At 44.0% G+C, this 72,089-nt stretch overlaps 1 protein-coding gene across 1 annotated transcript; it reads left to right on the top strand.

The window, feature by feature from the left end:
- Positions 1 to 30,017: 30,017 nt before the first annotated feature.
- On the top strand, positions 30,018 to 56,874 carry si:dkey-5g14.1 (lysosomal proton-coupled steroid conjugate and bile acid symporter SLC46A3). The gene is made up of 6 exons (XM_060826119.1): positions 30,018 to 30,090; positions 35,790 to 36,001; positions 41,109 to 41,976; positions 45,244 to 45,327; positions 48,562 to 48,718; positions 51,373 to 56,874. Exons 2-6 carry the CDS (start codon positions 35,810 to 35,812, stop codon positions 51,440 to 51,442), a joined length of 1,371 nt encoding a protein of 456 aa, XP_060682102.1. The 5' UTR covers positions 30,018 to 30,090; positions 35,790 to 35,809; the 3' UTR covers positions 51,443 to 56,874.
- Positions 56,875 to 72,089: the final 15,215 nt, after the last annotated feature.

Below are 72,089 nucleotides of genomic sequence, written 5' to 3'. Positions count from 1 at the left end.
CAGCAAGTGATACGATTGAAAGCTGTATATTAATAAAGCGAGATCTGCAGTTAATAAGCAATAATCTTAACAAGCAATAATCCTCATCAATAAGCAACTCCCCACTGCCTAGGGAAAATCTTGTCTTGATGCCCAGAACTTAGTTAGAAGATGCAGCAAGTTGTGATTTACATCAAGAGCTGCCTTTTTGAACTTGTCACATAACTCTGCCACATCTGTAGCCACAACAAACATTGTTGAGGCCTTCCACAGAAACTAGTATTATCTCCCCATAGATCCAAGATTATAAACTACACAACCCACTGCATTGTTATGGGAAGTTTGGTGCTTGTGTGAGAAAGGCTAAAGTGTTCCCAAATGATGGATCTGCATTCAAAGTCGAGTTGTCAGTGGTTATGGAGTGTGTTGTAGTCACTTTGCACTACACTTGACAAAACTACATTCAGGATTCACAAATTGTCTCCATATTTGTGTCAGTGACCTTCGCTTGAGAAACTACATTCACCTGACCAACCCTTTCATGGCCCAAAGACGGCAATTCTTTTTTGTTAATCTTCCATCAGCATCATTTCCAAGGTAAATGTGTCAGTTCATTCTAGTTTCTTGCTGGAATTCTTAAAGTTAGGCTTCCCCATTTGAGTTAGATCAGCAGATCTTCAAATCTATTGCTTCCCCAGATATCCTGGCTTCCTGACTCAGACACACCAAGTGCGTGGCTCAATCCACAGTGGGAGTCTATGATCATTATTTATATTCGCAAGGAGGAGAAAGTGAGGACTGCAGATGCTGGAGATCAGAGTTGAGAGTGTGGTACTGGAAAAGCACAGCCCGTCAGGCAGCACCCAAGGAACAAGAGAATCGATGTTTCAAGCATAAGCTCTTTATCAGTCATGAGGCTTGTGGGTCAAGAGGGCTGAGAGATATTAGCAAGACATGCTAAAACTCACCATTTGGATCTAGCACAAAATGTATCCACACAGTTATGTGTTGGCTATTACTGCTCCTGAACTAAAAATCAATCTTTACATTTCTCTGATAATAACACATATACAACTAATATACAACAACATCACTTTGGGATGAATCGTACATTTTTTGGTGTTTCGAGTCACATTGAGTTTGTTTGTGATTTTCACCACAAGGTGGAGTGGATTTTCTCATTCTATCCTAGCAAACTCACCATATTAGTTGGTATTCCCACCCCAATTGTCAGTTTCAAGACTGATTTCTGCCCATCTTACCACACACCATTCCGAGCAACTCTGCAATCCCAGAGATTCTGGAATTGATCAAATCCATTGCGGTGGCCCCATCTTTAAAAGGGACAAGCACTATCAGCCCAGACCTACACCCAGTATGGATCTGGAGATTTTCCCCTGATATGACAGGCAGGGGATATGGGTGCCCTGCTTTATGGACACTACCATGGAGATCCTGCTGGGGTGGTGCACAGGCAGGATTTCCTCTTCCCTCAGGACCAGCTGTGAAAAGCCACAGTACCAGACCAATGCCAGTCTAAACCAAGAGTTGCCATCTCAATGAATATCCAGCACCATAGGAAGAGGGTCACTTCCTTTCTCCAACCCACCAGTGTAAGTGCCACCATCTTCTCTCCAATACCACACACTCGCCGTGCTGCTAAATACACCTCCCACCAAGACTTGGACTCTACCACTCTCACTACCATCTGTACTCACTCAATCCTGCCACATCACACAAAGTCTGTGCTGCCTACTCATTCATTCAGATGGCCTCCTCATCTGCACCGATAGTAATAGCTGTATCACCTGTAATACCTGTGCCTGTCTCATTCTTAGTGGTATTATCACTGGACAATAGAGGCCCAAGTAATGTTCTGGGGACCTAGGTTTGGAATCTCACCATGGCAGATGGTAGAATTTGAATTCAGTAAAAATCTGAAATTAAGAATCTATTGATGACCAGGAATCCGTTGCCGATTGTTGGAATAACCAATCTGATTCATCAATGTCCTGTAGGGAAGGAAACTGCCATAAGGTGAAATGGGTTTTCTCATTCAATCCTTACCATGTTTGGTCTACATGTGACTCCAGATCCATGGCAATGTGGTTGACACAGTCGCAACTGCCTTCTGGGCAATTAGGGATGGACAACAAATGCTGTTGTAGTCAGTGACACTCTCATCTCTCGAATTAATTTTTAAAAATTCAGGAGTAAAACAGAACAGAAACTATCAAGGCAGGTGATGTGCTGCCCATCATTTGGCATTTCACCCTTCAGGAGATCTGCCTCTGACCATCCAGAGCGGGTCCTGGACTTCTATCGGATGCTCTGCCTGAATCGCTGTGTGAAGGTTAACCCCCTTGTTGGGACTGAGATCTGCTGACCATTGTGGCAAGCTTTCTGGCTTTGAAAGGTTCAAAAATGTGAAGCAGGGATGCTGTGAGCATCAGAACGAGTGAGTGCTAAGACAATGAGTGAAGAGCCCACTGATGTAGCCTGGTCCAGTCCCTGAGCTGGGTGTGTGACCTGGAGAGCAAAATGTCCTTACTGCAGCACTATAATGATAGTTGGCTGAGCTGAAGCGGTAAAGTGCAGAACTAGATCAGAGAGGTGTCATGAGAGTTTTCAGAGGGTGGCAAATGGTGGAGGCCAATGTCTGCGGATGTGGGGTGTGTGTGACCAGAGCCCAGGGCGCATGCCTTGAGATGTTGTTGCCTAGTGTCCAACATTGGCATCTTTTGGAAATAAACAGCGAGTTGAAGCTGCCAAGAACCCATTCCAGTTTCCATATGAAGCTTCCCAGTAGCTAGCTTGTAGGATGGGATTGGAAAGATCAAACCAGTGGCAAATTGGGCTATTAACAAGCAATAATAAGTGTCAACTGAGAATCCTTTGCTGCCAGTAAGAATCCTGCTACGCTTGAGAAAAGTGTAAAAGATGCAGTGGGCTGGCCTCAAGGTTGAGATAACCCTTACTGAGCACTTTGTCCAATTCTGCCACACCAAAGCCTATATTGCTCAGACTCTGCTAAGATTGTGCTATCTATCTGCTATGTTTGGAAAACCTCAGGAGAATATGTCTATGATTTTGTGATAAGTATCTATGGCTGATGATACTTCACACCAGGGATAACATTCAAATGATACAAGGGAAATTAGAAAAGTGTTGAAAATACTCAACATGTCAGGCAGCATCTGTGGGTCAAAAGAAAAACAGAGTTAATGTTTCAGGTCAGGAAATATTTCCAGCATCTGTGATATATTGCTTTTGTATTCTGACAGTAGGGTTGGCTGAAGTGTGTTCATACATCTCCATGAGTATTTTAATTTGGAGTTCTGCCTGACTTAGCAGAGTGGCACTTTGATTTGCTAAATTCCCAGGTGCCTCAGTGAAAAATTCAATCAACACTCTCTGTAAGTCTCAAAGTGACATTGTATGTTCATTCACGAAATGTTATTACCAGAATTGACTAGTGTCCATATGCTTATCAATCTGTCAATATCCAAGCTGCCCACCCTCAGCATTCCCTCCATAATGACCTACTAACCTGTGCTCTCTTATTTGCCGTTACCTCAATTTGTTATTAGCCTGTGCTTCTGAGCTAATAAATTCACCCACAGCATGGTGAGAGTCCAGAAGTCACTGCCTATGAGAGTACTAAAGACAGAAATGGTCATAATAAAAAAACTATTAGATATACATTTACAATGCCAAAGCACATAAGACTATGGGGCAAGCGCTGGAAAAAGGGATTAGAATGGTTAAGTGCTTGTTTTTGACTGACACTGATTCAATGGGCCAAAGGGCCTTTTTTTCTGTGCCGTACACCTCTATGAGTCTCTGAGAAGGTTTTTGTAGATACTGAAATTGGTGGCCATATAACATTCATCACCTTGGGTTTCCTCCGGGTGCTCCGGTTTCCTCCCACAGTCCAAAGATGTGCGGGTCAGGTGAATTGGCCATGCTAAATTGCCCGTAGTGTTAGGTAAGGGGTATATGTAGGGGTATGAGTGGGTTGCGCTTCGGCGGGTCGGTGTGGACTTGTTGGGCCGAAGGGCCTGTTTCCACACTGTAAGTAATCTAAAAAAACCTCTGGATATTTTCAATAAAACAAAATGAGGTTATAATACCTTTCAAAAGCTGCATGAATGGATAGAATAATTTAAGCAAATCATCTGTTTAGCAGAGAGAGGGAATTATTGCATGTTAAGCTGCACACCACTAAAATGAAATGATATACCTTATGTATTCATTAGCTTTCTATCCTCAGCCTAACTTGGGACATTGTAGAAGAGGAGGCCAGAAGTGAGTGCCTTTGACATCAAGGCCACAAGACCTGTCAAAATTGTACTCAATGGAAATCAGGTGGTAAACTTGCTGCTGGTTACCATCATACCTGGCACAAAACAAGATGGTTGTGTTTGTGGAGGTTAGTCATGTTGACCACAGGACATCTCTGCAGGAATTCCTCAGGATAGTGTCCTATGCCCAACCATCTTCAGCTGCTTCATCAATAACCTTCCTCCATCTTAAAGTCAGAAGTGGGATGTTCACTGATGATTACACATTTTTCAGCACCATTCATGATTCCTCAGACACTGAAGTGGTCTATGCCGAAATGCAGTAAGACATGGACAATATCCAAGCTTGGGCTTACAGTTTCCAATAAATATTCTTGCTGCAAAAGTGCTAGGTAATGATAGTCACCGACAAGAGCATCTAATCATTGCCCCTTGATACTCAGTGAATCATGTACAATAACATCCTCAGGATTACTGTTAACTCGAAGCCGAACTGGACTAACCATATAAATAGTGTCATCAAACTAGGAATACAGTGTAGTGAGTAACTCACCTCCTGACTCCCCAGAGCCTGTCCACCATCTAAAAGACACAATTTAGGAATGTTGTGAGATATTTCCTATTTGCCTGGCTAAGAGCAGCTCCAACAACGTTGAAAAAGCTTGACAAAGCAGCCCACTTGTTTGACATCACATCCACAAATATCCACTCCCACAACCACTGATGCTCAACAGCAACAATGTATATCATCAACAAGATGCACTGCAGAAATTTACCAGGCCTCCTTAGACAGTTCCTTCCAGATCCACAACCATTGGCATCTAGATGGATAAAGGCAACAAAAACATGGGAACACTACCACCTGCAACTAAACCTCTCGAAAACCACTCACCTTCCAGACTTGCAGCTATGTTGATGATCATTCAGTGTCACTGAAACAAAATACAGGGGATCTTCTTTAACAGCGTTGTTGATGTATCTACACCAAATTGGCTGCAATGGTTCATGAAGGTAGCTCAACACTACTTTCTGAAGAGCAATTAGGGATCTGCAGAAGTGCACATCATAGAGTTGTACAGCATGGAAAAAACTAATTCGTCCATGCTGACCAGATACCTTAAATTAATCAAGTCCCATTTACCAGCACTTGGCTCATATCATTCTAAACCCTTCCAGTTCATGTACCATCCAGATACCTTTTAAATGTTGTATTGTATCAGTCTCTTTCACTCCATACATGTAACACCCACTGCATGAAAATGTTGCACCTAAGATCCTCTTAAATCTTTCCCCTCTCATCCTAAACCTGTGCTCTCTACTTTTGGATTCCCCTACCGTGGGAAAAAGACATTGGCTATTCACCCTGTCAATGCTCTTCATGATTTTGTAAAGTTCTACTAGGTCACTCTTTAGCTTCTGACTTGCCAGAGAAAATAAACTCAGCCTATTCAGCCTTATCCCATAGTTCAAATGCTCCAACCCTGGCAACATTCTTATAAATCTTTTCTGCACTCTTTCAATTTTAACAACATCTTTCTTTTAACAGCGAGACCAGAAGTGAGTGCAATACTCCAAAAGTGGCCTAACCAACATCTTGTACAACTGCAACATGACCTCCCAACTCCTATACTCAATATATTGACCTAAAAAGGCAGGTGCACCAAATGCCTTCTTCATTACCATGTCTACATGCGACTCCACCTGCAAAGAACTACGAACCTGCACACCAAAGAATCTTTGTTTGACAACACTCCCACGGAATGAATGAACAAAAGATCAATTTTGTTCTGTGAGTTAGGAATTGTTATGATGACTTTTTATCAGGATAAAGTTGCTTCTGTGTAATCACATTTTGGCTTATGCTTCCTGGAACATTTTGTAAAATTGCTCATTGTTATATTTTTTTAAAATAGCCTGGCAAATCTGTTTTACATTTTCTAATCACCTGATATGGCTCAGGGATGGGCAGGACTGGCAGTTTAATATTTCAGGATACAAATGCTACAGGAAGGATAGAAAGGGAGGCAAGAGAGGAGGGGGAGTGGCATTTTTGATAAAGGATAGCATTACAGCTGTGCTGAGGGAAGATATCCGCGGAAATACATCCAGGGAAGTTATTTGGGTGGAACTGAGAAATAAGAAAGGGATGATCACCTTATTGGGATTGTATTATAGACCCCCCAATAGTCAGAGGGAAATTGAGAAACAAACTTGCAAGGAGATCTCAGCTATCTGTAAGAATAACAGGGTAGTTATGGCAGGGGATTTTAACTTTCCAAACATAGACTGGGACTGCCATAGTGTTAAGGGTTTAGATGGACAGGAATTTCTTAAGTGAGTAAAAGACAATTTTCTGATTCAGTATGTGGATGTACCTACTAGAGAAGGTGCAAAACTAGACCTACTCTTGGGAAATAAGGCAGGGCAGGTGACTGAGGTGTCAGTGGGGGAGCACTTTGGGGCCAGCGACTATAATTCTATTTGTTTTAAAATAGTGATGGAAAAAGATAGACCAGATCTAAAAGTTGAAGTTCTAAATTCGAGAAAGCCAATTTTGACGGTATTAGACAAAAACTTTTGAAAGCTGACTGGGGGCAGATGTTCGCAGGTAAAGGGACGGCTGGAAAATGGGAAGCCTTCAGAAATGAGATAACAAGAATCCAGCGAAAGTATATTCCTGTCAGGGTGAAAGGGAAGTCTGGTAGGTATAGGGAATGCTGGATGACTAAAGAAATTGAGGGTTTGGTTAAGAAAAAGAAGGAAGTATATGTCAGGTATAGACAGGATAGATCAAGTGAATCCTTAGACGAGTATAAAGAAAGTAGGAGTATACTTAAGAGGGAAATCAGGAGGGCAAAACAGGGACATGAGATAGCTTGGGCAAATAGAATTAAGGAGAATCCAAAGGGTTTTTACAAATATATTAAGAACAAAAGGGTAACGAGGGAGAGAATAGGGCCCCTCAAAGATCAACAAGGCAGCCTTTGTGTGGAGCCACAGAAAATGGGGGAGATACTAAATGAATATTTTGCATCAGTATTTACTGTGGAAAAGGATATGGAAGATATAGACGGTAGGGAAATAGATGGTGACATCTTGCAAAATGTCCAGATTACAGAGGAGGAAGTGCTGGAATATCTTGAAACGGTTAAAAGTGGATAAATCTTCAGGACCTGATCAGGTGTACCCTAGAACTATGTGGGAAGCTAGAGAAGTGATTGCTGGGCCTCTTGCTGAGATATTTGTATCATCGATAGTCACAGGTGAGGTGCCGGAAGACTGGAGGTTGGCAAACCTGATGCCATCGTTTAAGAAGGGCTGTAAAGACAAGCCAGGGAACTATAGACCGGTGAGCCTGACATCGGTGGTGGGCAAGTTGTTGGAGGGAATCCTGAGGGACAGGATGTACTTGTATTTGGAAAGGCAAGGATTGACTCGGAATAGTCAACATGGCTTTGTGCGTGGGAAATCATGTCTCACAAACTTGATTGAATTTTTTGAAGAAGTAACAAAGAGGATTGATGAGGGCAGAGCAGTGGATGTGATCTATATGGACTTCAGTCAGACGTTCGACAAGGTTCTCCATGGGAGACTGATTAGCAAGGTTAGATCTCATGGAATACAGGGAGAACTAGTCATTTTGATCCAGAACTGGCTCAAAGGTAGAAGACAGAGGGTGGTGGTGGAGGGTTGTTTTTCAGACTGGAGACCTGTGACCAGTGGAGTGCCACAAGGATTAGTGCTGAGCCCTCTACTTTTTGTCATTTACATAAATGATTTGGATGCGAGCATAAGAGAGCAAATGTTACTCAAAGATCACTCAGTCTGGCTTTGTAAGCAGGAAATCATGTGAACAAATTTGAATTTTTCAAGGTGGCAACTAAGTGTGCAGATGAGGATAGTGCAGTTGATGTAGTCCACATGGACTTCAATAATGCTCTTGACAAGGTCTCACAAGGCAGGAGGCCAGGAGCCCATGGCTCAATTTAGAAGCAAACTTGGCTTAGTGGCAAGAGTAGTATTTGAATAGAAGGATGTCTAATGGTCAGCACAGACATGATGGGTTGAAGGCCATCATTCTATGCTGGAAAACTCTATGCCTCTTTATGACTCTATTTGGCCTGTAGTTTTGTGGGGGTGACAGCATGTCAGGTTATGCTTGTGTTTTATTTAATGATAAAATTGGAATTTTGCAAAAAGATGCAGTTTTCCTTCTACTTCCCTTCCTCCATGTTTCACATGAATTCACATTATTTATCGACTAAGTATGATCGTTAAATAAATTAACAAACTATGTGATCTATTATTTTTTTCAACATTTTATTTTGTTCGCTTATATCAGGACCATTACAATAGGAAGAGTAAAATTGGTTTATGTGTGCTAAATAATAATCTTAGGTCTCTCAATAAAATGACTGGATTTTTTTAAGGCTCACTTACGGGTTCTACCGCGTTAATGTTGCTGTTGACTACAGATAAAGCAATTAATTGCATGAAGTGGGATTACATCTTTATGAAGTCAAATGTTTTGGCATTAGTAAAAATTTCAGCGGATGGATTATTCAGATTATGTGCAATTCTCTTGATATATTTATTGAACAGCCCAGCTTCTATTTTGAGATTTAATGTGTGCTTAGTAGAATTCCCACTGTCTCCTTAAATAATTCTTGTGAAGCTGTTATCGTGAGGACTTTCACATGTAAATGCAAATCCACAAAGGGATATTCCCACTGAGAAATTCTGTTCAGGAGCATTGCCAACTTCCTTTAAGAACACGTAGAACATTGATGCAGCTTTCACATGCATACTTAACATACCTGTGCCAAAGTCCACTCTATTTTTAGAAATCACAATTGAGAAGACTTGCAAAATATTATCTTTCAGATTAATACTCTAATAACAATTAAGACAATTAAACACAGACATAATAGAGTGGATTTGCTTAGAGGCTTCTTGTAGTTCAGTGGCTGTGACGAACTCTGAGCCAGTTTAATTTCAAATTTCACAAGCTTCAAAGGTGTATAATAACATACCATAGAATCATAGAGTCATAGAGATGTACAGCATGGAAACAGACCCTTCGGTCCAACGGGTCCAGATATCCCAACCCAATCTAGTCCCACCTGCCAGCACCCGGCCCATAACCCTCTAAACCCTTCCTGTTCATATACACATCCAAATGCCTCTTAAATGTTGCAATTGTACCAGCCTCCACCACTTCCTCTGGCAGCTTATTTCATACATGTACTACCCACTGTGTGAAAAAGTTGCCCCTTAGGTCTCTTTTATATCTTTCCCCTCTCACCCTAAACCTATGCCCTCCAGTTCTGGACTCCCTGGCCCCAGGGAAAAGACTTTGTCTATTTATCCTATCCATGCCCCTCATAGTTTTGTAAACCTTTATAAGGTCACCCCACAGTCTCCGACGCTCCAGGGAAAACAGCCCCAGCCTGTTCAGCCTCTTCCTGTAGCTCAGATCCTCCAACCCTGGCAACATCCTAGTAAATCTTTTCCGAACCCTTTCAAGTTTCACAACATCTTTCCGATAGGAAGGAGACCAGAATTGCACACAATATTCCAACAGTGGCCTAACCAATGTCCTGTACAGCCTCAACATGACCTCCCAACTCATGTACTCAATACTCTGACCAATAAAGGAAAGCATACCAAACGCCTTCTTCACTATCCTATCTACCTGCGACTCCAAGGTCACTTTGTTCAGCAACACTCCCTAGGACATTCCCATTAAGTGTATAAGTCTTGCCAAGATTTGCTTTCCCAAAATGCAGCACCTCGCATTTATCTGAATTAAACTCCAGCTGCCATTTCTCAGCCTGTTAGCCTGGTCCAGATCCTGTTGTAATCTGAGGTAACCCTCTTTGCTGTCCACTACACCTCCAATTTTGGTGTCATCTGCAAACTTACTAATTGTACCTCTTATGCTCGCATCCAAATCATTTATGTAACTGACAAAAAGTAGAGGACCGATCTGTGTGGCACTCCACTGGTCACAGGCCTCCAGTCTGAAAAACAACCCTCCACCACCACCCTCTGTCTTTGTGCCAGTTCTGTATCCAAATGGCTAGTTCCCCCTGTATCCCATGAGATCTAACCTTGCTAATCAGTCTCCCATGGGGAACCTTGTCAAACGCCTTACTGAAGTCCATAAAGCTCACATCTACTGCTCTGCCCTCATCAATCCTTTTTGTTACTTCTTCAAAAAACTCAATCAAGTTTGTGAGGCATTATTTCCCACACAGAAAGCCATATTGACTATCCCTAATCAGTCCTTGCCTTTCCAAACACATGTACACCCTGTCCCTCAGGATTCCCTCCAACAACTTGCCCACCACCGAAGTCAGTGTTGAAGATTTTGGAATTCCCCTTTATATTTAGCTGCCAGTCTTTTTTTCATCATTCCTCTTTGTTTCCCTTATTTGCTTTATTGTCTTCCCTTCTGAAACCTTCAGTCATCCTCTTGACTCTCAATTGAAGTTTCTACCTTACCCCTGTCATAAGCACAATCTTCTTTCTAATGTTTATTTCTATATCCTTTGTCTTCCAGTGACTTTGAATATGTTTATCCAAACTTTTCCATTTGAGGGAATATACCTCAGCTATAGTTGAACCGTCTGCCCTTTGAAGGTGGAGTTCAGTGATTGTTTTTCCCACCAATCTCAGTCAATCCTGCCCAACTTGGCTCATGTCCCCTTGAAGTTTGGGTCTTCAATAATTCATAGAATGATAGAATCCCTACAGTGTGGAACCAGGCTATTCAGTCCAACAAGTCCACACTGACTCTCTGAAAAGCATTCCACCCAGACTCACCTTCCTACCCTATCTCTGTAACCCTGCATTTCCCATGGCCAATCCACTTAACCTACATTTCCCTGGACACTGTGGGCAATTTAGCATGGCTAATCCACCTAACATATACATCTTTGGACTGAGGGAGGAAACCCCAGCATTTGGTCTTTCTTACACTGGATTGCTGCATGTCATTCTCCAACACCATCCCAAACCTTATAACACAAGGTCACAATCTCCTAAATGACACTTGATCCACATGGTGCACTCAATTCCAAGGACCATGTCTAACAATTCTTCCTTTCTTACAATAAAACCAGGGTGGCATGGTGGCTCAGTGTATAGCACTGCTGCCTCGCAGCACCAGGGACCCGGGTTCGATTCCAGCCTTGGGCGACTGTCTGTGTGCACGTTCTCCCCATGTCTGCGTGGGTTTCCTCCAGGTGCTCCGGTTTCCTCCCACAGCCAGGTGAATTGGCCATGCTAAATTGCCTGTAGTGTTAGGTACATTAGTAGGGGAATGGGTCTGGGTGGGTTACTCTTTGGAGGGTTGAAGGGCCTGTTTCCACACTGTAGCAAATCTAATCAAAATACTGCAGATGCTGGAAATGAAGTCTGATTCAGAATGTGTCCTGAAGAAGAAACATCATACTGACCTTGAAACAACACCTTTCACTCTCACAAATGCTGCCAGACCAGCTGAGTTACTCCAGCATTCTCTGTGTTTGTTTCATGAGTCCCTTCTGTTAAAAGTACAACATAATGCTATTGGAAACTCTTCTGAGGATATTACAGGGGCAGTTAAGGCTGCCTGTTATGCTACCAGTATGCCAGTCTATATTTGGGTGAATGTAGTCCCCCATGATAACTACACTGTAATATTGTTATTTCTCTGTAATTTCCCTGCAGATTTGTTCCTCTACATCCTTTCTGCTCATTGGTATCTTTCCTATTCCTTAGCTCAAGCCAAACTCACTCTGTCCTTGAACCCTCTGAATCATCCTCTGTTTCTAGGTTTCCTTAACCAATATTGCTGCCCCTCCTCCTTTCTTTTCTTTTCTATCTTTCCTGAAAAACTTATACCCAGGAAAAGTTTAACCCCTAGTTTAGCTCTTCATTGAGCCAAATGTCTGTTATCACTGCGAAATCATAATTCCACATAGCAAGCTGTGTCTGTAACTTCCTGATTTCATTTAGTACACATTGTGCATTCACATACACACTGTTAACTCTGCTTTGGAATTCATGGCTATCTCTTTTACATCAACATCATCCATTAATTTTCTCAGCTGTATCACCACGTTTCAGGTGAAGGGAGAGGTTAAGGAGGAGAGTCCATCATTGTAATCTTCAACCAGTGTCGGAATTGAACCCATGCTGTAGTTGTTAAACTGGAGAAACTCAGTAGGTCAGGCAGCATCTGTGAAGAGAGAAAGCAGAGTATATGTTTTGAGTCCAATGACCCTTCATCAGAACTGATGGTAGTTAGAAAAAGGTGGTATTTATGCTGATGATAGGAGTTCGGGGAAGAAGGAGTGAGTGGATTGATAGGTTTGGAGGCCAGAGAGACAACTGTTCCAGTTTGCTCCTCCAGTCAGAGATTCCGTCTCACCTCCACTTACTGTACCTCAAGAGACAGAATCTATGATTGGAGAGGCAGTAAGAGATGGAAAGAGGAAAGCTGTGATAGGGTGTAGCAGCAGAATGTCCAGTCTGATCAAAGTGGCCAGTGGGTGACCTGAGGGAACCATGTGGTCAGTGAGTGACCCGGGGAGCAGTGTGGTCAGTGAGTGACCGGGGGAACAGTGTGGTCACTGAGTGACCAGGGGGAACTGTGTGGTCAGTGAGTGACCAGGTGGGAGCAGTGTGGTCAGTGAGTGATGGGAGGAGCAGTGTGGTCAGTGACTGTGGGGAGCAATGTGACCAATTAGTGACTGGGGGGAACAGTGTGGTCAGTGAGTGGTGGGGGAGCAGTGTGGTCAGTGAGTGACTGGGGGAACTGTGTGGTCAGTGAGTGACCAGGTGGGAGCAGTGTGGTCAGTGAGTGATGGGGGAGCAGTGTGGTCAGTGAGTGACCGGTGGGAACTGTGTGGTCAGTGAGTGACCAGGTGGGAGCAGTGTAGTCAGTGAGTGACTGTGGGGACCAATGTGACCAATTAGTGACTGGGGGTAACAGTGTGGTCAGTGAGTGACCAGGAGGGAGCAGTGTGGTCAGTGAGTGGCTGGGTGTGGTGGGTGTGGGCGAGGGGGGGAAGGAAGTGTGGTCAGTGAGTGGCTGGGAAGGATCAGTGTGGTCAGTGAGTGACCATGGGGGAGCAGTGTGGCCAGTGAGTGGCTGGGTGTGGTGGGGGTGGGGGAGGGGGTGTAGGGAAGTGTGGTCAGCGAGTGACTGGGAAGGACCAGTGTGGCCAGTGAGTGACCACGGGGGAGCAGTGTGGTCAGTGAGTGACCCAAGGGGCAGTGTGTTCAGGGAGTGACCTGGGGGGCAGTGTGGTCATTGACAGGGGGAGCAGTGTGGTCAGTGAGTGATGGGGGAGTAGTGTGGTCAGTGAGTGACTGGGGTGAACTGTGTGGTCAGTGAGTGACCAGGTGGGAGCAGTGTAGTCAGTGAGTGACTGTGGGGACCAATGTGACCAATTAGTGACTGGGGGTAACAGTGTGGTCAGTGAGTGACCAGGAGGGAGCAGTGTGGTCAGTGAGTGGCTGGGTGTGGTGGGTGTGGGTGAGGGGGGAGGGAAGTGTGGTCAGTGAGTGGCTGGGAAGGATCAGTGTGGTCAGTGAGTGACCATGGGGGAGCAGTGTGGTCAGTGAGTGGCTGGGTGTGGTGGGGGTGGGGAAGGGGGTGTAGGGAAGTGTGGTCAGCGAGTGACTGGGAAGGACCAGTGTGGCCAGTGAGTGACCACGGGGGAGCAGTGTGGTCAGTGAGTGACCCTGGGGGGCAGTGTGTTCAGGGAGTGACCTGGGGGGCAGCGTGGTCATTGAGTGATCCAGAGAAGAGCAATGTGGTCGGTAAGTGATGAGGGGAGCAGTGTGGTCAGTGAGTGACCCAGGGGGTCAGCGTGGTCATTGATTGACCAGGGGAGCAGTGAGGTCGGTGAGTGACCCAGGGAGGAGCTATGTTATCATAGAGTGACAGGGGTGCAGTATGGTCAGTGAGTGACCAGGGGGGAGCAATGTGGTCAGTGAGTGACCGGGAGGAGTAATGTGGTCAGTGAGTGACCAGGAGGAACTGTGTGGTCAGTGAGTGGCTGGGTGTGGTGGGGGTGGGGGGTGGGAAGTGTGGTCAGTGAATAACTGGGAAGGACCAGTGAGGCCAGTGAGTGACCATGGGGGAGCATTGTGGTCAGTGAGTGACCCAGAGAAGAGCAGTGTGGTCACTAAGTGTCTCTGGGGGTCAATGTGGCCAGTGAGTGGCCTGGGGAGAAATGTGATCAGTGAGTGACGAGGGGAGCGGTGAGGTCAGTGAGTGACCCAGGGAGGAGCAGTATGGTTAATGAGTGACAGTGGGAGCAGTGTGGTCTGTGTGTGACCGGGGGAGCAATGTGGTCAGTGAGTGACATGGGGAGCAGTGTGGTCAGTGAGTGACCCGGGGGGAGCAATGTGGTCAGTGAGTGACCCAGGCAGGGTGCAGTGTGATCAGTGAGTAACTGGGGGAGCAGTGTGGTCAGTGACTGATGTGGGGGGAGCAGTGTGGTTGGTGAGTGACCCAGTGGGGAGCAGTGTGGTCAGTGAGTGACCAGGGGAGTGACGGGGGTAGCAGTGTGGTCAGTAAGTGACCCAGGGAGAGCAGTGTGGTCAATGAGTGATAGGGGGTGCAGTGTGGTCAGTGAGTTTCCCAGGGAGGAGCAGTGTGGTCAGTAAGTGACTGGGAAAGCAGTGTGATCCATGATTTACCACGGGGAGCAGTGTGGTCAGTGAGTGACCGGAGGGGAACATTGTAGTCAGTGAATGACCGGTGGGAGCAGTGTGGTCAGTGAGTGACCGGGGGAAGCATTGAACTCAGTGAGTGATCGGGGGGAGATGTGTGGTCCGTGAGTGACCTGGGGGAACTGTGTGGTCTGTGAGTGACCGGGGGAACAGTGTGGTCAGTGAGGGATGGGGGAGAAGTGTAGTCAGTGAGTGACAGGGGAGCAGTGTAGTCAGTGAGTGACACGGGGGAGCAGTGTGGCCAGTGAGTGACTAGGGGGAGCAGTGTGGTCAGTGAGTGATGGGGGGAGCAGTGTCGTCAGTGAGTGACTAGGGAGAGCAGTGTCGTCAGTGAGTGATGGAGGACCAGTGTGGTCAGTGAGTGAGGGGGCAGCAGTGTCATCAGTGAGTGAGGGTGGGAGATTTGTGGTCAGTGAGTGACCCAGGGAGCATTGTGGTCAGTGAGTGAGGGGTGGGAGCAGCGTGATCAGTGGGTGACCGGGTAGGAACAGTGTGGTCAGTGAGTGAGGGGGGAGCAGTGTGGTACATAGTGACCGGGGTGGGGGGAGCATTGTAATCAGTGAGTGACTAGGGAGAGCAGTGTGGTCAGTGAGTGACTAGAGGGGATTTACCGTGGGGAGCAGTGAGGTCAGTGAGTGACTAGAGGGGATCATTGTAGTCAGTGAGTGACCGGGGGAAGCATTGTACTCAGTGAGTGATCGGGGGGAGATGTGTGGTCTGAGAGTGACAGGGCGAGCAGTGTGGTCAGTGAGTGACAGGGGAGCAGTGTGGTCAGTGAGTGACTGGGGGGAGCAGTGTGGTCAGTGAGTGATGGAGGGAACAGTGTGGCCAGTGAGTGACTGGAGGGTGCAGTGTGGTCAGCGAATGACGGGGGTGAAGCATAGTGATCAGTGAGTGATGGTGGGGAGCAGTGTCGTCAGTGGCTGACTAGGGGGAGCAGTATGGTCAGTGAGTGATGGGGGAAGCAGTGTTGTCAGTGAGTGATCAGAGAAGAGCGGTATGGTCAGTGAGTGCCCTGGGGTGGGGGAGGTTGGCAGTGTGGTCAGTGAGTGACCAGGGGAGCAGTGTGGTCAGTGAGTGACCCAGAGAAGAGCAGTGTGGTCAGTGAGTGACCATGGGGGAGCAGTGTGGTCAATGTGTGATCTGAGGGGGGAACCAGTGTTGTCAGTGAGTGATCCAGAGAAGAGCAGTATGGTCAGTGAGTGACGAAGGGGAGCAGTGTGGTCAGTGAGTGACAGGGAGAGCAATGTTGTCAGTGAGTGACTGGGAGAGCAGTGTGGTCAGTGAGTGACCCAGAGAAGAGCAGTGTGGTCAGTGAGTGACCATGGGGGAGCAGTGTGGTCAATGTGTGATCTGAGGGGGGGACCAGTGTTGTCAGTGAGTGATCCAGAGAAGAGCAGTATGGTCAGTGAGTGACCCAGGGGGGGCAGTGTGGTCAGTGAGTGACGAAGGGGAGCAGTGTGGTCAGTGAGTGACCCAAGGAGTAGCAGTGTGGTCAGTGAGTGACCCAGGGATGAGCAGTGTGGTCAGTGAGTGTCCCAGGGGAGGTGTGGACAATGCATGACCCAAAGAAGAGCAGTGTGGTCAGTGAGTCACCTGGGGGGGGCAGTGTGAACAGCGAGTGACCGGGGGAGCAATGTGGTCAGTGAGTGACGGGGGGAGCAGTGTTCTCAGTGAGTGACCCGGGGGAGCAGTGTGGGCAGTGAGTGACCGGGGGAGCAATGTGGTCAGTGAGTGACGGGGGGAGCAGTGTTCTCAGTGAGTGACCCGGGGGAGCAGTGTGGGCAGTGAGTGACCCAGGGGGCAGTGTGTTCAGGGAGTGACCCGGGGGAGCAGTGTGGTCATTGAGTGACCAGGGGATTGACGGGGGTAGCAGTGTGGTCAGTGGGTGACCTGGGGGCAACAGTGTGGTCAGTGAGTGAAGGGGGGAGCAATGTGGTACGTGAGTGACTGTGGGGAGCATTGTAGTCAGTGAGTGACTAGGGAGCAGTGTGGTCCGTGAGTGACCCAGGGGCGTAGTGTGGTCTGTGTGTGACCGGGGGAGCAATGTGGTCAGTGAGTGACTGGGGGGAGCGGTGTGATCGGTGAGTGACCCACGGGGGAGCAGTGTGGTCAGTGAGTGACCAGGGGAGTGACGGGGGTAGCAGTGTGGTCAGTGGGTGACCCGGGGGCAACAGTGTGGTCAGTGAGTGACCCAGGGACGTAGTGTGGTCTGTGTGTGACCGGGGGAGCAATGTGGTCAGTGAGTGACTGGGGGGAGCAGTGTGATCGGTGAGTGACCCACGGGGGAGCAGTGTGGTCAGTGAGTGACCAGGGGAGTGACGGGGGTAGCAGTGTGGTCAGTGGGTGACCCGGGGGCAACAGTGTGGTCAGTGAGTGACCAGGGGAGTGACGGGCTTAGCAATGTGGTACCTGAGTGACCGGGTGAGCAGTGTCGTTAGTGAGTGACAGGGGGAGCAGTGTGGTTAGTGAGTGACCCAGGGAGGAGCAGTGTGGTCTGTGTGTGACGGGGGGAGCAGAGTGGTCAATGAGTGACCCAGGGAGAATGAGTGTGGTCAATGAGTGATAGGGGGTGCAGTGTGGTCAGTGAGTGACTAGGGGGTGCAGTGTGGTCAATGAGTGACCCAGGGAGGATCAGTGTGGTCAGTGAGTGACCCGGGGGGGGGATACAGCATGATCAGTAGGTGACCGGGGAGGAGCAGCGTGGTTAGTGAGTGACCACGGGAGCATTGTGGTCAGTGAGTGAGGGGTGGGAGCAGCGTGATCAGTAGGTGACCGGGTAGGAGCAGTGTGGTCAGTGAGTGAGGGGGGAGCATTGTGATACATGAGTGACCGGGGGTTGGCGGGGGTGGGGGGAGCAGTGAGGTCAGTGAGTGACCAGAGGGGAACATTGTAGTCAGTGAGTGACCGGTGGGAGCAGTGTGGTCAGTGAGTGACCAGAGGGGAACATTGTAGTCAGTGAGTGACCGGTGGGAGCAGTCTGGTCAACGAGTGACCGGGGGAACATTGTACTCAGTGAGTGATCGGGGGGAGCTGTGTGGTCCGTGAGTGACCAGAGGGGAACATTGTAGTCAGTGAGTGACCGGTGGGAGCAGTCTGGTCAACGAGTGACCGGGGGAGCATTGTACTCAGTGAGTGATCGGGGGGAGCTGTGTGGTCCGTGAGTGACCTGGGGGAACAGTGTGGTCAGTGAGGGATGGGGGAGCAGTGTAGTCAGTGAGTGACCGGGGGGAGCAGTGTGGTCAGTAAGTGACCCAGGGAGGTACACTGTGGTCAGTGAGTGACCGGGGGGAGCAGTGTGGTCAGAGAGTGACCGGGAGGAGCAGTGTAGTCAGTGAGTGACCGAGGGGAGCAGTGCGGTCAGTAAGTGACCCAGGGAGGTGTACTGTGGTTAGTGAGTGACTGGGGGGAGCAGTGTGGTCAGTGAGTGACCCAGGGAGGAGCGGCAGTGGTCAGTGAGTGACCGGGGGGGAGCAGTGTGGTCAGTGAGTGACCCAGGGATGAGCGGCAGTGGTCAGTGAGTGACCAAGGTGAGCAGTGTAGTCAGTGAGTGACCAGGAGGGGCACTGTGGTCAGTGAGTGACTGGGGGAGCAGTGTGGTCAGTGAGTGACCAGGAGGGGCACTGTGGTCAGTGAGTGACCAGGGGAGCAGTGTGGTCAGTGAGTGACCAGGAGGGGCACTGTGGTCAGTGAGTGACCAGGGGGAGCAGTGTGGTCAGTAAGTGACCCAGGGAGGTACACTGTGGTCAGTGAGTGACTGGGGGGGAGCAGTGTGGTCAGAGAGTGACCGGGAGGAGCAGTGTGGTCAATAAGTGACCCAGGGAGGTACACTGTGGTCAGTGAGTGACCGGGGGGAGCAGTGTGGTCAATAAGTGACCCAGGGAGGTACACTGTGGTCAGTGAGTGACCGGGGGAGCAGTGTAGTCAGTGAGTGACCGAGGGGAGCAGTGTGGTCAGTGAGTGACCGGGGGGAGCAGTGTGGTCAGTAAGTGATCGGGGAGGAACAGTGTGGTCAGTGAGTGACGCAGGAAGGAGCAGCAGTGGTCAGTGAGTGACCGGAGGGAGCAGTGTGGTCAGTGAGTGACCGGGGGGAGCAGTGTGGTCAGTAAGTGATCGGGGAGGAACAGTGTGGTCAGTGAGTGACGCAGGAAGGAGCAGCAGTGGTCAGTGAGTGACCAGGGGGAGCAGTGTGGTCAGTGAGTGACCAGGAGGGGCACTGTAGTCAGTGAGTGACCAGGGTGAGCAGTGTGGTCAGTGAGTGACCAGGAGGGGAACTGTGGTCAGTGAGTGACTAGGGGGAGCAGTGTGGTCAGTGAGTGACAGGGGGGAGCATTGTGGCCAGTGAGTGACCGGGGGAGCAGTGTGGTCAGTGAGTGATAGGGGAGCAGTGTGTTCAGTGAGTGACCGGGCAGAGCAGTGTGGTCAGTAAGTGACCGGGGGGAGCAGTGTGGTCAGTGAGTTACAGGGGATGCAGTGTGGTCAGTGAGTAACCAGGGCTGGGCAGTGTGGTCAGTGAGTGACCGGGGGGAGCACTGTGGTCAGTGAGTGACCAAAGGAGGAGCACTGTGGTCAGTGAGTGACCGGGGGGAACAGTGTAGTCAGTGAGTGACCGGGAAGAGCACTGTGGTCAGTGAGTGACCCAGAGAGGAGCACTGTGGTCAGTGAGTGACCGAGGGGAGCAGTGTGGTCAGTAAGTGACCGGGGGTAGCAGTGTGGTCAGAGAGTGATCGGGAGGAGCAGTGTAGTCCGTGAGTGACCGAGGGGAGCAGTGTGGTCAGTAAGTGACCCAGGGAGGTGCACTGTGGTCAGTGAGTGACCAGGGGAGGAGCGCAAGTGGTCAGTGGGTGACCAGGGTGAGCAGTGTGGTCAGTGAGTGACCAGGGGGAGCAATGTAGTCAGTGAGTGACCAGGAGGAGCACTGTGGTCAGTGAGTGACCCAGGGGGGAGCAGTGTGGTCAGTGAGTGACCCAGGGAGGAGCAGCAGTGGTCAGTGAGTGACCAGGGTGAGCAGTGTGGTCAGTGAGTGACCGGGGGGAGTAGTGTGGTCAGTGAGTGACCAGGAGGAGCACTGTGGTCAGTGAGTTACCGGGGTTGCAGTATAATCATTGAGTGACCAGGAGTGAGCAGTGTGGTCAATGAGTAACTGGGGAGGAGTGGCACTAGATATTGAGTTACCCAAAGAGGAGCAGTGTGGTCAGTGAGTGCCCGGGGGGGAGCAGTGTGGTCAGTGAGTGCCCGGGGGGGAGCAGTGTGGTCAGTGAGTAACTGTGGACGAGTGGCAGTAGACATTGAGTTACCCAAAGAGGAGCAGTGTGGTCAATGAGATGAAACATGACCCACAGCAGCAATGGGAAGTCCAAATTGTACTGAGATTACAAAATATTATATATAAAACAAATAGTTCACTATGAGCCAGTTAAAGGTCTTCTCTGTTCAATCAAGTGTCATCCTGATACAGAAAATGTTTGAGAAAATCCCTTTATTTGTGGAAGATCTGATATATTTCAAATTCAAATCCAGTTGAAATCAAATATTTTTGAGACTTTCCCCTTATTGATTTATAATCATAATTATGTGTTGAGGCATAGCAAGAGTGGTGAATCTAATGATCATAAGATAAACAAAGAGCCTTTCTTAACACTGGAATGTTGGAGACAACTCTGGAATTACTGGACTATGCTGCTGATTATAGTGAGAGAGTCATGTAGTGGCATTTCACAAGGCGAGCAATCCAGGATCCTCAGCTTTTGTTCTGGGGACATGGATTTGAATCTCACCGGAGCAGTTGGTGAAATCTGATTTCAATTGTTAAATCCAAAGTCAAAATGGGAATTTTCAAAGTATCAGGTCAAACACTGGCACAGAAACCTCAGTAAAAAAGATTAGGTTGAAGCTGGTGTTGCGCAGTGTGGTCAGTGAGTAACCAGGGGTGGGCAGTGTGGTCAGTGAGTGACTGGGTGGAGCAGTGTGGTCAGTGAGTGACCAGGAGGAGCACTGTGGTCAGTGAGTGACTGGGGGGAGCAGTGTGGTCAGTGAGTAACCGGGGGAACAGTGTGTTCTGTGAGTGATGGGGGGGGGGGGGGTGCAGTGTAGTTAGTGAGTGACTGGGGGGAGCAGCGTGGTCAGTGAGTGACCGGGGGAGCAGTGTGTTCTGTGAGTGATGGGGGGAGCAGTGTGGTCAGTGGGTGAGTTGGGGAGCAGTGTGGTCAGTGGGTGAGTTGGGGAGCAGTGTGGTCAGTGAGTGACTGGGGGGAGCAGCGTGGTCAGTGAGTAACCAGGGGTGGTCAGTGTGGTCAGTGAGTGACTGGAGGGAGTGCTGTGGTCAGTGAGTGACCAGGGGAGTAGTGTGGTCAGTGAGTAACCGGGGGGTGCAGTGTGGTCAGTGAGTGACTGGGAGGAGCACTGTGGTCAGTGAGTGACCAGGTCGCAACAGTGTGGTCAGTGAGTGACCCAGGGAGGAGCAGTGTGGTCAGTGAGTGACTGGGGGAGCAGAGTGGACAATGAGTGACCAGGGGAGCAGTGTGTTCTGTGAGTGATGGAGGGAGCAGTGTGGTCAGTGAGTGACTGGTGTGAGCAGTGTGGTCACTCAGTGACCGGGTGAAGCAGTGTGGTTAGTGAGTTACCAGGGATGGGCAGTGTGGTCAGTGAGTGACTGGGGGGAGCGCTGTGGTCAGTGAGTGACATGGGGAGTAGTGTGGTCAGTGAGTAACCAGGGGGAGCAGTGTGGTCAGTGAGTGAACGGGAGGTGTACTGTTGTCAGTGAGTGACCGGGGGGAGCAGTGTGGTCAATGAGTGACCCAGGGAGGAGCAGTGTGGTCAGTGAGTGATCGGGGGCAGCAGTGTAGTCAGTGGGTGACCAAGGGGAGCAGTGAGGTCAGTGAGTGACCAGGAGGAGCACTGTGGTCAGTGAGTTACCGGGGTTGCAGTATGGTCATGGAGTGACCGGGGTGAAAAGTGTGGTCAGTGAGTAACTGTGGACGAGTGGCAGTAGACATTGAGTTACCCAAAGAGGAGCAGTGTGGTCAATGAGATGAAGCATGACCCACAGCAGCAATGAGAAGTCCAAATTGTACTGAGGTACAAAATATTATATATAAAACAAATAGTTCACTATGAGCCAGTTAAAGGTCTTCTCTGTTCAATCAAGTGTCATCCTGATACAGAAAATGTTTGAGAAAATCCTTTTATTTGTGGAAGATCTGATATATTTCAATTTCAAATCCAGTTGAAATCAAATATTTTTGAGACTTTCCCCTTATTGATTTATAATCATAATTATGTGTTGAGGCATAGCAAGAGTGGTGAATCTAATGATCATAAGATAAACAAAGAGCCTTTCTTAACACTGGAATGTTGGAGACAACTCTGGAATTACTGGACTATGCTGCTGATTATAGTGAGAGAGTCATGTAGTGGCATTTCACAAGGCGAGCAATCCAGGATCCTCAGCTTTTGTTCTGGGGACATGGATTTGAATCTCACCGGAGCAGTTGGTGAAATCTGATTTCAGTTGTTAAATCTAAAGTCAAAATGGGAATTTTCAAAGTATCAGGTCAAACACTGGCACAGAAACCTCCTGTTGATTCGTACTCACCTTGGCTGACGAATCAGAACTTGTGTGTTGAAGCATTAAGGCCACAGAATGTTGCTCTGTGTGAAAAACTGCAACATTCATCCTGAAGAGTGGTTCCTGGAAACACTACTGACCAAGTTATAGTCAAGTCCTAGCTGCTAGACTGGGTGAGGGAACCAACAAAAAATAAAATCTACCTGACCTCATCCTCACCAGTCTACCTGTCAGGTGGATAAGTAGAAAGAGAAAGATAAAGATAAAGTAGTTAAGAAAGCGTATGTTTAAGAGCAGGGAGGTTATGCTGGAACTGTGGAAAACATTGGTGAGGCCATATTGTACACAGTTCTGAAATCTGCATTCTAAGTGGGATGTGATAGCACTGAAGAGGAGTGTAAAGGAGATTTGAGCTGAAAATGGGTTGCTGGAAAAACACAGCAGGTCAGGCAGCATCCAAAGAGCAGGAGAATCGATGTTTCGGGCATGAGCCCTTCTTCAGGAAACGTCAGGGCTCATGCCCGAAACGTCGATTTTCCTGCTCTTTGGATGCTGCCTGACTTGCTGTGCTTTTCCAGCAACACATTTTCAGCTCTGATCTTCAGCATCTGCAGTCCTCACTTTCTCCCTGTAAAGGAGATTTACCAGCATGTTGCCTGGCCTGGAGAGTTTCAGTTATGAAGAGGGATTAGACAGAATGTGGTTCTTTTTCCTATAGTAAAAAATGAGGTCTGCAGATGCTGGAGATCACAGCTGAAAATGTGTTGCTGGTCAAAGCACAGCTAGCCAGGCAGCATCTCAGGAATAGAGAATTCAACGTTTCGAGCATAAGCCCTTCATCAGGAATCCTGATGAAGGGCTTATGCTCGAAACGTCGAATTCTCTATTCCTGAGATGCTGCCTGGCCTGCTGTGCTTTGACCAGCAACACATTTTCAGCTTTTTCCTATAGTAGAGGAGACTGAGAGGGGGGGAGGGGGATATTATCGAGATATATAAAATTGTGAGGGGCACAGACAGGAAGAAACATGTTCCTTTTGTTGGAGGGATCAATGACCAGGGACAGAGATTTAAAGTCAGCAGCAGGAAGTTTAGAAGTGATGTGAGGAAATGTTTTCTCATCCAATGGGTGAACAGTAGTAGAAGCAGAAACCCTTAAAACATTTAAGATTAATTTAGCGATACACCTGTGATGTCAAGGCTTACCAGGTTGTGGACAAATACAAGAAAATGAGATTGTTTTTATCCACTCGTGGGATGTGGGTGTGGCTGGCCAGCATATATTGCCCATACCTAGCTGCCCTTGAGAAGGTGATTGGGAAATGACTTCTTGAACCATCTCAGTCCATGTGCAGTAGATAGACCCGCAATGCTCTTAAGGAGGGAGTTCCAGGGATTTGACCTGGCGACAGTGAAGGAATGGTGATATATTTCCAAGTCAGGATGGTGAGTGGCTCAGAGGACAACTTGCAGGTGGTGTTGTTCCCATGGATCCGCTGTTCTTGTCCTTCAAGATGGAAGTGATTGTGTGTTTGTAAAGTGAGTCTAAAGATCTTTGGGAACTTTTTGCAGTGCATCTTGTATATAGTACACACTGCTGCTACTAAACATCAATGGTGGAGGGAGTGGATGCTTGTGAATGAGGTGCCATTCAAGTGGGCTGCTTTGGCCTAAATGGTGTCAAGCTTCTTGAGTGTTGTTGGAGCTGCACTCATCCACTCAGGTGGGATATATTCTATCACACTCCTCACTTGTGCCTTGTCGATGTTTGACAGGTTTTGAAGAGTCAGGAGGTGAGTTACTTGCTGCAGTCTTCTCAGTGTCTTACCTGCTCTTGTAACCACAGTATATACATGGTGAGTCCAATTGATTTTCTGGTCGATAGTAACCTCCAGCATGTTATAATGAGGGGTTCAGTGATGGCAACACTATTGAATGTCAAGGGGTAGTGGATGGATTGTCTCTTATTGGAGATGGTCATTGTCTTGCATTTGTGTGGTGTGAATGTTACTTGTCACTTGTCTGCCCAAACCTGCATATTGTTCAGCTCTTGTTGCATTTGAACATGCACTGCTTCAGTATCTGTGGATTTACGAATAGTGCTGAACATTGTGCAATCATCAGCAAACATCAGCAAACCTTTGATCTTCTGATGGAGGGAAGGTTGTTGATGAAGCAACTGAAGATGGTTGGACCTAGGACACTATCCTGAGGAACTGCTGAAAATGTCCAGAGATGTCCTGGATCTGAACAATCACAATCACAATGCCAGAAATGGCTCTAACCAGCATAAGTTTTCCCCCTATCCCCATAGGTTCCAGTTTTGCAAGTAGATTGATATGAATAGTCAAGTATGGTTTTTCCTCTTGTTGGTTCCTTCACCACCTGCCTCAGACCCAGTCTAACACCTATGTCCTTTAGGACCCAACCAGTACAATCAGTAGAGCTGCTGTCAAGCCACTTTTAATGGTGAACATTGAAATTCGCCACCCATAGTGCATTCTACTTGCTTGCCAGCCTCATTGTTTCCTCGGAGTTTTGTTCAACACAGAGGACCACTGATACATCAGTGGAGGGAAAGCGATATGTAGCAATCAACAGAAGGTTCCTTTCCCATGTTTAAACTGATGCCATGAGACTTCACAGGTCTGGAGTCAATGTTGAGGACTCCAGGAAATTCCTTCCTTACTGTATACTACTTGTGCCACCACCGCCGCTGAGCCTGTCCAGTGAATGTGACAAGATATATCCAGGAATAGTGATGGTGGTGTCTGAGACACTGTCTGTCAGGTATGATCCCATGAGATGATTGTATCAGGCTGTTGCTTGATTAGTTCTGTGAGGTAGCTCTTCAATTTTGGCACTTACTCCCAGATGTTAATGAGGAGGGCTTTGTACAGTATGAGAGGTCTGATTTTGCTGTTGTCAGTATCTAGTTTGATGCCCAGTGGTCCATCCAGTTTCCTTATTGAACAATAAGGTGGTTGTTTTTGACTGATACAGATTTGATGGACTGAATGGCCCTTTCCTGTGCTATAGATGTCTCTGACTCTATAACCTCATGGTCTGGCATATTGCCCATTCTGCCATTGCTGTCAAAACAGGGACAACAATTCCAGTTTTGCAAAGAAGGCAGAAGAACATGCCAGGACAACAGCCAGCATACCTAACAATGAAATTTTGATGAAATTAAACTTAACACAGAACTGCCTTCATGCCTAACAGCAGGAATAGCATGCAGTGAACAAGGCTGAGTGATCCCACGAACAACAGATCAGATCTAAATTCAGTAGGGCTTCCACAACAATTCACAAATGGTGGTATATAATTAATTAACTAGCGGGGAGTGGAGAATCCATAAGCCCAGATCATCAGTAAAAAAGATTAGGTTGAAGCATTTGCATTCATTTTTACCCAAAAGTGCCAAGCTGATGATCCATCTGAATATCCACACCATCACAGCAAATCTTCAAGCAATTTGATTCTGTCCATGTGTTATCAAGGAAAGACTGAAGCCATTGCATATTGCAATAGCTCTGGCCTCTGATATCATTCCAGCAATAATACTAAAGGCATGTGCTCTATAACTAGCAGCTCATTGAGCTAAACTGTTTCAGTATTGCTACAGCAGATGTATTTAACTGACAATATGGAAAATTGTCTATGTTATGTCTATTCACAAAACGCAGGACAAACTCAGCCTGGCCAATTACGACCCTACCAGTCATCAGCAAAGTGATGGAAGGGGTTGTCTACAGTGCAGACAAGTGGCACTTGCAATAGAATAAACTGCTTACTGATACTCTCATTGGATTCCACCAGAGCCACTCAGCTCTTGACACATTGCAGCCTTTATCCAGACATGGACAAAAGAGTTGAAATGCAATGGTCAGGTGAAGGTGACTGCTCTTGACATCCCAGCTGCACTTGACTGAGTATAACATTAAGGAAAAAGTTAGGACTGCAGATGCTGGAGATCAGAGATGAAAATGTGTTGCTGTAAAAGCGCAGCAGGTCAGGCAGCATCCAAGGAGCAGGAGAATCGACGTTTCAGGCATGGTTAATTCCTCACTTGCAATATCCTGAAGAAGGGCTCATGCCCGAAACATCGATTCTCCTGCTCCTTGGATGCTGCGTGACCTGCTGCGCTTTTCCAGCAACACATTTTCAGCTATAACATTAAGGAACACTAGCACAATTTAAGTCAATGGGAATCCTTAAACTGGGCATATCACACCTAGCACACAGGAAGATGACTGTGGTTTTTAGCAATCATCTCGATCTCACAACATCACAGCAGGTGTTATTCAGGTTAGTGTCTTGGGCCTAACCATCTACAGCTCTTCATCAATGACCTTCCTTTCTTCACAATGTCAGAAGCAGGGAACCACTGATAATTTCAAACTGTTCATCATCATTCACAACTCCTCAGATGCTGAAGCAGCTTGTGTTCCAATGGAACAAAACTTAGTCAACAGTCAGGTTTGTGTTGATAATTGGCATGTGCCATTTGCACTGTTCAAGTGCCAGGTGACAACTATTTCAAACAAGCGAACCTAACCATCTATCCTTCATGTTTAATGGCATTACCATTGGTTAATTCCTCACTTGCAATATCCTGGGAGTTACCATTGACCAGAAACTAAACTGGACTCGATGGTGACATCTTGCAAAATGTCCAGATGACAGAGGAGGAAGTGCTGGATGTCTTGAAATGGATAAAGGTGGATAAATCCCCAGGACCTGATCAAGTGTACCCAAGAACTCTGTGGGAAGCTGGAGAAGTGATTGCTGGACCTCTTGCTGAGATATTTGTCTCATTGATAGTCACAGGGGAGGTGCCGGAAGACTGGAGGTTGGCAAACATGATGCCACTGTTTAAGAAGGGCGGTAAAGACAAGCCAGGAAACTATAGACCAGTGAGCCTGACATCAGTGGTGGGCAAGTTGTTGGAGGGAATCCTGAGGGACAGGATGTACATGTATTTGGAAAGGCAAGGACTGATTCGGGATAGTCAGCATGGCTTTGTGTGTGGGAAATCATGTCTCACAAACTTGATTGAGTTTTTTGAAGAAGTAACAAAGAGGATTGATGAGGGCAGAGCAGTAGATGTAATCTATATGGACTTCAGTAAGGTGTTCGACAAGGTTCCCCATGGGAGACTGATTAGCAAGGTTAGATCTCATGGAAAACAGGGGGAACTAGCTATTTGGATACAGAACTGGCTCAAAGGTAGAGGACAGAGGGTGGTGGTGGAGGATTGTTTTTCAGACTGGAGGCCTGTGATCAGTGGAGTGTCACAAGGATTGGTGCTGCGTCCTCTACTTTTTGTCATTTACATAAATGATTTGGATGCGAGCATAAGAGGTACAGTTCGTAAGTTTGCAGATGACACCAAAATTGGAGGTGTAGTGGACAGCGAAGAGGGTTACCTCAGATTACAACAGATGGGCCAATGGGCTGAGAAGCGGCAGATGGAGTTTAATTCAGATAAATGTGAAGTGCTGCATTTTGGAAAAGCAAATCTTAGCAGGACTTATACACTTAATGGTAACGTCCTAAGGAATGTTGCTGAACAAAGAGACCTTGGAGTGCAAGTTCATAGCTCCTTGAAAGTGGAGCCACAGGTAGATAGGATAGTGAAAAAGGCATTTCGCATGCTTTCCTTTATTGGTCAGAGTATTGAGTCCAGGAGTTGGGAGGTCATTTTGCGGCTGTACAGGACATTGGTTAGGCCACTGTTGGAATATTGCGTGCAATTCTGGTCTCCTTTCTATCGGAAAGATGTTGTAAAACTTGAAAGGATTCAGAAAAGATTTACAAGGATGCTGCCAGGTTTGGAGGATTTGAGCTATAGGGAGAGGCTGAACAGGCTGGGGCTGTGTTCCCTGGAGCATCGGAGGCTGAGAGGTGACCTTATAGAGGTTTACAAAATTATGAGGGGCATGGATAGGGTAAATAGGCAAAGTCTTTTCCCTGGTGTCGGGGAGTCCAGAACTAGAAGGCATAGGATTAGGGTGAGAGGGGAAAGATTTAAATGAGACCTAAAGGGCAACTTTTTCACGCAGAGGGTGGTACGTGTATGGAATGAGCTGCCAGAGGAAGTGGTGGAGGCTGGTACAATCGCAACATTTAAGAGGCATTTGGATGGGTATATGAATAGGAAGGGTTTGGAGGGATATGGGCTGGGTGCTGGCAGATGGGACTAGATTGGGTTGGGATATCTGGACGCGTTGGACTGAAGGGTCTGTTTCCATGCTGTACATCTCTATGACTCTATGCAAATACTCTGCTTGCAAGAGCAGTTCAGAGGCTAAGATTTCTGCAGTACATAACTCCCCTCCAGTATTCCCAAAGCCTGCCTACCATCTACAAGGCACAGGTCAGGAATGAGATAGAATAATTTCTACTTGGCTGGATGTGTACAGCCTCAACAGCTCAAAAGAAGCTTATCAAGGACAAAGCTGCTGCTTAATTAGCACCACATCAACTGACATGCACTCTTACTACCACTGACACAGTAGAATGTACCATCTACAAAATGTACTGCATTAACTCAACAAGAATTCTTCAAGAGTACCTTCCTAACCCACTATCTCTACCAACCAGAAGGACAAGGAAAGCATGTACATGGGAACACCATCTGCAATTTCCTTCTAGGCCACTCATCATCCAGATTTGGAAATACATCAATGTTTCTTCACTGTGAGTGGGTCAAAGACTTGGAACTCCCTCCCTAACATTATTCTGGGTGTCTGTACACCTTCAGGACTGTAAACATCAAGAACGCAGCTCATCACCACCTTCTCCAGAGCAAGCAATACTTGCCTGGACAGTGAAGCTGACATTCCAAGAAACAAAAACAAAATGCAGCCAGTAGAGGGTTAAATGTTAATGGGGAGAAAGTGGAGCTGAGGCTGAGATGAGATCAGCCATAATCGTATTAAATGGCGAACAAATTTGGGAGCTGAATTGCCTAATGTTGATCCTAGTGCTTTTGTTCATTGCCAAATGCGCAGAGCTGTCGTCACATGATTTCCTTCTGTGAACCACTCCATCTATTTTTTTCCCCTACATCCGCATACAACGTTTGAATACTCCTAAGGTTTTTCTCCTGTACTGCTTTCGATAGGTATTGTTGGATTGACCAGGCTAATCAGGGAGGTTTGTCAGGTTATGAAATTCTCTCTTTCACATTGGCCTAGATTGCTGCAGGTCAGCCCAATGAAAGGCCATATGCACTCACTCTGAATAAACCAACAGTAACGCAGTGACAATGACAGGGACAGGCAACTGCAAGCTCAAGCCCTCACTGCCCAGAACCCCGGCTACCTGACCACACCCCTCCATGGCTGATGGACAGCCGCAATCACCAATTGTAGCCGCCAGCGAGCGGAAGAGGGCGGGTTGGAGCCATGACATCACAAAAGGCGATGTGAAGGTCTTGCTTGTGGATGTCCCGGGCTCTGCGAGTCTTTACACTGTCAGCGCTGCTTCGTAACTGCAGGTGAGGCTGTTACTGTGTGTGTGCTGTTAGCCAGAGGGGTCCCTTCTCAAATTGCACATTGTGCTCTGTGCTCCACGCGAAGGGCTTCTCAAGTTAGACATTGCTCTGTCTGCGAAGGCGGTCACTTTTCAAATTGCGTACGTTATTGCGTTTTGAGCTTCCTGCGAACACGGATAACCAGACTTCCCTATATTAAACTGCATCCTCCATAACTATCCGGCTTTTAAATAAAATCCACATGTATCCCCCTTTCTAGCTGTCCGGTCAATGACAGACTGTGAACCTTGAATTGAAGACAAAGTCGCCAATGCCTATAGAACTAATCGTGGCCGCAACCTTTCCCTGATCGTTTTTGAATATACGTGCAGTTTAATTATTCAATTAATACAAAAATGGAAGTTAGTAACGACTGTTTGTTTACTTTTAGAAATCAATGACAATGCAGATTGACAAGGGACTGCTGTCTTATCATATACACTTTGACAAGAGACTCATGATGGCAGGGCAGTCCCTTGTCAAAGTCCATGGTCACCGATTTGTAAAAGTAAACAAACAAGGAACGAGGAACAGCCGTTATTCACTTCCATTTTTGTATTAATTGAAAAATTAAACCGCACGTATATTCAAAAACGATAAGGGAAAAGTTGCGGCCACGATTAGTTCTATAGGCATTAGCGACTTTGTCTTCAGTTCGCACAATATTTCATTGTCTGCAGTTGACAGGACAACATTGTGAGGTGTAAGGGGGGCGCATGTGAGATTTTTAAAAAGGCTGATAGATAAGGTGGTAGAGAAGTCTGGTTATCAGTGTTCATGATTTTGCAGAGCAGGTCTAGAAAAAGATGCAATAGATTTTATCAAGGCGCATCCCTGGCGGTTCCATACTCTTGTATTCTATGGGTCTTTCCTAAACACTCTGATATACATGAATTGCAGTTGAGGACCATCGACTCTGAAAAGAGGATCTGCAAAAGAGCTACAAGAAATGTGATAGTTGAGGTTGGATAAAACTATTAGAAGAACAGAAAATGATCTTAAGAAAACTCAAGATTCTGACAGAGCTTAGTGGGATAGATGCTGAGAGGATTTTTCCTGTCCTGGAGAAGTTAAAAACATTTACAGCACAGTTTAAAAGTAAGGGGTTTCCATTTAAGAGAAAGATCTGGAAGAATTCAATCTCTCACAGAATCATTAGTCTTTAAGATTCACTTCCACAGATAACACTAAAGCATGAGTCCTTGAATATATTTAAGTAGGAAGGGAGTTCAGGTTTATGGGGGCAGTTCTTTGGTCTGCCCCAAAACTTGATGTCTTCCAGTCCATGACTTTGACCAAGCTGCAGACTGCCATTTTCCAAGATCTCAGACTACCTGCTGAGTGACTGACTAAAGCTTGGAGCAGAGTTTAGATCAGAGTGGTGCTGGAAAAGCACAGCAGGTCAGGCAGCATCCAAGGAGCAAGGAAATTGATGTTTCGGGCAAAAGCCCTTCATCAGAAATAGAGTCTGGAAGCCTCCAGGGTGGAGAGAGAAATGGGGGAGTGGGGCTGGGGAGCAAAGAGTACAAAAGGTGAATGGGAGTGGGGATGGAGGTGATAGGAGGGTGAAGCGGATAGGTGGGAAGGGAGATAGGCAGGTAGGACAGGTCATGAGGACTGAGCTGGAAGGTTGGAACTGAGGTAAGGAGGAGGGAGGGGAAATGAGGAAACTGATAAAGTCCACATTGATGCCCTGGGGTTGAAGTGTTCCGAGGCGGAAGATGAGGCGTTCTTCCTCCAGGCGTCTGGTGGTAAGGGAGCGGCGATGGAGGAGGCCCAGGACCTGCATGTCCTCGGCAGAGTGGGAAGGGGGAGTTGAAATATTGGGCCACGGGGTGGTGGGGTTTGTTGGTGCGGGTGTCCCGGAGATGTTCCCTAAAGCGCTCTGCAAGGAGGCGTCAAGTCTCCCCAGTGTAGAGGAGACCGCATCGGGAGCAACGGATAACTTGGAGCAGTTTTATCAAATGCAAAATGGGGGAATGTCAGAGCCTAAGGTCCTCTCACTGTAATGCATAGAGCTGCTGAAAACTGTAAAACCTCTCAGGCACTATGTTTGAGGAATGTTATAAACGTTAACTAGAAAAGTAATGAATAATATGCAATGCTGAAAGAAGCTGATAGTTGCTGCACTTTATGTAAAATCTGAACAGCTATGTAATATATTTTGTAAATTTTATAAATAAAATATTAAATAATTTTGGGGTAAAAATTCTTAACTGACCTGTGAATAATTAGGGCTGAGTGGTAAAATCTGGCCTAGCAAGCAGCCCCCACGTGGGGACAATGAAACAATTCTAAAGGGAGTCCAGGAGCAGACAGAATAAGCAGGCTAGTGGAGGGGGTTTCACAAGGTGGATGACTCTGTAGCCCATGCCTTCAGGAGAGAATATCCTGACACTTTGAGAACCACAAACAGACTAAGCAAAAAGTAAAATGTGCCAAATAAAAATGGAGGAGGTGGGAGGAAGTGGTTGTATGCCCATTGTACTTTCGGTTTTGATGCATGAGAATATATAGTTACGGTGTGTGTGTGTGCGTGTCTATGCAAGCCATTCCTCACACAGGCTGCAGTTGGGAAGGAGAATACAGAAAGTGTGGAATGCCCTATAGTTCCCTACCAATTGATAAAGTTACTCAATGCTAAACATATAAACACACAAATTGCTTATTATCTAGCTGCGGACGGTGTGTTTGTGTAGAGGTTATGATTGTTAGGTTTTGCCTTAACCCAGTTTTTAAAAATATTTTCTAAGTCAGGGTGTCCTTGGTTCAAGCCACCTCTTTCATGCTGAGGAAAGGCAAATTAACAGGTGCTAACTTTCAGGTGGAAATTAAACAAAATCTCTCATCTCGGACAACTGCCTTGGTATTATCTGAAGAAGTGCAGTAAATCACAGAATTGTTACTATGTAGAAAGGGGTTATTTGGTCCATTGTGCCTTCTCTAATCCTTTTGCCTAGTGCCAATCTCCTATGGTGGTATGGTGGCTCGGTGGTTAGCACTGATGCCACTGCTGCCACAGCACCAGGGACTTGGGTTCAATTCCAGCCTCGGGCGACTGTCTGTGTGGAGTTTGCACATTCTCCCCACGTCTGCTTGGGTTTCCTCCAGGTGCTCCAGTTTCCTCCCACAATCCAAAGATGTGCAGATTTGGTGAATTGGCCATGCTAAATTGCTCATAGTGTCCAGGGATGTGTAGGTTAGATGCATTAGTCAAGGGTAAATATAGGGTCAGGGAATGGGTCTGGGTGGGTTACTCTTCAGAGGTTCGGTGCAGACTTGTTGTTTCTACACTGTAGGGATTCTATGACAGACCTTTCCCCATGTCCCTGCACATTATCTCTATTAAATAATAATCCAGTGCTCCCTTTTGAATGCTTCAATTGAACCTGCCTCCACCCTATTTCTGGGCAGTGCATTCCATATCCAACCTTGTTTCTGTGTGAAAAATATCTTCCTTACATCACACTTGTTTCATTTGCACATCACTTTAAATCTATGCTCTCTTCTTTTGTTTACTATTATGAGCAGGAAGCTATCTTCCTATCTAATTTGTCCAACAAGCTCATGAATTAGCAAACCTCTCTAAAGTGTAGTGTGAGTCAATATTTTTCCCTCAGCTAAAAGCACTAAAGATTATTTGGTCAGTCATCTTTTTGCTATTTGTGGAAAATAATTTCAAATAGGAGAAAAAACGTGTGCGGTTGGAGGAAGTGCGACTCTCGTGAGCTCTCACCAGCTTCAGATTGTTCCTGAAGGAAGGAGACAGTTCATTTTTGGAGACAGCACTCCTTTAACAGGGTTAGTTGACATATTACTCTTGTGGATTCCACCACTAGCTTTAGAAAAAGTGACTGGAATGCATCAATCCTTGAATCTTCAGTTGAAAGTTTGGGAATAGGATCATAAGAAGATGTAGTAGGAATAGAACATTCAACCCATCAAACGTGCTTGGTCAATAAATAAAAGCATAGCTGGTCTGAATTTAGCCTGACTCCGTTTTCCTGTCCCCATAAACCTGTACTCGCTCCAAATTTAAAAATATTCTTAATGACCCATGCTTTGCTGCTATCTGTGGAAGTGAATCTTAAAGACTAATGATTTTCAGAGAAGGAATTCTTTCAGATCTCTCTCCTAAATGAGAACTCCTTGTTTTTAAACTGTGCTGTGAATTTTTCACCTTTCCTCTCAGACAGGAAAAATCCTCTCTGCATGTATCCCACCATGCTGTATCAGAATTATGTATTTTCATAGATCATTTTTTGTTCTTCTGATAGTTTTATCCAACCTCAATTATGATATTTCTTGTAGAATGGGGCTGCCCATGCCATGTGGCAAGATTAGTAGCGTTAGATGCACAGACTGGTTACAGGCAACTGTGAGTAACTCTTTTGCAGACTCCCTTGGCCTGCCAGCATCAGCCTTATCCTTCAAGGTCATCCCCTGACCTCTTAAAACTAGCTCTCCAGCTCCTCACTGAAACCCATGACCGTGGACATATTTGGCCTCTTTGGTATAGTGGGACTATCTGCAGACCCAGCAGTGTTCACCTGTCCTGGCTGGCATTGTCAGGATTAGAGTTGCTAGCCATTATCCTTCCTATAGTATAAATTTAGCCTTTTTGCGTTTGTCTTGATAAGTGCATGATGAAATTATTTGGTAATATATCTCTCTTTTCAGCAGTAATAAAATATGGTAAGCTATAATAATAACAGTAATAAGCTATTATAATGTTGGGTAACTATTCTAAATTGACCACTGAAAAACTGTGGCATTATTCTGAAAAATGTAGGGATGATTATCTGATTGACTGTAAGACACAAGAGCAGGAGTAGGCTATTTGGCCCACCGTACTTGCAATCAATAAAATCTTATTATCCTCAACTTCACTCTCGTGCTATTCCTTCTTAAACCCTTGATTAAAAATCTATCTCAGCATTGAATATACATAATGACTCAACCTATACATCTATTCATGGAAAACAAATCCTTGGATTCACTGCTGTGTGACAGAAGAAATTCCTCCTCATCTTTGGCCAAACCGGGAAACTTCTTATTCTGAGTTTATGCCCTCTGGTCCTAGCCTCTCCCATAAGTGACAGCATCCCATTTATCCTCCCTGTAGTCCCTACCTTCGTCTGCACTGGTTTCAAGCACTTTGTAACTGTTGAACAACTGCAGAGGCCGTAGCTCCTCAAATGCAGTGCCTGGGTCCACATGCCTGGCTTCCCTGCAATCACACCCTCCTGTCCCTGATCACTAACTAAAGTTTTAATTTTGCCAAATGAGGGCCAAGACTGGCTCCTGGAGCAAAGTGTTCAGGTAACTTTCTCCTTTCCTGATATGGTGCAATGTCTACAATTCAGACCCGAACTCCTCAACATGGGACGAAAGTTCCTTGGGCTGTAAACAAAATTCTACATCTTCCAATCCAAAATCACTTATTGCTGTTATACTAATTCCATCCCACATGAACAACATGCAAGTTGGATGTTGTCTTATTGTCAGTCGTAATTATTTAGCTGTGCGTACAATAAGCAAAACGGAAACAAGCTTCTCAAGTTTTCATTTGTGTTCCACTTCATTAGGTTTAATTTGGGTGTACTTTACCATTTAAGTCTGCATTATTTCAGTATCAATGGTTTTCTTTGATTTCCACACAGGGGTTTGTTTTCTGAGAACAATGAAGAGGCTGTTTCTTGTTGAACCTGTGGTTGCCCTGTACACTCTGCCTAATTTGGCAGATGAACTCTTAATGCAGCAATATATTTATCGTAGGATATGGACAAGGGAAACTAACAGCAGCTATGTTCAGAATGAAAATAATTCTTACTGCTACCAGAACCACAGTGACCCAGTGTACTTCAAACAAGAGGTCAGTGTTAATAACAGATCCCCTAATAAATTACAAAATGCAATTGTAAATCACTTTCCAGAATAAAAGCTATATTTGTCATTGCAAGATGTGGCACCTTCTTATTAGTAATCATTTTAAATTGAAATTGTATTAATTATAAATCCATCTTTGGTTAGAAAATGGGTTTTATGTAAAATGAAAACAAATTGAAGTTTACAATACAAAAACAGAAGGAGAATATGCACTGGAGTCAGTATAGCCTTTGGGTGCTGACCACATGACAACCAAAGTGGAGAAGACTCACACTTCAGAACTAACCACATCCCTAAACAAGCTGTTATCATTTGGCCATGACATTGGCATCCACCCAACAAAGTGGCAAATTGCCAGGTACCCAATTACTTGTGTCATCAGCAAGTAACCTAACCTATTAGTGCCCAATCAGTTTGCCTTAATTTATCAATAAAATGATCGGAAGTTTCACTGACAGTACTATCAAGCAGCAAGCACTCACTGATAACCTGTCCATTAATGTTCAGTTTTGGTTCTGCTGGAACCACTTGGCTCTGAAGCTCATTACGGCTTTGGTCTGAACATGAACAAAAGACATGAACTCAAGAATGAGATGTGTCTGCCTTTGACATCAAAGGGGTCTGAATACGAATTACAGGAGCAAATAACTTTGTTCTGCATAGAGACACATTTTAGCTCAAAGGAAAAGAGTTGTGGTTGGAGGCTTATCATCTCAGTGTTGTGATAGTAAATAATGTGTACTGAATTAATTGGAGTTTTTTTTTGGAGAAATAGCATATGCTGTGGATAAAGGGAAACCAGTAGATGTATTTTACTTGGATTTCCAGAGCACATCTGACAAGGTGTCACATCATAGGTTATTGCAGAAAACGAAATTTCATGGTATCGGTGGTAACTGAGTGGCATAGATAGAAGATTTGGATGGCTAACAGCAAACAGTAGACCTAAATGTGTTTGGTTTTCTTTTGGCAAGATGTAACAAGTGCTGTGCCATGATGAATCAGTGCTTGGGTGTCAATTTCTTATATTTTGTCTGAATTGACTTGGATGAAGGGACCAAAGATATACTTGTTAAGCTTGCTGATGACACAAAGATAGGTTGGAAACTAAGTTATAAAGTGGACATAAGGAGGCTACACAGTGATAAGTAGGTATATTTGAGTAGTCAGATATCTGGCAAATGGAATACATTGTGGGGAAATGTGAAAGTATCCACTTTGGCAGAAAGAATAAAAGTATACATTATCTCATTGATGAGAGATTGAGGAACTCTGAGATGCAAAGGGATCTGACTCCCTAAATGCATGAGTTGCAAATTGTTGGTAGGAGAAAGTGAGGACTGCAGATGCATATACAGAAACTTCAACAAATAACCAGGAAAGGGAATAGAATTTTAGTGTTGTGCGAGGGGATTGTAATCAAAGATAAGGAAATTATGCTTCAGATATACAAGTGAGACCTCATTTGGAGTACTGTTTATAGTTCGATTGCCTGATTTAAGGTCAGGTGTAAAGGCATTGGAAGCAGTTGTGATATATTTTATTAGACTAGCATCTGTAATGAGTGGGGTGTCTTATGTGTAAAGGTTGGATGAGTTAGGCTCATCCACTGGAGTTTAGAGGAGTAAGAGGTGACCTGATTGAAACGTATAAAATCCTGAAGGGTTATGATAGCAGATGTGCAAAGGATGTTTCCTTTTGTGGAAGAAAGGGTCAGAGATGCAGATAGTTGCTTCTCACCTGAGGGTCATGAGTATTTGGAATGCCCTTCCTCAGTGGGTAGTGAAATGAGGTCTTTGAATATTTTTCAAAAACCAGGGGAGATAAATTCTAGATAAACAAAGGTTATCAAGGTTCAAGAGACCCTGTGGCTTGCTGATTCTCCTAGTTGGTAAGTTTGTATGCCCTTGCCTATATCATGAGAAGTGAGAATGTTAGCTGATAATTACACAATGTTTAGCTTCATTTGCGGTGCATTGGATACTGCAGTGCTCCATAACAGCAAGACTTGGATAAAGTTATGTTTGGACTGATAAGTGACAAGTAACATTCATGCTGCTCAAGTGTCAGGCAATGATGATAAAGCGATTATAGATTGGTGTTTCTCTTGCCTGAGGCTTCTTTTGCATATGGATGAGCTTGGTATTGTGAACTGTAATGCTTAAAAGGCTTTGGTGAAGTCTATTGTGAAGATACTTCCATAATACAATTAAGTAATTCTAGGATCTTGATTAAGAAATGATGAAGGAATGGTGTGATATATCCAAGTTCTGGGTAATGTGTGACTGAGAGGGGAACTTGGTAGTGGGAAAGTGTTGAGAGTCTGCAAGGTGCTGCAGAGATGCCTTGTGGACTTGTTTTGTTGCAGTCTGTTGAAAGCATGGATTGTAGCCACAGTGGGAGAAAGTGTGGATGTTTAAACAATGAATGAAATACCAGTCATATTGTTCTGTATGGATTGGTGTTCTTAAGTATTAGTTATATCTATTTGGGGAAGATGTAGAGTATAATCTCACACTTGTGATTCTTGCTAATGTTGGAGACTGGGTGAATCAGAAAATGAGCTTTGCCCAACCTCTGACCTGCTCCAATAACGTCAGGGTATTTTTCTGATAGCTTGCATTCATGTTCTGATCAGTGATGATCATCCCACCACCCTTCTCAGTATTTTGTTGGTGAGGATATTAATGATCATCCCTGTTATTCAATGTCAGTTGGGGAGTGAACAGTACTTGTCACGAATCAAAACGTGTGGCCCTGGAAAAGCACAGCCGATCAGGTAGCTTCCAAGGAGCAGGAGCGTCAATGTTTCAGGCATAAGCTCTTCATCAGGAATGCGGGGGGCCAAGAGGACTGAGAGATAAATGGGAGGGGGTGAGGCTGCGGGGAAGGTAGCTGGGAATGTGATAGGTAGATGAAGGTGGGGTGAAGGTGATAGGTCAGTGAAGTGGATGGGGTGGGGGGGATGGAAGATGGACAGGTAGGTGCCAAGTTGGAGGGTTGGATTGCGGGATAGGTGGAGGGAGGAGAGATGAGGAAACGGGTGAAATCGACATTGAATCCTTGTGATTGGAGGAGGAAGATAAGGTGTTCTTCCTCCAGTCGTCAGGTGGCTAGAATTTGATGGTGGAGGAGGCCCAGGACTTGCTCCTTCTTGGCGGAGTGCGAGGAGGAGTTGAAGTGATCGGCCACAGGGCAGTGGGGTTGCTCAGTGCATGTATCCTGGAGATGCTCTCTGAAACGTTCCACAAGCTTGTGTCCTGTCTCTCCAATGTAGAGGAGACCACATTGACAGCAACAGACACAATAGATGAGATTTCTGGATGTGCAGGAAAATCTGTGCCGGATGTGAAAGGATCCTTTGGGGCCTTGGATGGAGTTGAGGGGTGAGGGGTGGGTGCAGGTTTTACGATGGCAAGGGAAGGTGCTGGCACGTTTTGGCTCTGATCCCAGCATCTGCAGTCTTCACTTTCTCTCATTTCTTGTCACGAATAAACCCAAGTCATTACCGTCCAGCCAATGACTAAAATCTGACCTTATGTGTAAAGTTGTCTTGGGTTTAGAAGATCACAGTGTGAAAAATACGTCCAGGTTTCAATGATGTACTCACTAGAAAAAATATAGGTTCCTACTGATCACTTTTTAAAATTTATTTGTGGGATCTGGGCATTGTTGGTTGGCCAGCGTTGATAGCTAATCCCTATTTGCCCTTGAGAAGGTGGTGGTGAGCTGCCTTCTTGAATCGCTGCAGTCCACTTGCTGTGGGTTGACCCGCAATGCTGATAGGGAGGGAATTCCAGGATTTTAACCCAATGGCTGTGAAGGAACAGCGATTTATATTTCCAAGTCAAGGTGGTGAGTGGCTTGGAGGGGAACTTGCAGGTGGTGGTGTTCCCAAGTACCTGTTGCCATTGTCCTTCTAGGTTGAAGTGGTTGTGGGTTTGGAAGATGCTGTCTAAGGATCTTTGGTGAATTTCCGCAGTGTATCTAGTAGATAATACACACTGCTGGATAACACGGTGATAAACCAGATAATTCAGGCTACAAATTACATATCAACCTTGTAAATTAAACTGAAGCAAACAAATATGAGATATTTTATCATGTTATTGTATAAATAAACATATTGCACTTATATGGCACCTTCCCTCATTAGCTACATGATACGACAGTATGTTTATGGACATTCAAAGTAAAACAAATCTCTGCATTAATTTTAATGTGAAAATCAATGATTTCTTCCTAATATTTTTATTAAAGATCTTCAGGCCTATCGGTGTTGGAGACTAGACATAGCCGGAAAGGTATGTCAGAGCCCCTCTCAGAAGTCCTGATGCACTGACTCCATGGAAATTGCCCAGAAGTTTGAAATTCTGATGAGCAATTACCCTGTCACCCCAGGACCCTGTGAAAATATCTCTGACTCTAAGCTAGTGTGGAAGAATTCAGACAGTTCCATCTTCCTTACCTGGATAGTTACACCCAAAAACGTTAGGTAGAAAAATTCTTATGTAACACCTGGGTAGCTATACAACTAACATCCCAATTACTCATTCTGAACCACTTAACTTCTTAACTCTCTTCCCCCAGTCGGGCTCCCCTCCCAACCCAACTCAACTACCACCTCCCACCAACCATTCCAGCTCCCATTCCACCTCCTTCCCGACTTGCCTTACCCTCTCTCTCTATATATAGTAAGCTTTGATATATTCAAACTCCTTTGCTTACCAAAATATGACAGCGACTATCCCTGGAAACACAATGGGCATGGTTTCTCTGTGCTCCTCCCTCTGATATTTGCTACACTGAGTTCAGTCTGAAGGACTTGCCAATGGAAGATCTTTGAAAAAATTAGGGAAAAGATAAAAGTGTGATTTTCTTTGAGAATCGGAAATAGGATTCCAAATTGTGATGGGAAGCTGTATGCTATGAGCTATTTTGAAAATTACCAAAGTTTGGTGTCAGTGATTAAGAATACATAAATAGCATAAATAGTGATAGTTGCTGAATTTAATTGAAATGTTTAAATATTGTTTTAAAAGGTTCAATTTGAGATTTTCTTTGATATGTTATTCACTTTTTCTTTTCTTTAGGTGGTCCAGGGATTATCATCTCACTTCTTTATGTATGTGACTTTGATTCAGTTCCTACCCAACTTCATCGTTACCTTCACATTGGGCTCCTACAGTGATCACTACGGACGCAGATTATCTCTCCTCCTCCCTACTATTGGGGCTCTGATTAGCAGCCTGGCTTTTTTAGCAATGACCTACTTTTCTTGGCCTATTCACTTTCTTTTTATACCCGTTGCGCTAAGTGCATGTTTTGGCGGCTTCACAACTCTGTTTGGAGGAGCTTTTGCCTATGTAGCAGATGTGAGCTCTAGTGAGCACAAAAATATGCGCATGGCATTGCTGGACATGATCGTTGGCCTAATGGGTGGCATCGGGACAATAGCATCTGGATACTTGTTAAACACATTAGGCTTTAATTGGTTATTCTTGATTGCCTCATTAATTAATTTTGCCAATGTTGTGTATATCATCTTTTTCCTTGATGAGAGTGTCCAAGTGTCGAGAGATGAGCAAAATGAAGGATCAGGCAATGGAAAATTCCGAGTAATATTTGCTGGAATTTTAAATCTATGGACTAGTTCTAATTTTAGAAAACGTGTTCAAATTAGTCTCATGCTTCTTACTTTTTCAGTCTATGCACTTGCTTCATTTGGTTCTGGTGGACTTTTTACTCTTTATGAATTGAATGCGCCTCTTTGTTGGAATGCGGTACTTATTGGATATGGCTCTGCAGCTGGACTAATTACATTTCTTACGAGTTTTCTGGGAGTGGCTCTATTTTCCCGCTATATTGAAGACCATTTTATAGTTCTTATTGGGACATTATCCTTGGCTGGAGGAATGATCACGGCTATCTTTGCCACTACTACACCGGTCATGTTTCTGGGTATGTTAAACTTTAATATTCTTAAAATTAAATGTGACTGGAATTATGTATTTACATAAATAAATCAATCGGATGGCTAATCATAAAGGACTCAAATTTCAAAATTTCATTAAAGTAGTCCCAGTTCTATTATGAATCCAATTATTATGTAACTGCTTGTAAATTATAAGTTGGGGGGTTTAAACAAAGCCGTGATGTTATAAGTATTATCGCAAAACTTCAAACTTGAAATTGAATGTTAAGTAAATGCTTATTCATATGGTATCCACATAACTCCAAACAAATTGTTTTGGAATGGGCGGTTGTTGCAAGTTGAAACTTTGTTAAATGACACAGAGAACAGAGATTGCAATAAATCTCAGAACAAAAGACCAGATTGGATTATATTTTCACTCTGTTATTAGTTCATTTTTTTAAACAAAAACTGACTGATGATATACTGGTTAATCTCACTACTTAATTGTAATTGGGTAAGTATTTTTAAAAAGTAAAGAATTTGACAGAAGGCAGGAGAAGCAATTTAGAGGAAATAACTTTAGTCAAGCAATAGCAGAGCTATATAAAGCACACAGTAAACTAGCGATTATCATTGACTAAAATTGAGCTCTATTCATTTATTGCAGCACTGAGATTCATTGGACTGATAGATGACATGCTACTACTTGAGAATATCTGGAGTAATGTCAGATTCTAACGAAAGTAAACTCTAAGAGCAGCAACTCTTCTTCCAATTCTTCTTGTAGTTTTCTGGGTTCAAATTTGAGTTAAAATTTTCAGATCAAATCCTCCACCCTCTTTTTGTTTTATATTGCTGGTTTTGCTTGTGGTCATGATTCTGGTGTCTCATTTACACTTCCTGTATACATGTATTTCATTTTTTGTTACCTTCTATCTCTTTTATATTCCTCCATTTTGTTATCAATTATTTTCTCGTATTTCCACCCAATAGTATACCTTCTCATTTGTTCTAACTTTCTCTAGCTTCTCCCTGTGCTTCTGTTCCAGCATCTTTCCATCTACAAAGGATGGCAATGAAAGTATCTATTTCTTCATGTGGTGAATATATGCTATTGGTTGAAGAGGTCAATGTTTGTGGCCAATCACAAGTGCACATAAAACTATCAGGTGCCATTTTGGATTGTTGTTTTTGATATTAGCATTCACTGCCCTCTTAATCACTTTAAATGGATCATATCTCAAACTTCTTCCAATTTTCAGTCATCAACCAGAACTCTAATTCTGTTCACCTCTCAGTAAGTGTTTCCAGATTCATCAACCATGCTGGTAGCAATTTTTTCTTTTTGTGTTTGCTTTTCATCTTTTCTGTCTGTTTCCCTTTTTGTCTCATCACACCTTCGTTTTTGTCTTCTCATACTCACTGATTTTCCCTTTCACTCATCGCAGAAGGCTCTTAGGTCAGTAGGGTTTAGATGGGCCAAATGCATTTCACTATCAATGATATTATGAGCTTCCTGAATGCTAACTCAGATATGCCCAATTGTAGCCTGAATCAAAGATAAAAGAGGAATATGAATGCAGTGAGTGGAAAGAGTGTATCACACCAGGTATTTGAAGGAGAAAAGGTGGGCTATTTTGGATTGAGATGAGAAATTGCTTCACCCCAATAGTGGTGAACCTTTGGAATTCTCCATCACAAAGTAATAGAAGCCATAACACTGAATGTTTTCAAAAAGGAGTTTGATATATTCCTTAGGATTAAGGGGATCAGAGGGTACAAGGAGAAAGCAGGAACAGGGGACTGTGTTGGAAGATCAGCCATGATCCGATTGAATGATGAAGCAGGCTTGGAGGGTCAAATAGCCTACTGCTGCTCCTATTTTCTATATTCCTGTGTATGATGCAAGATGTCCATATGTCAATTTTGTGTCTTAATGGATGCAAAGCTACACAACTTTAAATTAAAGGGATGATTGTTAAAATTTGTAGTAAGCATTGTGATCAGAGTGAAGCATTTTAACATAGGCACTTAAGTAATTCTAGTGAAATCTGTTGGGTAGCTTCTCCAGACCATATATAAGCTTCCTTAATTTAGTCAGCATGTCCTCTCTAATGGGTTCTCCCATCACTTTGATGGATGAGTTTTCAACAAGTGAGGAAAAAAATGATCAATTTAAGCCTACCTTCATGAGACTTTAGGCCAAGTCTTGATTTGCGTAACTGATTGCAACTGCTGACTCTGAACTCAGTGTTTTAGTAATGGTTGTCATTGGCTTTGTGCTTTGCTTGCTTAACCTGAAGATATTTGGCTCTGCTCTTCTCAAATATTGAATTTGTTTGATGACAGAATTTTCCATTTGGTTCTGTTCAAAGATAGTTTTTTTTTTCCCCCCAATCTAGCTTTCAGGCTCTGAGAGTGCCTTTCAGATTGTCTTTACTTCCAATCTGAAGACTTCAGCTGTGTGGGTTCCTGTGCTGAACTGCCTTTGAAATGCAGAAATCCCTTATGAGAGCTCAAAATCCCAGCTAAGACAATATTAATCAGTACCACAAGCAGACTTAATTTATAATTTTTAAATAATTTCTGTGAACCACATTGTGACATTTTATTACGTTTGAGGTGCAATAAAAGTACAAGTCTGCTTTGTTGGAAAAACGTTGTCGTCTAAACATTTGCACCATGTGTCCCAAGCAAGGGGTCAATTATATAAAGAGATATTAAAGCAAAGCACCAAGAGCTTGGTCAAAACATAAGTTTAATCAAACATCTTAAAGGAAAAAGATATGCAGAGAAGCAGGAAGTGTACTGCCTTGGTAATTGAAGGCACAGTTGCTAGTGTTGGAATGACTTGAAATCAGGGATGTTCCAGAGTTCAGAATGAAGCAAATGCAGTCAGCTCACAGAGCTATAATGATGGACGAGACTATGGGGTTAGCGACTTTGAGCCACAGATTGATTTGAAAATGAGTATGAGTATTTTCACGTTAGATAATGTGTAACTATGAGCTGATACAGGTCAGCAAGCAGTATAATAGTGAAAGACCAGGATTTACTTCAGGCTGGACAGGAGCAGCAGAGTTTTAGATGACCATTGTGATGCACAGAAATTGAGAAGCCAGCAGTGTATGTGTAGAGTCAAGTTCAGAATAGTCGAATAAATCCCAAAATTTTCACAAAATAAGTAGTATAAGATATTTTAATGAGATTACAATGTATGTATATAATTGAACAGAAGTAAGATTATGATTTTTGAAACTGCACAATGAGTATCATCTGGTGTCTGATCATTGTTGACATTTTTTTTACAGTGAGACTGGTTTGTCTTTTTGCTGTCATGCCACTCCCTGTCCTACGATCAATGATGTCCAAGATAGTCTCACCTAAGGATCAAGGTCAATTATTTAACATACATCATGCGTCACATGTTTTGTGTAGTTTGTATCAATAAATGCATGGGACATGTTGGTTTCCATCCAGAGGCGCGTGGATATTGTGGTAATAATAATTCTGAAACTATCTTTGAAAGTGATAGTGCCTAGTAGAGTCTACATATGTGCTATTATACAGGGGAATCTATAAGATGTCATTTACGCTTGTCTGGAAGATGCACTTCTGACATTGCTCCCCAAAAGCTGCAAATGAAGGGAAATTCATTGAACCAACAAAAGTTTCCTCTCATAAAATTATTAGTCTCACTGTAAGGGAAATTAAAAATTTGCATATTCTGGTCAATGTGTAATTATGTTCGTAACAAAGCACTGAGTTCATAATTATTACAAAACAGCTTCAAGGAACCTGGAATGTGAATGGCGTATTTGTTAAATATCATTGAGTCATATAACATAGAAACAGGCCCTTTGGCCCATCATGTCTCTGCTGACCAACAATCACTAAATTACCCTAACTTACATTTATCTACATTTGGTCCATAATCTGCTATACCCTGGCATTTTAAGATGCTTTTTAATGTTATGAGAGTGCCTCCATCTCCCCATCAGGCAGCACATTCTATTTTTCTACTACTTGCTGGGTAAGGTTTTTTTTCTCAGATTTTCTCTAAACCACTTTAAACTGATGCCCTCTGGTTTTTTAAAAAAAGTCTGCTATTGGGGAAAGATTCTCACAATCTACTCTGTCTGTGTCTGTCACAGTTAATATCTGTCAGGTTTCCCCTCAGCCACCTCCGCTCCAAGGAGAACAAGCCCAGTCTATCCAATCTGTCTTCATAACTGAGACTTTTCATTGCACGCAACATCCTGATGAGTCTCTTCTGCACTTTCTCCACTGCAATCATGTCCTTCTGGTAGCATGGTAATTATCACTGCATATACTGCATTCCAGCTGTAGCATGACCAGTGCCTTATAAAGTTTTAACAAGATTTCCTTGTTCCTGTATTCTACATTCTGGCTAATGAAGACAAGCACCCACACGGCTTCTTCACCATCTTGTCTACCTGTGCTGACACCTTCAGGGAACTATGGACTTGTACACCAAGGCCTCTTTGTTCCTCCGTACTTCCTAGGCACTGTTGTGTATATCCTTCCTTTACTAGACCTCCCAGAATGCATCATCTCACACTATCACAATTAAAATCCATTTTTGCAATTTACCAATTGATCAATGTCAGATTGTAGCCAGAGACCATTCACCTCACTATCAACAACATTATAAATTTTCATATAATCTGCAAACATACTAATTATACCTCCTTGACATACATAATAAGCATCAGGGGTCCCAGTACTGATTCCTGTGGTGCACTGCTGGTCACAGGCTTCCAATCACAAAAACATTGCTCCACCATCACCCTTTGCCTCATATTTGCAAGCCTATCTTGAATTCAGCTTGCTAACATGTTGTGGATCCCATGAGCTCTTAGCTTTTGGACCACCCTTCCATGTGGAACCTTGTCAAAGGCCTTACTAAAGTCCATTTAACCACATCAATTGCATTACCCTCATAATTTTGTTTAGTCACCTTTTCAAACAACTCATTACAATTAGTCAGGCAGGATCTCACTCTAAGAGATTTGTATTGAATATCCCTGATAGACCCCTACCTTTCCAAGTGTTGACCAATCCTGCCCCTCAGAATGTTTTCCAATAATTTCTGATGCCAGACTGACAGCTCTGTAATTTCCTGGCCTATCCTGCTGCCCTTCCTGAACAAAGGAACCAGATTAGTTATCCTCCAGTCATCTGGTATTTCACCTGTGGCCAGCGAAGTATTAACTCCTTGCTCACTGGACTTGTTTTCTGGTCCTGTTTTCAGGATACCATAGTTGTCTGCACCATGTGGGTAAATGTAAATTTTCAGTGTTAACAGTAAACAGCTGCTTTTACTCACTCCAAAGTCAGACACATTCTGCCAATAAGTTCTGGATCAAGCACATATGTCATATATGACTCATGTAAAATACAGAGTCCTGCCAGGTCAGAGAAAATACCAAATATAAATTACTTTCCTTGTCAAGCTGTATAGAATATCACAGATAAATTTTCAGAAGCCTGATTAGACCGTTTTACATAGATTGATGCCAAGCGCAGAGTAGGAACACAGCATTACCTCCGTCCAAGCCACTGAAAAACATACTTTAACCTACTAAAATCTGTAGAAGAGTACACTGACCTCAGTATGTGTGTGCAACCTATTTTTGCTGTCTAAACAGTAAGGAGTATGCTCTGTTTAACTGTGCCATCTGCCTATCCTTTTATATGTTTTATCATAAGAAAATGTGCTGCATAACTAAAATGTATCTATAGCTTGACTTTTTAGTTTTAGATATTTAATTTTATTTGACAGTATGGTGATTAGCTTCATTAAATAAAAAAATCACTGACATACAGCTTTAGATTCTGGAATGTATATGAGAGGTTTGGCTATGTGCTGCATATGACTTTTTTTCATTTCTTGATGATAGCAAATACACTTGTTATTTATTTATGCCTCCTGGCTTGAAGAAACTCTATGCTAGGAGCACAGTTTTGTAAAATTACTGCCTTTAGGTAAGAGGTAGCACTATCTTGATGGCTTCTGTTGAAGCCATTGTGAACCCTTTAGATTAGATTAGATGAGAATCCCTACAGTGCAGAAATAGGCCCTTTGGCCCAACAAGTCCTCACCGATCCTCTGAAGAGTAACCCACCCAGACCCATTCCCCTACTCATGCACCTATCACTATGGGCAATTTAGCATGGCCAATTCACCTGACCTGCATATCTTTGGACTGTGGGAGGAAACCGAAGCACCCGGAGGAAACCCACACAGATATAGGGAAAATATGCAAACTCCACACAGACAGTCGCCAGAGGCTGAAATTGAACCTGGGTCCCTGGTGCTGCGAGGCAGCAGTGCTAACCACTGAGCCACCATGCTGCCCCAATGACATCATGATCCAATGCAGAAACTTCTAGTGTTTTTTTTATCCACAAGGCAAACAGACCAGTCAGCCTAACTGGATTATGCTGGTTTTATATTCTGAGTACCTTCTCCCTTGTTCTATTTTTCACAAAAGAAAGTTGTTTTCTGTTGAAGAAGTAATTACAGTGAATTAGTGATTTTTTTCAAGAGATTCTTTCTTTGTGCCGTCATTAACATGGTTTCATTCTTCATTATTCATTTGCAGGTGTTCTGTTTGCCTGTGTTGCTTGTCTTGAAAATTTAAGTGCTACCGTTTCCTCCATAGTTTTCAATAATGTTTATGCTGCCACCATCCATGGATTTAAAGGCTTCAGCTTTATGCTAGCAGCTTGTTTATGCCTCATTCCAATTTGTATTATGTGGTAAGTTCTAGTGTGATGTATCTGAATCAGAGGGTCTTAGAGCACAGAAGGAAGCCAGGTGACCCATTGGCTTTTTGAGAGAGTTAGAACATAGAACAATACAGCACAGAACAGGCCCTTCGGCCCACAATGTTGTGCTGAGCATTTGTCCTAGCTTTAGCACCTATCCAATTGCCGCTTAAAAGTCACCAATGATTCTGACTCTGCCATTCCCACAGGCAGCACATTCCATGCCCCCACTACTCTCTGGGTAAAGAACCTACCCCTGACAACCCACCTATACCTTCCACTCTTCACCTTAAATTTATGTCCCCTTGTAACACTCTGTTGTACCCGGGTGAAAGGTCTCTGACTATCTACTCTATCTATTCCCCCGATCATCTTATAAACCTCTATCAAGTCACCCCTCATCCTTCGCCGTTCCAATGAGAAAAGGCCTAGCACTCTCAGCCTATCCTCGTACGACCTATTCTCCATTCCAGGCAACATCCTGGTAAATCTCCTCTGCACCCTCTCCAAAGCTTCCACATCTTTCCTAAAATGAGGCAACCAGAACTGCACACAGTACTCCAAATGTGGCCTTACCAAGGTCCTGTACTGCTGCAACATCACCTCACGACTCTTGAATTCAGTCCTCTGCTAATGAACGCTAATACACCATAGGCCTTCTTACAAGCTCTATCCACCTGACTGGCAACTTTCAAAGAGCTATGAACATAGACCCCAAGATCCCTCTGCTCCTCCACCTTACTAAGAACCCTACCATTAACCCTGTATTCCGCATTCTTATTTGTCCTTCCAAAATGGACAACCTCACATTTGACATAGTTGAACTCCACCTGCCACTCCTCAGCCCAGCTCTGCATCATATCTTAGTCCCTTTGCAGCCGACAACAGCCCTCCTCACCATCCACAACTCCACTGATCTTCGTATCGTCTGCAAATTTACTGACCCACCCTTCGACTCCCTCCTCCAAGTTATTAATAAACATTACAAACAGCAGAGAACTCAGAACTGATCCCTGCGGAACTCCACTTGTAACTGGATAATTATAGTTATATAATTAGTGCCACTCATAGAGTCATACAGATGTACAGCATGGAAACAGACCCTTTGGTCCAACCCATCCATGCCGACCAGATACCCCAACCCAATCTAGTCCCACCTGCCAGTACCCGGCCCATGTCCCTCCAATACCCTTCCTATTCATATACCCATCCAGATGCCTCTTAAATGTTGCAATTGTACCAGCCTCTATCACTTCCTCTGACAGCTCCCTTAGTCTTTTTTCATTTTCATGCAAATGTTTCCCTTTAAACTTGGTATTGTGCCAGCCTCCATCACTCTTCCAAGTTGTGTATTCCCAATGAAACAACTGTTTTTTTTTTCTCAAGTTTTCTTAACTCCTTTTTGTGCTTTTTATCAATTATCTTGAATCTGTGCACTATGGCTATTTACCTGTCTGTCAATCCAAACATCCCCAATAGAAATTGCATCCACTTTACATTTTACATTCATATATCAACATTTATAATAAAAGTTATTTATTTATGTTCGAGGATGGGAGCATGGCTGACTTTCTTAGCATTTATTGCTGATCCCTAATTGTCTTTGAGAATATAGTAGTGAGCTGCCTTGTTGTGGTGGAGTTACCTCCTGTTCAGAAGGGAGTTCCAGAATTTTGACCTGGGGACAATATAATTCCAATATAAACAATGCTGTGTAACTTAGAAGGGATCTTGCAGATGACATTCATATGCATTACTTTCCTTATCATTCTAGGTGCATCAGATTGTTAGTTTGGAATATACTGTCAAGTGACCCTTTTGTGAGTTCTGCTCCCTCACCCTCCCCAAGTAATCCCATGTCTAATTTTTTTTCTTTACCTCATGTGGAGCTTTATCAAAGCTTTTTGAATCTCTGGATAGACCACATCCAAATTTCTCTTTATTTATTCTGTGCTTAAAAAAATTCCAGATTTATTAAATATGAATTTTCTTTCTTAATCCATATTCACTCTGTATTGCCCTACCAGTATTTTCTAAGTGTCCTGTCATTAGATTCTTTTCCTATAGATTCTTACAATTCCCCTATGACTAATGCTCAACCAATAGTTCTGTAACTCCTTGATTCCTTTCTCCCTCTTTACTTAAGTAATGGGCTTACATTTTCCGGCTTGCCAGCAGCAGAAACCATTCGAGAGTCTAGAGCATATTGAAAGATGGCCACATGCATCAAAATTTCCACAGCCACCTCAACCAACAGTCCCAGATATAGGTCATCAGGTCCAACAAATTTATCTATTTTAAGTCCGTTTAGCTTCTCCAGTATTTTTTTTTATAACTAATATTAATATCTTCAAGTTGCTCAAAGGCTTAACCATTTACCAATTTACCATTCTTGTTTAGATCAAGAATTTATTTTTCTGAATTACTTTAGCACATGACACAACTTTAGTTCAGGGCATTGGTAACATCCAAATGAAATTGACTGGAAACTTGGAAGAGTGAAAAATGCTTCTCGAAATAGTTGTGATTTGCGCTGGAATTGTTGATTGGCAGAAGCTCTACCCCGGCTATTTTTAACATTTGAACTTGAGGTATTGTGAAATTGCTTTATCACTAACAATATGTTATATTATCTGCTCTTTCAGTTTCTTATTCTGGTGGAGGCCTCAAGAGGAAGGTTATGCTGGACTGACAACCAATGAAGACAGCAGTTAGTTCTCATGCAAGCTTTGGTTATCTTGTCTGACCATTTTCAAAGCCTCTCCATGTGCCAATCTATTTGCTTGTTCATATTACACAAAAATAGGATGTTTATACAGTTTTGCTTACAATTCAAAACTGAGATTTTGAGCAATACCATTATTACCACTAGTTGTAGGTACTCCGACTATCCAATCCAGTCTGATTCATTTAGCACTACCCCTTTCAAAGAGTAAATGAAATTGCTGAGACAGAATAATTAGAGTGTAGGCAAAAGCCAAATGCTAAATGTTGGAAATCTCAAACCAAAACTGCAATAAGGAGAGACGGTATCTTAGAAAGGTCCTCAAACAAGGCTTTGTGGGTAGAACTAAGGAAGGTTAAGGGGGTAGCTATTTGACTGGGAGTATACTATAGGCTTGCAAGAGTCAGTGGGAAATAGAGGAACAAATAGGTAGACAGTTCACAGAGGTGTGCAAGAATAATAATCAGGTATGGTCTAACATACGAGGAATGGCTGAGGATCCTGGGATTGTATTCATTAGAGCTTAGAAGATTAAGGGGAGACTTAATAGAAACTTACAAGATAATACATGGCTTGGAAAGGGTGGACGCTAGGAAACTTTTTCCGTTATGTAAGATTGATAAGTCTCCGGGGCCTGATGGTCTACATCCCAGGGTACTGAAGGAGGTGGCTCGGGAAATCGTGCATGCGTTGGTGGTTATTTTCCAGAGTTCGATAGATTCGGGGTCGGTTCCTGAGGATTGGAGGGTGGCTGATGTTATACCACTTTTTAAGAAAGGTGGGAGAGAGAAAGCAGGAAATTATAGACCAGTTAGTCTGACCTCAGTGGTGGGAAAGATGCTGGAGTCTATTATAAAGGATGAAATTACAGCACATCTGGATAGTAGTAACAGGATAGGACAGAGTCAGCATGGATTTATGAAGGGGAAATCATGCTTGACTAATCTTCTGGAATTTTTTGAGGATGTAACTCTGAAGATGGACGAGGGAGATCCAATAGATGTAGTGTACCTGGACTTTCAGAAAGCTTTTGATAAAGTCCCACACAGGAGGTTAGTGAGTAAAATTAGGACGCGTGGTATTGGGTGCAAAGTACTAGATTGGATTGAAAATTAGTTGGGTGATAGGAAACAAAGGGTAGTGATAAACGGCTCCATTTCGGAATGGCAGGCAGTGACCAGTGGGGTACCGCAGGGACCTGTGCTGGGACCGCAGCTTTTTACAATATATGTTAATGACATAGAAGATGGTATCAGCAATAACATTAGCAAATTTGCTGATGATACAAAGCTGGGTGGCAGGGTGAAATGTGAGGAGGATGTTAGGAGATTACAGGGTGACCTGGACAAGTTAGGTGAGTGGGCAGATGCATGGCAGATGCAGTTTAATGTGGATAAATGTATGGTTATCCACTTTGGTGGCAAGAACAGGAAGGCAGATTACTACCTCAATGGAGTCAATTTAGGTAAAGGGGCAGTACAGAGAGATCTGGGTGTTCTTGTACACCAGTCAATGAGGGCAAGCATGCAGGTACAGCAGGTAGTGAAGAAGGCTAATAGCATGCTGGCCTTCATAACAAGAGGAACTGAATATAGAAGCAAAGAAGTGCTTCTGTAGCTGTACAGGGCCCTGGTGAGACCACACCTGGAGTACTGTGTGCAGTTCTGGTCTCCAAATTTGAGGAAAGACATTCTGGCTATTGAGGGAGTGCAGCTTAGGTTCACAAAGTCAATTCCTGTAATGGCGGGATAATTTACACAAAGACTGAAGCGACTGGGCTTGTATACCCTTGAATTTAGAAGACTGAGAGGGGATCTGATTGAGACATATAAGATTATGAAAGGATTGAACACTCTGGCAGCAGGAAACATGTTTCCGCTGATGGGTGAGTGCCGAACCAGAGGACACAGCTTAAAAATACGGGGTAGACCATTTAGGACAGAGATGAGGAGAAACTTCTTCACCCAGAGTGTGGTGGCTGTGTGGAATGCTCTGCCCCAGAGGGCAGTGGAGGCCCAGTCTCTGGATTCATTTAAGAAAGAGTTCGATAGAGCTCTCAAAGATAGTGGAATCAAGGGTTATGGAGATAAGGCAGGAAGAGAATACTAATTAGGAATGATCAGCCATGATCATATTGAATGGTGGTGCAGGCTCGAAGGGCTAAATGGCCTACTCCTGCACCTATTGTCTATTGACCTGTGGACACAGCCTTAAAATTAGAGGGGATCAATTCAGAACAGAAATGCGGAGACATTTCTTCAGGCAGAGAGTGGTGGGCCTGTGGAATTCATTGCCGCAGTGTGCAGTGGAGGCCTGGACACTAAATGTCTTCAAGGCAGAGATTGATAGATTCTTGATTTCTCGAGGAATTAAGGGCTGTGGGAAGAATGTGGGTTAGTGGAGTTGAAATGCCCATCAGCCATGATTGAATGGCGGAGTAGACTCAATGGGCCGAATGGCCTTACTTCCACTCCTATGTTTTATGGTCTTATGTATACTAGGGGATTTTATCCTGTCCAACATGAATCAGATAGTCATAGTGTTAAGAGTTTAGAGGTGGCAGGTTTCTTGAAATGTATCTGGGAATTTTTTAAAATCAATATGTAGAAGGCCCAACGAGGCACAGTGCAGTGTTGGACCTGGTTCTGGGGAAAGAAGCTGGACAAGTGTTTGATGCGATAGTGGGGGAATATTTAGGTGATAGCGACTACAACACAGTATGGTTAAAATTTGTACTGGACAAGGAAAAACATGGCGCGCAAAAGCACTAGATTGGGAGAAGGCAGTATTTATTAAAATAAAGCAGGATCTGACCACCAGGCTCTGGGAACAGCTCCTTCCTGGGGTAGGGGGGTGGCCTTCAAAAGGGAGCTGGGAAGATTACAGGTCCAGTATGTACCCTTTACATGGATACATGTACTCTTTACATAGGAGGAATATGTTCAGAGAACTCTGGATGTCTAGGACAGTTCAGGTCTGGATAAAGAAGAAGAGTATTGCTTTTAGCAAGTCCAAAGGAAGCAATTCAGCTGCAGCCGTAGAGAAATATAGGAAGTGCAGGAGGGGACTCGAAGCAGTTAGAAAAGCAAAAAGGGGGCATAAGGAAGGACTTGCAAACAGGATTAGAGAGGATACTAAGATACTTTATAAGTATTTAAAGGGAAGAAGTTAACCTGGGAAAGAGTAGGGCCCATTAGGGACCAAGGGAGAATCTGTGTGTGAAGTCACGGGATGTTGGAAGGGTGTTGAATGAATCCTTCTCTTCAGTCTTCACTCTCGAAAAGGAGAATGTAGGTACGCAATTCAGGAAAAGGGATTGTAAGGAACCTGCATAGTTTGACATTGGAAATGGGGAAGTATTGGAGGCTTTGTCAGCCTTAAAAAAAAACAGATAAATCCCCTGGCCTGGATGAATTGCATCTCAGGCTGCTGTGGGAGGCGAAGCAGGAAATTGCAGGAGCTTTGACATCAATGTTTAATTCCTCTCTGGCCAAGGGGTAGGTGCCAGAGGACGGCTAATGTGGTTCCACTTTTTAAGAGATTAACCAGGAAACTACAGACCAGTGAGTCTCACATCAGTGGTACGAAAACTACTGGAGAAAATTCTGAAGGAGTGACTTTACACCCACTTAATTAGGAATAGTCAGCGTGACTTTGTCAGAGGGAGATCATACCTAACAAATTTGTTAGAATTTTTGAAAATGTGATCAAGTGTGTGGATGAGGGAAGTTCACTTGATGTAGTTTATATGGACTTTAGCAAAGCTTTTGACAAGGTCCCACATGGGAAACTGATTGGGGGAAGGTGAAATTGAGAGAAACTTCGTGAGATGGATCAGAAACTGACTTAATAATAGGACAAAGGGTAGTGGTAGAAGGCTATTTGAGTGACTGGAGACCCGCATCCAGTGGTCTACCACAAGGATGGGTACTGGGACCCTTATTGTTTGTTATATACATACATGATATATTTGAAAATATGGGGGGAATATTAAGGATATTTGCAGACAACATCAAGACTAGTAGAGTGGTTAATAGCAAAGAAGATGATTGTGGGTTACAGGAAGATATAAATAGGTTGGTCAGATGGGCAAACTTTTTTTTTAATGGGATGACAGTGTTCACTGACAAGAACAGCATTTGTTGCCCATCCCTAATTGCCCAGAGGACAGTTAAGAGCCAACCACATTGATGTGGATCTGGAGTCGCATGAGGTCAGACCACGTAAGGATGGCAGTTTCCTTTCCTAAAGGACATTAGTAAACTAGATGGGTTTTTCCACCAGTTGACAATGGATTCACACTCACCATTAGATTCTTAATTCCAAATATTTGTTGAATTCAAATTCTACCATATGTCACAGTGGGATTCAAACTCTGCTTCCCAGAATATTACCTTGGTCTCTGGATTAACAGTATAGCAGTCATATCACTTGGTCATCACCTCCCTGATAAATGCAAGGTAATGCACTTTGGAAGAAGAAACAAGATGAGGGAGTATTTAGTGAATGGCAGGACATTGGGTAGCTTAGAGAAAGAGAGGGATCTTGGGGTAATTATTCACAGATCCCTGAAGTCGGCACGGCACACAAATAAGATAGTTAAGGCATATGGGACACTTGCTTACTTAGTGTATGCAGTTCTGGTCATCTCATTCCAAGAAGGGTGCGATTGAACTTGAGGAAATACAGAAGGGGTTCACCAGGATGTTGCCTAGGATGGAGAAATTGATCTATAAGGAGTGACTAGACAGGTATGGTTAGTTTTCTTTAAAGCAGCGAAGACTAAGGGGGGGCGGAGGTGTATAAGATCGAGAGGTATGGACAGGGTTAATAGATAGCAGCTGTTCCTCTTGGTTGAGGGTTTGATCACAAGAGGACACAGTTGTAGGGTAAAGGGGCAGAAAAGTCAGAGAATTGGGGCAAAAAAGCGTTTTTACTCAAAAGGTGGTGGGAATCTGGCATGCGCTACCTGGGAAAGAGGTGGATATGGGAATCCTTACAACGTTTGAAAAAGATATTTGGATGAGTACTTCAAATATCATAATATTCAAGGATATGGGACACTTGCAGGAAATTTGGATTCATGCACTTTTAGTTGTAGTTATGTTGGTACAGACTCGGTGGGCCGTAGATATGAATCTATGGAAAAACAAACCAGTCTATTTTATACAGATGTGAGGAAATTTTCTATGGTACATTTTTGTTAGAAAATGGTTTTCAATTAATTGTCAGAAGGACTGGGTAGTGAGGGAAGGATGTTTGAGCACTTTGTTCCATTATACTGACTGATGGGATAAAGAAATCTCTATTTCTAATGGATTTTATGCACTTTCAACCCAGTTTCAGAGGATTAAACAACATCTAGTTTAATTGAAACAAAGGAGCAGAAGTTTTCAATTTTCTGAATGGAATTTTAAATGAAAAAACTGCTAACAAATTTATCAAAGTCACATTTATGCAAATGTGATTTGGTGAACATTAAATTGATTTAGTCATCAATAGGATCAATACCCTGAAAGATATATCCATCATAAACTGGTTGGAATGACTTTTTTCATTTGCTCTGCTTCCTATTGATATACTTCCAAATATATTTCCATACTGAAAAAATTGCATATTATACCATTGTTAATTTATTAATAAATCTTTAATTGCCAAAATATACATGTAAACAATTATTTAAAAATTCCAACTTGAATATTACAGAGTTTACAATAGTCTTCAACTTGTCCCATTGCAATATGTTCCATTTAATGTGATTTTAGTAGATATAATATTTAAGGGGAGGCAGTATAGTGGTAATATCACCGGACTAGTAATCCTATCCTCAAGTTAATGTTTGGGGGAATAATATGAACTCAATAAAAAATCTGAAATGAAAAGCTAGCCTAATAGTGGCCACTGTTGTTTGTCATAGAAACCATCTAGTTAACTAATGCCCCTTGGTCCATATGTACCACCAGACCATTGCAATGTGGTTGACTCTTAACTGTCCTCTAAGCAATTCAGGATGGATAACAAGTGCTGATCTTGCCAGTGACACCCCTGTCCACTGAACAAATAAAAACAAAATTCCAAAATGAATTTAGATGTAAGTCTGAGGGTGAAAACAATTTAAACTCGAAATTACAGGAAGTACAAAAGATTTTGCTCAATGCAAAATAATGTGCCTTAACTTATTAATGATTATTTTTAAATAGCTACAGTCACGGCATGGACTTATAACCTTTTTCAGGTTCAGAGTTCACAATTAGCCAATATTGTACTTATTGCCACAGCTTACTGTCAATCATGTTACTCTTTAACTCAGCCATCACCAATGTGCATCCTTACATAAATATTTACGAAAAGTCAAGAATATAAATGTGTTTCTTTGTCCATCATGTTAGTAAAGGGACAAATTCCAATTTGAGGCATCCAGTGTTAATGTGAACAATTTTCTAGCTATGTATAGAAATAGCGTTGCTCAATTCCTTCTCCTTCAAGTATTTGTTCAGTTTTGTTTTCAAATCCACTATTGAATCTGCTTTCACTAACCTATCAGCCAGTGTATTCCACATTCTAACCACTTACTGTGTAACAATGATTTTCCTCATGTTAAATTGTGTTACTGTTTTGATAATTTTTAGGTTCATAAAATAAAACAATATTTATTGTGTTATAATGCCTTGTTCAAATGTAAAACATTTATTCATTTTATATTGTTCGTCATTTCTAAATGCGAACAATTTATGAATAGTTTTAGACAAGTAAATAGTTAAATGTTCTTCAGAATGTTAAACATTTATTTTCAAGTTTTCAGTATATTACATCTTAGCAAGTAATTTTAACAGTGACATCAAAAATACTTTTGTTTCACAATTGAGGAGTAAACAACTAAGCTTTAGAGGTCAACTATATGGTTATTATGTATGATCAATGTTTGTTAACTACAGAATTAATATAATTTAAATGTAATATTAAATGCTTCCTGAAAATATAAATGTGTGCTATTTCTATCTTAAACTTGAACTTTTTAATTAACTCCATATCAGTTTGGGGGCAGCCTGTTCTGGGTTCTGTGGCCACTGGGTATTAACCCTCCAGTTATTTAAAACAGTTTCTTTATATTCATTCTATTTATACCTCCCGCAATATTAAACTCCACCATCAAATCTTCTTCCAGACTTGTCTGCTGTAGGTAGTACAGCTCCAGCATCTCCAGGCTATCAAAGTAACTCTAATCTTTCATCCCCAGAACCATTTTAAATAATCAATACTACACCCTCTGCAAAACTATCACCTTCCTATTATGTAATGACCAGCAGGTATGTTATTCCAACTAGGAACAAATAATCACTTGATGAAGGTTAAATTATTGTGTTTATTGTTGAGTGTACATGTGCTGCAGGATAAATGCAGGTCTATTCCTTTAATATTTTAAAATATTTTTTTCATGTGAGTGTTGCTAGCATTGCCCTTAAGAGGATGTGCAACATGTAAAATCAGCAAATAATTGTTTTGAGATGTAAGAACATTTATCATTAATCTGAAATAAAGTACTGCTTGAGAGAATCCTGAAGTAATCTCTTGTTAGTTCCACAAAACTTGCTGAATGCTTTTTTACCATTTCCTCCAATTGACCAACTCGTGTTAAATTGCATTATTGTTTTGCTCGTATTTTAGGTTCACAAAATTAAACCATATATACTGTGTTCCAATGCCACTGTCATCAAATATAAAACACATTTGTTTTCATGTTATTTCTTGGTTCTAAATCTGGCGACACATTATAAATAGTTTCAGACATAAATAGATAAACATTCTTATAACATAAAGCATTTATTTTCAAGTTTACAATATATTACGACTCAGTTAATAATTATTTTCACAGTGACTCCAGAAATACTTCTTTCTTGATTATGTAGTAAAAGTAAAGAAACTTTGAGAAGTCAACTGTATGATTAATGTATGATCAATAATTGTGAATTACAAAATTAACAAGTTCTTATAGCTTTATAAAATCATGTATGAAACATTTACATGCTGTAACAAAATACATTTTGCATTCTTTTTCTCATACTTGTGGGCACAGTGGTTAGCACTGTTGTGTCTCAGCGCCAGAGACCTGGGTTCAATTCCCACCTCAAGCAACTGACTGTATGGAGTTTGCACATTCTCCCCGTGTCTGCGTGGGTTTCCTCCCACAGCCCAAAGATGTGCGGGTCAGGTGAATTGGCCATGCTAAATTGCCCGTAGTGTAAGGTGAAGGGGTAAATGTAGGGGTACGGGTGGGTTGCACTTCGGCGGGACGGTGTGGACTTGTTGGGCTGAAGGGCCTGTTTCCACACTGTAAGTAATCTAATCTAATCTTGTCACAATAATTTCAATGTTTGGGGTGAGGTAGGGAAATTTTTTATCATGGCCACTGTTTGATTACAGTTTATTTAAACAATGTTCATGGTAAGTTTATTTGCCTTGTGTTAGATGCCAGCAATTGTATATGAGCACACTTTTTTTTAACTGGCATCCGAAGAGCAGTTTGTTTCAGGTGACGTTTCTTGTAGGGATTGCAGTGCTCCATTATTGGACTTGCAAATGAATGTTGAATCTCAATTCATTTCAGTGGAGAAGCAGCTTTCAGCAGTGTTGTTTAGAGTAGTTCTTTTATCCATTACTTTCTGCTGCAAGGTTCACTCACATTTTTTGGTCTGTTTTCTGACTAGAGGAACTTAATTCAGACTGACCTTACTGGTACTGCACAGTTTTTCTCACAATTTGCAGCTGCGTGTGGTCCAGTAAATCTGCCTTTAGCGTTAGAGGATTAGGTAGCAGCAAGAAAGTTAGGAGAGAGCAGGAACAGCAGCAAAATGACACCAGGAAAGAAGGCAAACTATCTTTCACTATTAATACTAATTGAAATCTATTGTATTGTACCTATTTCACTGTACTAAATATCATTACTATCATCAACTCTCTTACTACTTCAAAGATCTCCAAAATTGGGGAGATAATGCCATAGTGATATTGCCATTGGGCAAGTAATCTAGATACCCAAGTCATGCTTTGGGGACCTGCATTTGAATCCTATCATGACCGTATTCCTTGTTCTGGCCTGATCTTGGCCATAGTATTTATGCAGCTAATCAAGTTCATGTTCTAGTTAATGATAACCTCCATTACCAGGATGCTGGTAATGGAGGATTCCACAAGGGTAATGCCATTGAATGCAAGAGGGCAATGGTTAGTTTCTCTTTATTTGCAACACAAGGCTGAGCCATGTAGGGAGATATTAGACTATATAAAACTCGAAATAACTACAGACTCTGTAAATTAGAAACAAAACCAGAAGATGCTGTAAAAGCTCAGCAGGTCTGTGGAGAGAAATCAAAGTTAACATTTTGGGTCCAGGGACAGTTCCTCAGAACCTTCCTCCATATATTAGACCATGTCTTGGTTGAGGAATTAGATCCTCAGAAGCCTCTTGACAGATTTCCAGAGTTTAAGACCAAAATTCCTTCAGGTACATTGCACAGAAAAGAGGTGAAAATTGCATATTTGCAAGAATCAGAACAAGAATGGTCAGAATTAGAAAGGTTCAAATTCTTGTGAAGTTTATAGAATTGAAAGTGTCTATGGAGGTTGGAAAAGGAGCACAGCTGCAGCAAAAAGGCCATATGGTTTAGACTTATTTTTGTAGCTTGAGGTTTATTCTGTTAACAGTTACTTTCCCGTTTGCCATACCCGCAACAAATCTGGTACAATCCTATCCTGTTTGATCCACTAAGTTCCCCTTTTGAATCAAGCATGCGAATTAATATTTTGAAAGATATGTACACTGCCTTTGTCCATATCCCCTCTCAGGCTCAAATGTTTAATCAAATGATACAACAATGCCTTAAAAAAAAACAGAATGAACAGTTACTTAGATGCCTATCCTGCATCAGACTCTTCAGTCTTGAAAGGACCCTCACAAGATCATTAACTCATTCACAGCTTGGCTGAAGGGAACACTGAGTCTACCCATGACTTTTTTGTGTTATTGTCTTACTCAGTTCCAGATTTGACATTATGCCTGTGTGCAGACTTGGAGATTTTCTGATATTCCACAGTTGGTGCCTGTTTCAACAAAGTTTTTAAAATCTTTCATCTGCAACATGGAGTCTTGAACATAAGATGAAAAACTAAATAAAAACTTCTTTTCTCTAAAATTCCTAATAGGCTGAATTAGTTTTCCAGATCTGTAATTATCTTACGTAATTTGTTTGCTACCTTTCTGACTGTCACACATGATCACATTTTTAACGGGCTATCCATTAATATTCCCAGTTACTTATTTTGCTCCCTAGCATACCAGCTTGTACTTGCTCACATTATTTTTCAGATTTTCCCACCTCCTCACCCTCACCCTCCCTCCACTGTGAAGCTTACATATCTCTCCTATATTTGATCCTCTTGCTCTGGTATAGTTCCCATTATTACATCATACTTGGCAGTAGAAGCTCATTACTAACCAGTTCAACTTAAAGAGCTTGTATCTGGCTGAACTTGCAGTTTATGTTCAGAACGGTGCAAGCTGCTTGCAACAATGCATGCATTGAACTGCTACTAACCACTGTGGGATTGGTTTGTGCAGCTTGGCTAATTAAGTAGTTTTATCGCATTATCCAATAGTTAAGTATACTTGTGGAAGTTAAACCTCAAGCAAATACATTTAAGCTGAGAAATGTGATAATTTGAAGAGATAGAGTATAAGATTTTATAAATCATTTCATCTGCTCTCTTGATGAATATTTTGGCTTAATTTTACAGAACTGCATTTATTAAAAATAACCCAAAAAGCCTTGTGATGGCATTCATAAATTGACCTCAGTGAGTTTACTTAGTTGACTTGCTACATAGACCTGTAGCAGTATCTGTAGAAGATCCAGTAACTGTGATGCAATGTGGTTTTCTGCGTGTTAGCCTAAGTAATATGCACCAAAAAAGATTGGGTTCTTACTTAGATGGTATTTTGAAGTTGAATAGAGTCATAGAGATGTACAGCATGGAAACAGACCCTTTGGTCCAACCCGTCCATGCCGACCACATATCCCAATCCAATCTAGTCCCACCTGCCAGCACCCGGCCCATATCCCTCCAAACCCTTCCGATTCATATACACATCCAAATGCCTCTTAAATGTTGCAATTGTCCCAGCCTCCACCACTTCCTCTGGGAGCTCATTATATACATGTACCACCCTCTGCATGAAAAAGTTGCCCCTTAGTTCTCTTTTATATCTTTCTTCTCTCACCCTAAACCTATGCCCTCTAGTTCTGGACTCCCCAACCCCAGGGAAAGGACTTTGCCTATTTACCCTATCCATGTCCCTCATAATTTTGTAAACCTCTATTTGGTCACCCCTCAGCCTCCGATGCTCCAGGGAAAATAGCCCCAGCCTGTTCAGCCTCTCCCTGTAGCTCAAATCCTCCAACCCTGGAACATCCTTGTAGATTTTTTCTGAACCCTTTTCAAGTTTCACAACATCTTTCCAATAAGAAGGAGACCAGAATTGCACGCAATATTCCAGCAGTGGCTGATTGCTTAATAATTTAATATTACTTACTACATCAGGAATCTAGAGGGGGCTGAGAACTTATGCTCACAACATCAACTCTCCTGCTCCTGGAATGCTGCCTGACCTGCTGTACTTTTTCAGCACCACACCTTTCAATCCTGCTGGAAGCTTGCATGTGTAAAAATAGGTTTTACAAAACAGGGGTCAGGTTCAACTGTGATAAGTTTAAAATAACATAATCGGCTGTCAAGGTTAGCTCTCATTTTACCCACGTGGCAACGACAATTTATGATAGCAACATGTTCTGTGGTATTAGATTCATAGTCCATTTGTAGTCCTGACATTACTCACACAGCAGAACATTTCCATAGTTCGTCAGTTAAATGGAATTGCTTTATTGCCAGTATTACATAAAATGACAGAGGGGAGTTTTAACACCAAAATGCAGATGTATTCAGATCCAGTCGAAGAAGCTAAAATTTGGGAGTCTCCAACTCCCCTATTTCCAGTTTTGACAGAGACAGAACTCTTGAGGACTGTTAATCCTCTTGCAACTGGCAGGAAGCAAATCAAATTTCAAATAAATTAAATACAATTATGATTAATAGTGTAATGTTATGTTGTGAAAATTACATATTTAAGGTAATTGGTGGATGAACAACATTGGGAAATATTATTTTCTGCAGCAGGTCTTGAGCTGAAATGGACTGATTGAAAGCATGAGGGATTTAGATTCAGTAATAATTTTCCAAAGGGAAATGTTTCCAGACCTATGAGAAAGAATTGGAGGTTGGATCTTGTTGAATTCCATCTTGTATTTATCATCTGAAAACAACAAATATTGGAAATCACAGAGGGTCAGGGATCATCTAATGAGAGAGAGCAAGCCAACATTTCAAATCTAGATGACTCTTCATCAAAGCTGACGTGAAGTTTGGAGGGATCAACATTTTTGCAATAGTTGGGGGGGTGCGTGGGGATGGAGTGTAGAGTGCTGGGGAGAAAGGATATTGATAGTTCAGTTTAAGTGATTGGAATGTCAGAATGGCAAAATGATGGTGTGTCTAACTGCCAGACTTGAAAGTTCAGACAGTCCCACTGGAGTGGAGGGAGGGGAGACAGGACATGATACAAGTAAAAGAAGGGGAAGAATGCGAATTGGTTCACAATTTGAAGGTGTTGAACTCAATATTAAGTCCATAAGACTGTAAAGTGCCCAGTCTGTGATTCAGTGGAGCATTGCAGCATGCTGAGGACAGATAAGTGGGCAAGCGAACAGGACACTGTGTTAGAATGACTGGCTACGGGAAGGTCAGGGTCCTGCTTGCACACAGATTAGAGATGTTCCGCAAATTGGTCACCCAGTCTGTGTTTGGTTTCTCCAGTGCAGAAAAGGTCACACTGGGTCCAGTGAATACAATACACAAGATTGGAGGAGGTACAGGTAAAATGCTTCTTCACCTGGAAAGATTGTTTAGGCCCTTGGATAGTGAGCAAGGAGGAGATGAAGGGGCAGGCGTTGTAACTTCCGCGGTTATACGGGAAGGTGCTGTGAGGGGAGGGCGGGTGCGGCTGATGAATGGACTAGGATATCCTGGAGGGAACAATCCCTTCAAAATGTAGATGGGGGAGTGAAGGGAAGTTGTATTTGTGGTGGCATTCTGTTGGAGTTGTCTGAAATGGCAGAGAATGATCCTTTGAATGCAGAGGCTGTTGGGATGAAAAGTGAGGACAAGGGGAACTCGATCCCACTGTTATTGGGAAAGGGCAAGAATGGAAGCAAAGGTGATAGGTTGGATGCAGTTGGGGGCCCTGTCAACCACAATGGGTGGGAAACCACAATCATGGAAGAAGTAAGCCATGTCAGCAGCGCTGATTTGGAAGGTGGCATCAGCTGAAGAGAAATGATGTTGGTGAAGGAACTGGGAGAATGGGATGGAGTCTGTACAGGAAGTGGGGTGTGACGAGCTGTAGTGAAGGTAGTTATGGGAATCAGTGGCTTTGTCGTGGATGGCAGTGGGCAGTTTATTCCCCAAAAAGGAGACAGAGAGGTCAACGAAAGCAAAGGAAAGGAAAGGAAATGTTGGAAATGGATGATAGTTGGATGGAGAAAAATATAGAGGGGTGGAAATTGGAGGCAAAATGAACAAACTCTTCAAGATCCTGGTGGGAGCATGAAGCAGCATTGAAGCAGTTGTTGTACTGAGAAAAGAGTTGTGGAAGGGGGCAGGTGTAAGACTGGAACAAGGATTGTTTAAGTGATTTAAGCCGCTCCTTTGACTTGGCAGAAGTGAGATGAATTAAAGGAGAAATTGTTCAGTGAGAGAACAAAAATCTGATTGAAGATTTGTAGCTCGGGTATCCGTTGTTGTGGTTCTGCTCGCCGAGCTGGAAGTTTTTGCTGCAAACGTTTCGTTCCCTGGCTAGGGAACGTTTGCAGCAAAAACTTCCAGCTCGGCGAGCAGAACCACAACAGTGAGAGAACAAATTCAGACAAGCAAAGGAGAGTGGCGGTGGATGGGAATTGTTCAGACCTCTGTTTGAGGAAGAAGCCAGGAATTCTCAGACCATCCTGGTGGGGAATGGAGGTAAAGAGGGATTGGACATCCATTGTGAACAGGAGGCCATTGGGGCCAGGGAACTGGAAATTGTCAATATGGTGGAGGACATCAGAACAATCGCGGATGTAAGTGGGCAGGGTCCAGGCAAGTGGAGAGAGGATGAGGTCTGGTAGGAGGAATTGAGCTCAGTGGGGCAGGAACAGGCTGATACAATGGGCCTACTAGGGCAGTCTAGTTTGTGCATTTTGGGAAGGAGGTAGAAGCAGCTGTCTGGGATTGGGAGACTATAAACTTGGTGGTAGTGGGGTTGGGGTGGTGGGGGGGAGGGGTGCGCGGGTAAGATCTCCAGAGCTAATGAAGTCAGTGACAGTCCTGAAAACAACAGCTGTGGGGCCATGATCCAAAGAGCTGCAGGAAGAGTTGGCATTGAGCCTCCCCACAAGGTAAGGATCAGTAGGCCAGATGACAACAGCACCATCTTTATTGGCAGGTTTGATAACAAAGTTAGGGTCGGACTTGAGAGAGCAAAGTACAGCAATTTCAGAAGGGGATAGGTCAGAGTGGGTGACAGGAATAGGGATATTTATGTATTTATGATCACTGATTCTAAAAAAAAGAGTCATTGGACTTGAAACATTAACTCTGTATCTCTCTCCTCAGACATTGCTAGACCTGTTGAATTGTTCAGCACTTTCTGATTTTATTTTCCCAGAGATTTACCTTGACGCCTATTTGAGTGAACTGTAGACATGCGCAAATGTCCTAGCTAGGCAGAAATCTGAAGTTCACTTCAATAAATTCCTGGAGCTGATTTTTACCAAACGCTGATTAAGTGTCAATGTCAGTGAATTTCACAGAAGCTTTCTCTCCATAAGTCCTAGCAGGTTTTCTCACATCATTTTACTCAGCTCACCTTCATTATGTATGCACTCAGTCTCTGTGGCAACATGCTCACTCTATAGTGTTCTGATCACTGGCATAAGTCTGGCCCACTGTCAGGAGTCATCAGGATTCCTGCCACTGGTGCCATATTTATATCCCAGCTGTTTCCAGGTAAAGAGCTATCAGTCAGGAACTGCCCTTTGTAGGTACAGTGTGGGAAGAGTTGCTCCCAGAATGGTGCACAGAGGCAGGTTGGCACCCAGCAGGAGGTCCTGCTGGATGGGATGGTGGAAAAGAGGGCTAACCTCTCTCCTTCGGGCCAGCAGATGAGATGACAACATCAGATCCTGCCAGTATGGTGTGGGATTATTGTAGACACATAATGTCTTTCCTTTTTTTAGTAATGTATTTTTAATTACATTTTTATTTTATTTTACTTTTTAAAAAGTCTGTTATATTCATTTGGGGTTTGTTGGTACAAACTCAATTGACCATTGACACTCTCCTGTACTGTATGATTCTGTATCTCCAGGACACCTACACTCCATGGGAGCAGGTGCTGCCATCTATTCCTTTCTATTTCATGTGTGCTCTAACTCATCTACAGAATCTATCTCCCAACAAGGCTCATGGTCTAACACACTCACTATTGTTTACAGCATCTTCCCTCAGTTTGCCATGACCCACTAAAGCCCCCAGAATCCTAAGCCTGCACGCCCTCTGTGCCACGTACTCACTCACTCGGGACTATTCACCAGCTTTCCCCCCACTGCACAGGCACATGTACCGATCACATTCATGTCACTCAATCTCACAATAGGCTAGAGAAAGCCATGATGTGTGGTGGTATGCCCTACCTCTGACTCTCACCCCCTGCAAGAAGCAAATCCTTGCCCTATTAGGTGAGGGTGTGACCTTTTACATGGTGATGCCTAGACCTCCATGTCTCAGCAGTCAAGTGAGATTCACTGCCAGTTGTTGCACTGCTGTCCTGTTACCACTGCTTTAAATGTATTCTTAACACATCCAAACCTCTCCTCCATTACTGATTTAGTCTCTTGTCTCCTGCAGGTACCAGTAGCATCTGTATGGCTGCTGCCCTGAAAAGACCAACTCCTCTGTACATCACCCCTTCCTTCTCCTCTGAGAAAGAATTAACTGAGGTCTAACAGGAAACACCATCAAAGCTGCTCCCCACACCAGCTCAGACACTGACAGAGCTCAGATAGGAAGCAGAGGAAAGAAAACTAACAAGGAATCCTAAGGTAAGTATGTTACTTTGAGTGCAACACTTCCAGGTAAGCACATTTCTGCCATGTCTCTAAAGTTGGCAAAGGAAGAAACTGCCCACGTCACTGGCATTCAGAAGACAGCTGGAGACCAGGCACCTTCTCAGCACCAGGCAGAAGAAGGACCTGTGATGTCAGTCATTACGGACTACATTAAAGTGCATAAACCAAGAAGACCCAGGCCCAGGGTATTCAAAAGAGGAGGGGCAAATGTGCACAGGACACATTCAGCACATCAGGGTGCTCAAGCCAGAAATGCCCTCATGGGTCACCTGAAGAGATGCAAGACCAACAGGCTTCTGTATAAAGCATGGTCCTTCCATCCAAGATGCAGACACTGGACTGCACTAAACCCATAGTGAGAGAGATTACACCGGACACAGAGTGAGAAGGATTACACCGAGCCCATAGTGAGAGGGACGGCACTGGGCCCATAGTGAGAAGAATTACACCGGATCCATAGTGAGAGGAATTACACCAAGCCCATAGTGAGAGATACTGCACTGAGCCAAAATGAGAGAGAATACACCGAGCCAATGTGAGAGGGACTGCACCGAGCCCATAGTGAGAGGGACTGCACTGAGCCCATAGTGAGAGGGACTGCACCGAGCCCATAGTGAGAGAGATTACACCGACCCCATAGTGAACGGGACTGCACTGAGCCCAAAATGAGAGAGATTACACCGAGCCCATAGTGAGCGAGACTGCACCGAACCCATAGTGTGAGAGATTACACCGAGCCGGGAAAGAGAGAGATTACACCGAGCCCATAGTGAGAGAGATTACACCGACCCCATAGTGAGAGAGACTGCACCAAGCCCATAGTGAGAGAGATTACACCAGGCCCATAGTGAGAGGGACTGCACCGAGGCCATAGTGAGAGAGATTACACCGAGCACATAGTGAGAGAGATTACATCGACCCCATAGTGAGAGAGACTGCACCAAGCCCATAGTGAGAGAGATTATACCGGGCCCATAGTGAGAGGGACTGCACCGGGCCCATAGTGAGAGGGATTACACCGAGCCCATAGTGACAGGGATTACACCGGGCCCATAGTGATAGGGATTACACGGGGCACATAGTGAGAGAGATTCCACTAAGCACATAGTGGGAGAGACTGCACCGAGTCCATAGTGAGACGGACTGCACTGAGCCCATAATGAGAAGGACTGCACCGAGCCTGTAGTGAGAGAGATTACACCGAGCCCATAGTGAGAGAGATTACACCGGGCCCAAAGTGAGAGGGATTACACCGAGCCCATAGTGAGAGAGATTGCACTAAACCCATAGTGAGAGTATATGCACCGAGCCCATAGTGAGCGGGACTGCACTGAGTCCATAGTGAGAGAGATTACTCTGAGGACATAGTGCGAGGAATTACACTGAGCCCATAGTGAGAGACATTACACCGGGCCCATAGTTAGAGGGTCTGCACTGGGCACATAGTGAGAGGGACTGCACCGGGCTCCTGATTAGAGGGTCTGCACTGGGCCCTTGGTGAGAGGGACTGTACTGAGCCGATAGTGAGAGGGACTGCAGCAAGCCCATATTGAGAGGGACTGCACTGGGCCCATAGTGAGACAATTGCACTGAGCCCATCGTGCGAGAGAATGCACTTAACACACTGTGAGAGGGATATGCACCGAGCCCACAATGAGAGGGATTACACCGAGCCCATAGTGAGAGAGACTGCACTAAGCCCATAGTGAGAGTATATGCACTGAGCCCATAGTGAGACGGACTGCACTGAGCCCATAGTGAGAGGGATTACACTGAGCCCATAGTGAGAGAGATTTCACCGAGCCCATAGTGAGAGGGATTTCACCGAGCCCATAGTGAGAGGAATTACACCAAGCCTGTAGTGAGAGAGATTACACCGAGCCCATAGTGAGAGGGATTACACTGAGCCCATAGTGAGAGAGATTACACCGAGCCCATAGTGAGAGAGATTACACCGGGCCCATAATGAGACGGATTACACCGAGCCCATAGTGAGAGCAATTACACCGAGCCTGTAGTGAGAGAGATTACACCGAGCCTATAGTGAGAGGGATTACACTGAGCCCATAGTGAGAGAGATTACACCGAGCCCATAGTCAGAGAGATTACACCGACACCATAGTGAACGGGACTGCACTGAGCCCAAAATGAGAGAGATTACACCGAGCCCATAGTGAGAGAGATTACACCAAGCCCATAGTGAGAGAGATTACACTGGGCCCATAATGAGAGGGATTACACCGAGCCCATAGTGAGAGGAATTACACCGAGCCTGTAGTGAGTGAGATTACACTGAGCCCATAGTGAGAGGGATTTCACCGAGCCCATAGTGAGAGGAATTACACCGAGACTGTAGTGAGAGAGATTACACCGAGCCCATAGTGAGAGGGATTACACTGAGCCCATAGTGAGAGAGATTACACCGAGCCCATAGTGAGCGGGACTGCACTGAGTCCATAGTGAGAGAGATTACTCTGAGGACATAGTGAGAGGAATTACACCGAGCCTGTAGTGAGAGAGATTGCACTAAACCCATAGTGAGAGTATATGCACCGAGCCCATAGTGAGCGGGACTGCACTGAGTCCATAGTGAGAGAGATTACTCTGAGGACATAGTGAGAGGAATTACACTGAGCCCACAGTGAGAGACATTACACCGGGCCCATAGTTAGAGGGTCTGCACTGTTCCCATAGTGAGAGGGACTGCACCGGGCTCCTGGTTAGAGGGTCTGCACTGGGCCCTTGTTGAGAGGGACTGCACTGAGCCGATAGTGAGAGGGACTGCAGCAAGTACATATTGAGAGGGACTGCACTGGGCCCATAGTGAGACAATTGCACTGAGCCCATCGTGCGAGAGAATGCACTTAACACACTGTGAGAGGGATATGCACCGAGCCCACAGTGAGAGGGATTACACCGAGCCCATAGTGAGAGAGACTGCACTAAGCCCGTAGTGAGAGTATATGCACTGAGCCCATAGTGAGACGGACTGCATTGAGCCCATAGTGAGAGGGATTACACCGAGCCCATAGTGAGAGAGATTACACCGAGCCCATAGTGAGAGGGATTTCACCGAGCCCATAGTGAGAGGAATTACACCGAGCCCATAGTGAGAGAGATTACACCGAGCCCATAGTGAGAGGGATTTCACCGAGCCCATAGTGAGAGGGATTTCACCGAGCCCATAGTGAGAGGAATTACACCGAGCCTGTAGTGAGAGAGATTACACCGAGCCCATAGTGAGAGGGATTACACTGAGCCCATCGTGCGAGAGAATGCACTTAACACACTGTGAGAGGGATATGCACCGAGCCCACAGTGAGAGGGATTACACCGAGCCCATAGTGAGAGAGATTACACCGAGCCCATAGTGAGAGGGATTTCACCGAGCCCATAGTGAGAGGAATTACACCGAGCCTGTAGTGAGAGAGATTACACCGAGCCCATAGTGAGAGGGATTACACTGAGCCCAGAGTGAGAGAGATTACACCGAGCCCATAGTGAGAGAGATTACACCGGGCCCATAATGAGAGGGATTACACCGAGCCCATAGTGAGAGGAATTACACCGAGCCTGTAGTGAGAGAGATTACACCGAGCCCATAGTGAGAGAGATTACACCGAGCCCATAGTGAGAGGAATTACACCGAGCCTGTAGTGAGAGAGATTACATTGAGCCCATAGTGAGAGTATATGCACCGAGCCCATAGTGAGAGGGACTGCACTGAGCCCATAGTGAGAGGGATTACACCGAGCCCATAGTGAGAGAGATTACACTGAGCCCATACTGAGCAGGACTGCACTGAGCCCATAGTCAGAGAGATTACACCGACACCATAGTGAACGGGACTGCACTGAGCCCAAAATGAGAGAGATTACACCGAGCCCATAGTGAGAGAGATTACACCGAGCCCATAGTGAGAGAGATTACACCGACCCCATAGTGAGAGAGACTGCACCAAGGCCATAGTGAGAGAGATTACACCGGGCCCATAGTGAGAGGGACTGCACTGAGCACATAGTGAGAGAGATTACACCGACCCCATAGTGAGAGAGACTGCACCAAGCCCATAGTGAGAGAGATTACACCGACCCCATAGTGAGAGAGACTGCACCAAGACCATAGTGAGAGAGACTGCACCGAGTCCATAGTGAGAGGGACTGCACCGGGCCCATAGTGAGAGGGATTACACCGAGCCCATAGTGAGAGGGATTACACCGAGCCAGTAGTGAGAGAGATTACACCGAGCCCATAGTGAGAGAGATTACACAGGGACCATAGTGAGAGAGATTACACCGGGCCCAAAGTGAGAGGGATTACACCGAGCCCATAGTGAGAGAGATTGCACTAAACCCATAGTGAG

This window comes from Hemiscyllium ocellatum, chromosome 6 (genome assembly GCF_020745735.1).
Source record: "Hemiscyllium ocellatum isolate sHemOce1 chromosome 6, sHemOce1.pat.X.cur, whole genome shotgun sequence".
In the NCBI taxonomy this organism is placed as follows: domain Eukaryota; kingdom Metazoa; phylum Chordata; class Chondrichthyes; order Orectolobiformes; family Hemiscylliidae; genus Hemiscyllium; species Hemiscyllium ocellatum.
This window is presented reverse-complemented; position numbering and strand designations above follow the sequence as displayed.

Coding starts and splice junctions, on each gene's coding strand:
- si:dkey-5g14.1 (XM_060826119.1), top strand. CDS start 35,810: ATGAAGAGGCTGTTTCTTGTTGAACCTGTGGTTGCCCTGTACACTCTG. Junction 41,977..45,243: donor TACACCGGTCATGTTTCTGG/GTATGTTAAACT, acceptor TTTTTTTTACAG/TGAGACTGGTTTGTCTTTTT. Junction 48,719..51,372: donor ATTCCAATTTGTATTATGTG/GTAAGTTCTAGT, acceptor CTGCTCTTTCAG/TTTCTTATTCTGGTGGAGGC.